The sequence below is a fragment of the Littorina saxatilis genome, linkage group LG4, assembly GCF_037325665.1.
Source record: "Littorina saxatilis isolate snail1 linkage group LG4, US_GU_Lsax_2.0, whole genome shotgun sequence".
NCBI lineage: Eukaryota > Metazoa > Mollusca > Gastropoda > Littorinimorpha > Littorinidae > Littorina > Littorina saxatilis.
In genome coordinates, this window is record NC_090248.1 from 49,794,601 (window position 1) to 49,866,083 (window position 71,483).

The window sequence follows — 71,483 nt, forward strand, 5'->3', positions numbered from 1 at the left end:
TGCATATCACTGCGTTTTGCACGTGGGAGATGAGCGATTTCCTTCACGCGGGGATTGACGAAGCTGTTCTGTCTTGGTGAAAAAAATACAGTGCGTTCAGTTTCATTCCGTGAGTTTGACAGCTTGACTAAATGTAGTAATTTCGCCTTACGCGACTTGTTTTTCACTTTTGGCAGCGTTCACTCTAAATTTGCCGCCTTAAACGGACTCGTTTCTGTCCACAGCCAAAGCTTTTATCACACAAAAATTGCTATATATGACAGCTCAAACCGTATTTGTTACATTTTAGCAGTGTTGACCCCGAGTTTGTACTGCAAACAAAAAATAATAGCAAAATCTCAAAGTATGTGCGAGTCCCCTAATATGGACCACCTTCAACAAATCGAAGAAAATGAATTTATTAAGAAGCTTGCTGGAAATAACCTATAACTAGCCCTCGAGATTTAAAAAAAATGCAACAAAAAGTCTTCTTTTCGTGGAAGTTGATAATTTCACTTATTTTCACTCTGTTTTTGATAAGCTTCTTTAGTTTCCTGGTGTGCTTCAAATAATGCTCTCATCAACCCGAAACAGATAAATCTAGAGCATATTGTAATTAGGCTGACTTGTACACTAAGTTGTATCATGTTATTTTAAAATATAGGGGGCTTTTTACAGTGATTCGTGAAGGCCGCTTCACTGGTCCATATTAGGCGCCCATGCAGGCTCCTAATATGAACCCTTTGTGATTTTTTGTGTATTTAATTTTTGCTGAATGTCTATCAAAGCTATTTCACTCTAATTAGGCCTAACGGTTAACCTAAGAGAGAAGGACTACCAATCACAAAATGAAACTTCTTCGCAAGAAAACAAGCTAGTTATCAGCATGAAACAAAAAGTGGTCCATATTAGGAGCCCTTCCCCTACACGCCTGAACAAATCTAAGCGCGGTGAACAAGATATCTTCCACGATAAGGAATGAAGCTTTACGACTTGGGGAAAAGCACATACGATCTCCCCACAATTATAGTGTATGCTACGTCTTAAAGCTTTCGCAAAAGGATTTAGTATTCTGTGGGACTGCAGAAGAGATTTCGACCGATATGTCTATGTACACTTCTTTCCGGCAGTTGGCAGCACCTAGGGCTACTTATCACAGCTGTTTTTATACAGCTTAAAATCCTACCATGCACTCTAACTATTTTACAAAACGTCAGCTTTGAAAATACACTCTTCTCAATTAAAAACGCGAAAATATCTCTTAAAAACGCACAAATAAGTAAATAAGTAATTACGAAAAGAAACCTCCAAAATGTCGGTTAATGTTTACCGTATGCCACATTACAATAAAACCACGCACAAAATTAAAATGCCTTTGAAACAGTGTTGCACTAGTAGTTGTCAAGAGTCTTCAGATAAGATGAACATGCTGTTTTCAAATGTGTAAGTAATTATAACCAAAGGTTTTATTCGGAAAAATACATTTTATGTTATGAGCAGGATGACTGCAAAGAACACATTGTCATCCCAACAACAATCCTATCGGTAAAGAAGAACAAATTATGACAAAAATTTCATTTCAACCTTCCTGACCACATTTGAGATTTTTCTCAGCTGATGACAGTTTGTCTTCAATCAATGACGCTTATATCACGCATATTCCGTGGGTACAGTTCTAGACGCTCTGCAGTGATGCCGTGTGAGATGAAATTTTATACGGCCAGTAATTGCAGCCATTTCGGCGCATATTTACCTTTCACGGCCTATTATTCCAAGTCACACGGGTATAGGTAGACAATTATTAACTGTGCCTAAGCAATTTTTGCCAGGAAAGACCCTTTTGTCAATCGTGGGATCTTTAACGTGCACACTGACCCAATGTAGTGTACACGGGGGGGGGGGGGGGGGGGGGAGTTCGGACACCGAAGAGAGTCTGCACACAAATTTGACTCTGAAATAAATTTCCGCCGAACCTGGGATCGAACTCATGCTGACAGCGGCCAACTGAATACAAATCCAGCGCGCTACCAACTGAGCTATATCCCCGTCTTGAACTTACGCTCTTAATAGGAGCCTGTGTATTTGAACATTGTTTTCCAAAAGGGAACGTAGACACTGCCCAAGACGAACCGATCAAAAGTGATTGTTGATGTTGCGTACAGGCTAATACACGATTCAAAATTCAATAACATTTTCTTATGTACGAGATGATTTCTTTCTTGAACAAGTGGCACTAATGCACCACGATGCGACAAAACACACAAGCTGACACGCTCACTCTGATATCTCTTAAAAAGGGAACGAGAGTGTGCCGTGAGCTGGATATCCTCTCAGCGGTGTACCATTTCTATTTGTTCAACCTACGTATATTATAATATAATTATCTTCGTATGGAATCTGTTTTAATGCAGTGATAGACAAGGACCGGGAGGTAGATGTGGAATGGGTCAAAGCTCTAAATTCAGATAAGACAAGAGTTCTCCAAACATTTTTGAATTTTATCTGCCCTGGTGCGTCGGAAGATACTCAAAGGTAGTTCGACCATATTTAGTCAAAACTGCAAATGCGGTTTAGCTGCTATGGGTTTTGACGGTGGATTTACACGATTGTCGCCAAAAATGAAGGCAAACTCATTGTATCGTTTCTGCAGCTGTGTCCAAGTAAGTCGTGCACACACAAATAAACACCATTATATTAGTAATCAAGTCTTCGTCAACTTGGTTATCCAGACTTGATCAAGAAAAGAAAGAACCTTGGAACAGTATCCTCGAATTGTTGAAACATATCAACTTAAACAAGGATGTTGTTTAGCGTCGGCAGCGGGTGAAACATGGACATTTATTTTAAATCGCCGACATGTTCGCGTCATCAGTTTTGGCAGAATTGCAAAACATTTTCATGGTAGGTGAAAGGTGACGCCAATGACAGCTGAAACTGAACGTCTGAACATGTTTACCGCAATTCTGCAAATTTAACACACGCACACAGACATACACTCACACACACACACTGACACACGCATGCACGCACGCATACATATGTACATTCACGCACGCACACACACACACACACACACACACACACACAAACTCACACACGCCGCACACACACAAGCAAACACACACACACACACACACACACATACACACATACAAACACACAAACGCGCGTACACAAAAAAAACTAGCAACATCCCCCTCACCCCCCCCCCCCCCCCCCCCCCCCCCCCGAATGTTTAACTAAGACCGAGGGATATTCTGCTCATATCGGTCCAACAGTTGAATCGAAAATGGGAGTATGGCAAAGCTGCCCCCCCCCCCCCCTCCCCCCATATTCCCCCGGTTCCTACGCCATTCCCCTTAGTGCACCGGCTTGGCTGATACCAGAATGCGAACCAGTGCAAGGCTTCTGTTTGACGCGTAGGTATGTGGGTATATGTTCTTGTGGAATTTTGATATTCATTTGAATTCTTTGAATTATCAACTCTAAAAAGTTAGACTTACGAGGTGAGAAGAGGACAGGTAGGAGAAGAAAATGTTCTGAGGTGTAAGTAATTTAAAAACAAAATTGGGACTTGAGTTGCATGCAGGTTCCTACTTCCCTTACTTTGTGCCTTCTCTCTCTTTTTTCTTTCTTTTTCTTCCACTTTTTTTTTCTTTTTTTTTTAACAGGCAGGGAGCATCCTACATCTAAAGTTGAGGTAATTTGGTGTGAAGGTGCTGAGTGGCGCAACGAAACCGCGGTTTGTTTATGTTTGTTTGCTTGTTACATTGAATTGAATTGATTGCTTGCTTGTTTGTTTGTTTATAGGTGTGACTGCTTGTTTAACCTTCGCCAGTCGTCGTGGGTCCGTGTAGACACAGAAGGGTGTTTAATTGCAAATATCTCTTAAACCAGTTGGAATTTTTTAATAAGCTTTTAAGAATGCCTCAGACTCCTAAAAAGCTCTTATGTCCTAAAAGATCATTAAATTTCAGCGAGAAGTAATTAAAAAAACAAAGGTCAAATTTAGACTACACACGGAAGACATCGTGGGGCCGTGCGGACCCATGTTTCTCAAACTGAAGGAACTTAATTACATAAAAACTAGGGAGAGAAGTCACAAAGCTTCAGGTATTGGCTCTAAACATTATTTTCTACGATCTGTTTAATTTTGGAGTTAATAAGCAAGTCGCGTGGAGGGAAATTAATACATAACAATGTGGGTCCACACGGCCCCACGATGTCAACAGAAGGGTATTCACGTTTTTCATTTTTACACCCCCGGTATAGGGGTGTGTATAGGTTTCGCTCGATGTGTTTGTTTGTTTGTTTGGGTGTGTGTTTGTGTTCGCATATAGATCTCAAGAATGAACGGACCGATCGTCACCAAACTTGGTGAACAGGTTCTATACATTCCTGAGACGGTCCTTACAAAAATTGAGACCAGTCAAACACACGGTTAGGGAGTTATTGGTGGATTAAGATTCTACAAGGACTTATAGCGGGACATATTAATGGTCAAAGGGAAATAACCTTCTCAGTTGGTGGCAGTGAGAATGGTTATTTCCCTTTGACCAACGGGGGTGTTTTTCCTACCTCGGAGGAATTTCTTGTTTGAGAACCACACGGTAATAATTAAATTGATAATTTAATTTAATTAATTCTCGCGTAAATTTAACCACGGCGTCTACGGAAGGGGATGCACGTTTTTGCTTCTTTAGAAACCATGGGTCTAAGGAAGGGTATGCATATTTTTCCTTCTATGAGAAGCATGGGCGCACGGCCCAACGATGTCTTCCGTGTGTAGTCGATAACCCGGTCGGGCGAAGGTTAACTATAAAATAGCAACCTTTGTTTGAAATACTTGATTTTAAGCTGACATTCTTTTGTACAGAAAATAGTTTTGAAACGGAATGAATAACAAATCAAAACGGATACTTATCATTGCCGAAGCCCTCTTATATCTCAGTCCTTTTAATTCTTCTCCTTGGCGCAACTTATAATAATTATTATTGTTTATTGATACTTATCTGATCTCTCAGTCCTTTTAATTCTTTTTAAGTCTCTCGCTTTGGCTTATTTGTTTCGTATTTCAGAAGGAAACGTGAATCAGAACGATGAAAGGCTTTGCGACGTTACTTCTGCTTCTCCTCGCTCCCTCAGAATGTTGGTCTGTCTTCAGCTTTCGTGAGACTGGATCCGGCAAGTTCCAAGTGTCTCTTGACAACATCTTGGTCAGTACGATAGCAACACTTAGTGCAGGACTCTACCTTTGACGCTGGACTTTTCTTTTTTTTTTTTCTTTTTTTTTTGGTAAAGCACTTGTGTGTTTTTTTTTTTTTTTTTTTTTTACATCATACGAGAAAATAATAAGTTTGAGCGGAGAGGCGAAAGTTAAACAATCTGCTGAATCATTGGCAAACAACTCAGTATTATCTTGAAAATAGTAACACACAATAAATGGCCATGTTTCAAAGGCAGAACAAGAAGTGAAAAAAAACAATACAATAAAAAATAAAATACGGAGTCATCGGAGCACAACACAGTTAATGATACAATATTTTGTTTCCGGTACACACTGGACTTTTTGATTTTTATCGTACAACTTACATACACAATGTGTAATCACTGACATTAGGACAAAAATGGAATTGGAGATTTGGGGTGATGGTTGTGCGGATGTGTGTGTTGGAAAACACACTAAGACAAAGACAGGTAGGCACTCGTACAAACCAGAGCGGGGACACACACACACACACACACACACACACACACACACACGCACGCACGCACGCACACACGCACGCACGCACACACACGCACGCACGCCCCCCCCCCCCCACACACACACACACGCACGCACGCACGCACACACACACACACACACGCACGCCCGCACACACACACACACACACACACACACATTCACACACACACACTGACATTTAATTTTATATTGATACGATTTTAGATATTTAATCACTCGAAAGAAAACCCGATGTTGTTTGGGGGGCAAGGAGAAACAGAATTTTTGGAATCCAAGGGCAACTTCCGTATCAACGATGACGTCACTTCGCGTGTCCCTTTGACTGACGTCACGGTCAAAAGGAGCGGTATCCCAACATCGATCACACTGTCCTCGGACTCAAAACATTACGTAAGTTTATGAAGATCTTTGATTTTACATAAAAGGTGTACCAGTAGTCTAACAATCTAACAGGGCACTACGGAGATGTGCAAATCAAGCTTGAATAGGTAACACATTACATTTTTTGAAAATTCACTGTCTGTTTTTTTGCCTTACGTTTATGATTTTAGTGACAAAAATGTTTTAACCGCGACAGTCGTGGGTATTGAAATCAAAAACAGCACGACAAAATTCTGGACACTTGTAAACAGTTTCGTATAATTCTACCGATCGTGTTTTTATTTGTTGTATGTATACATACCTGAACACAAAATGAAACTTGTTCGCCAACAAACAAGCTAGTAATCAGCATGAAACAAAAAGTGGTCAATATTAGGCAACCTTCCCCTACAACAGAATAATACACAGCTTAGTTTTCGTTATTTTCCCCTCCCTTTGTACACAGATCGAGATTCAGCTAACAGAGGATGAGAGTCATCCTCTGGTTGTGGACGTGTTGGAGATGAAAGGCTTTGACCGCCTGTGGCTGCGTGTGGTGGCCCAGGTCGACGAGCTCGTGTATGGAGGGGGAGAGCAGTTCTCCTACTTCAGTCTCCGTGGGCGAACCTTCCCCATTTGGACCAGAGAGCAAGGTCAGGCTCTTCCTGTGAAGCACTAGAGATACAGATGATCGTTACTAGAGGGCGAAGGGCAAAACATTGCAGTGGACCGTCTGCCCGCCTCAGAAGAGAGTAAAATAATACATACAAATTAAATGACACCCTCCCCCAAAACACACACACAACACAAGTTGCTTCGTAACTTCAAGTTTGTCTGATATTTCTGTCAATTGTAGAAAGCACAACTTGTCGTTCGAACAAAATTCAACCTTCGTAAACCAACAAAGAAACGGAAGGTATCAACAAATTCCTTGTGAGAGAGGGAGAGAGAGAGAGAGAGAGAGAGAGAGAGAGAGAGAGAGAGAGAGAGAGAGAGAGAGAGAGAGAGAGAGAGAGAGAGAGAGACTCCTACACACACAACTAGATCATCCGGGTTATTTTCTGGATTGCGTTCTTCCCTGTACCAGGTACTATAAGCTGTGAAAAAAGACTCCAAGTTTCTCATTCTGTTTCCCTCTCTACGTATGCACTAGAATAAACTTCGGGTTCAAGCAACATAATGTGGCGTTTTTTCAGGTGTGGGGCGAAACAAAAGCACACTGACCACATTCTACTCTGATAAGAAGGATGGAGCGGGAGGAGATTACCACACCACATATTTTCCTCAGGTGAAGATATTTCTCTCTCTGACTCTAATTTGTAGCTGGCTCGGACAAAAATAGTATGGAAACTGTTCGTGTAACAAGCTCTCTCTCTGTCTCTGTCTCTCTCTGTCTCTCTCTCTCTGTATCTCTCTCTCTCTCTCTCTCTCTTCTCCCCCTTTCTGTCTTTCTCTAACCCCCTCTCTTTCTCTGTCTTTGCTCTCTCTTCAACTTCTTATTACTGGTTTGTACGTTCTTTTGGTCTGTAGATCTCAAGCATGAATGTCTCCCCCTTTGAGAACACGAAGTGAAAGCGTCTTCTGGCGTCTATTGAGAGTACATTTATCAGAAATACGCCTCCTCTCCTTTAAAAGCCTGTTACACGCAGGAAATCAACCTTCATTCACTTTGTCCTTGACCCATCTCGCACACTACTCAACGAGTTCCACGTGCTGTGTTCGTTTGATTTCATCTTTAGCTTCTCACTGTACTTTGCATTGCAGCCAACCTTCGTCAGCACCAGAAACTACTACCTCCATCACTCAGGGCCCAACTACGCTGTCCTGGATTTTTCGCACGACCTTTATCACGAGCTGTACGTGCTTGCTAAGCCAGGCCGCATTCACGTGCAGACAGAAAGTGACCTAGCATCGCTGGTAGGCAAGCTGACCCAGTTCCTGGGCCGTCAGCCCCCTCTGCCAGACTGGATCCACTCTGGCGCCATTCTTGGCATCCAAGGCGGAACGCAAAAGGTTTGCTACACCCTCGGTTGGATGGTTGGTAAATGGGTTGGTTGATTCGATTAGCCGATTGGTTAGTTTTGCTGGTTTTTACGATGGGTCGATAATTTGGTTTTGTTAGATCGCTCTTTCCTTATTTTCTTCCTTCCTGAACTGCAAAACAAGCAGGGAAATACCACTAGCACCACTGCAGCAGACAAGCATACAGATCTAGGAAAACCAAATCTTTGTTCTTGTAACATACCTTGCTTGTTTTTTTTAATTCAAAGCTTTAACAGTGTCTTTCTCGGTCGGTCGTCGTGACCTGAGAGAGAAATTATTAAGTGCAATAAGTACTTGAAAAGCTGCCCAAGTAGACTTCTTGACGATGTCAATGGATGGACAATTTTACTGTTGGGTCTGTAGATGCTGGACTACATTCAGCAAGCGGAGGACCACGGCGTGACGGTGGCCGCTGTATGGATACAGGACTGGGTGGGACGCATCACCACGTCTTTCGGCAGACGACTCTTCTGGGACTGGCACTGGAACCCCGAGCAATACCCAGGTATGTGATTTACATTCGTCCGAAGGCTTAATTAAGCCTGAAGTTGACTTCGTAAAGACTTCACGAAGTCTGTTTACCGAAATTCAATACCGAAGCTTCGTGCAGCGGGCTTCGTGAAGTAGACTTCGCGAGTCTAATTAGCGGGCCAATAAACATTGTCTTTACGCCAAGAACGAGGTGTTTACTGAGACGAGGGGACGAGGGTGTGTCTGATCCCATCCAAGCTGCTAAATCTGATCAATGTGTAGACGAAGATGTGTGAAATTCGTTATGATCTCAACAGTTTCTCTGTAAAGTCTGGTTTGCGTTTCTCGTGTTTCAGATCTCAAGGCAGAGGTGGCGAGGTTGAAGGAGCGTGGCATCAGAGTTCTGACCTACATCAACCCATATCTCAACTTTGAAGGAGAACTCTTTAAGGGTGAGGCGTCAATTGTGTGGAACTGCAAACATGTTGAAGAAAAGAGATTCAAAATGAAAACTCACAGTAATCTATCAACTGGAAATACTAGGCTTATTTAGTACAAGCTTTTTTCAACCAACCATATTCGTTTCGTGCCATATAAGGAAGTGCTACATCACAAATGTTGCGTACACGTCACTTCCGGTTGGCGGTGAAACGAAGTTCACACCAAAAACACAAACGACTTTCGTTGATTTGGACGATTCTACGAATCTACTTTCGTTGACTTTGTACTCATGTTTTGGTTATTTCTGTATGGAAACCTTTAGTTTATTGGATATAGGTTACCTGATTTTAACTGTTCATATCTTCCTACTTTAAGGTCTGGAGTGGACGCTAAAGCCGATCTTTCACTGCATTTCTGTAGCATACCATTTGCCCAGGTTGCGCTTGGGAAAATCAAAGATGGTGGCCCGGAGCCGGTTGCCGCTTCACGACTTTAGAGTTCTATTTCTTCCCTAATATCAGTAGAATACTTATATTTATAGGGCAGACCTTAATTTGTGAACTGTCTCACTTTGAACAGTTATAAATTGTATGAGTAGAGCTTCGGGTTGCAAATTAATCGCACATAACACACATCGCACATCGCGCTTCTTCTGCGAACAGAACTTCTCTGCTGGCGTCAGTCTCAACCGCGACACTTTTTAACATGCACTGTTGAGTTTCGTTGTGCGCGCGCATCCCAGCGGGCAAGAGAAAATGAGGTGGTGAAGAGAAAGTGGTGGGCTTTTTTCTTGTCTCTAAATCTAGCTACTAATTCCACTGTCACGACTTGCAAAAATAATAAAGAACGAAGCTATTCCAGTGCAGTTATTGCAGTTAACAAAACAAAACTTGGAGGGGCAATACAGGGAAGTGAACAATGCAGAAGGCTTCTTGTTAAGCCTCACATTACGTGGAAGAAGTTTATTTCGCTCAGTCTAAGCTGACTAGCTGCACGGCGCTTTGGTACTGAATTTTTGATGCTCATGTGACCGATATGAACAAGAATTCAACAATTCAACACAGAAAAACTGAATTCGCATCAACTAAAATAAATCCAGTAAATTAGCATCTGAAAGTTTTTACACGGATCCGCTAACGTCGGATTTGTTTCAGAGGCGGACGCAAAAGGCTACTTCGTGAAGAACGCCACCAACCAAACTTTCGTCAATGACTTCGGCGAGTTCTTCTGTGGTACCATTGACTTGACCAACCCTGCTGCTTATGACTGGTACAAGAATGGTCAGTAGTCCATTTCTTGTTTAGCCTGGAGCGAGCTTCATTCTGGAGTAGAAAGAATGAAGGCATATAAAGCGCTGAAAGATAAGAATAAGAATAAGAATACTTTATTATCTCATAGAGAAATTCAGGCGTGGTACATAACAATAATACAAACATGACATTGTTTTTACATAAGACATATAGCACTATATAACAGGGCAGGTTATAAACACACCTCCCACATACCTCTCTGGCCATTCCTTGCATTGTGCTTACGCATTCAGTCATGAACACATCCATGTCTCACTTACACATCGCACACATGGACATTCTTATACGCTCAACTTACCCATTCACACATGGACATTCGACCACGCTCCACTTACACATTCTTATACGCTCCACTTACACATTCTTATACGCTCCACTTGCACATAGGGCTCTATACTGAGCAACGTAGCATTGCGGATCTGTTCTTTTCCATTTTCTAATGCAAACTCAATCTCTTTTTGCCTGCCTGATGTCAATGTGAATTTTAGAAGTTCTTCTATTTTTATATTTAGTCAAGTTTTGACTAAATATTTTAACATCGAGGGGGAATCGAAACGAGGGTCGTGGTGTATGTGCGTGTGTCTGTGTGTCTGTGTGTGTGTGTGTGTGTGTGTGTGTGTGTGTGTGTGTGTGTAGAGCGATTCAGACTAAACTACTGGACCGATCTTTATGAAATTTGACATGAGAGTTCCTGGGTATGAAATCCCCGAACGTTTTTTTCATTTTTTTGATAAATGTCTTTGATGACGTCATATCCGGCTTTTCGTGAAAGTTGAGGCGGCACTGTCACGCCCTCATTTTTCAACCAAATTGGTTGAAATTTTGGTCAAGTAATCTTCGACGAAGCCCGGACTTCGGTATTGCATTTCAGCTTGGTGGCTTAAAAATTAATTAATGACTTTGGTCATTAAAAATCAGAAAATTGTAAAAAAAAAAAAATGTATAAAACGATCCAAATTTACGTTTATCTTATTCTCCATCATTTGCTGATTCCAAAAACATATAAATATGTTGTATTCGGATTAAAAACAAGCTCTGAAAATTAAATATATAAAAATTATTATCAAAATTAAATTGTCGAAATCAATTTAAAAACACTTTCATCTTATTCCTTGTCGGTTCCTGATTCCAAAAACATATAGATATGATATGTTTGGATTAAAAACACGCTCAGAAAGTTAAAACAAAGAGAGGTACAGAAAAGCGTGCTATCCTTATTAGTGCAACTACTACCCCGCTCTTCTTGTCAATTTCACTGCCTTTGCCATAAGCGGTGGACTGACGATGCTACGAGTATACGGTCTTGCTGAAAAATGGCATTGTGTTCAGTTTCATTCTGTGAGTTCGACAGCTACTTGACTAAATATTGTATTTTCGCCTTACGCGACTTGTTTTCCTCTCCCTTCTTAAAGTGCTTTTGATACGCGGGCTTGGCTTTTTTTTCAATCGTTTATCGGTACATCTATGCTAAAAGTCATACTGTACAGCTTCTTTCATGTCTCATGATTCTTAACCGCTCAACTCCCTGGAAAAAATATTCAGCAATGTTCTTCCCTGCGCCACTCACGTCAAGGCAAATGCTTCTCTGCAGAAGTGGCCAAGAAGAGATGTGCTCCGCCATAATAAAGCGTGACATCATCGCCATGCAATCGCTACGACCACAACCGACTGTGTCAGTAGAAATTCCGGACAAATCAAACGCATGTAATAATAATACAAGCGCCTGTCCATAAATCAGTTACTTTTTGTCTGACAGAAGTGGTGAAGAAGAACATGATCGAGTTTGGCTTCAGCGGGTGGATGGCGGACTTTGGCGAGTACCTGCCGATCCACGGCGTGTCGTTCCACAGCGGGCAGTCAGCAGAGGAGCTGCACAACCAGTGGCCCGTCATGTGGGCACAGCTCAACAGGCAGGCGGTGGAGGAGACAGGGAAACTGGGAGACGTCGTCTTCTGGATGAGGGCGGGGTGGACAGGTTGGTAGATCAATGAAGAGGGTATACTGTGGAACAGCGTCAAAGAAGCTTGTGGAATTGTATCGAAGTGATTTGTTTTACCCAGTGAAGGACTGATCAGTGGTACACAGCACCCTTGCTCACATGGCTCCTATTATAAAGATTGCGACCGGATTAAGACGTGTCTACTGCGCATGATTAATTCTCTTTTTATTTATGTAGACAGACAGACCTAACCCAATTACTTTCCAGGGCTGGACCTAGAGGAGGTTTTCTGGGGTCCCGGAAGCATCCCCTTACCCGGCAAAGTGACTTTTTTTGTGTCAAGGAGAGACCCAAAACATCCCTAAAAGCTAAATTTCACCAGAATGTGGTGGGTAATGCCACTCACAACCTCCTCCTGGCGAGCCTATGTGCCCGTCCCTCATATTGGAAACCCGTCCCTCACAAATATTAGGTCAAGCCCTGCTTTTTTTACCGACAGGTACAGGCAACTACACGACACTGCTGTGGGCGGGTGACCAGAACGTGGACTGGTCATTGAGTGACGGCCTGGCCTCCACACTGACCGCCGCCCTGTCCGTGGGCATGTCCGGTGTGGCCCTCACTCACTACGACATCGGCGGCTTCACCACCTTCGCCAGCTACACGCCGCCCCTCGTCAGGACAGAGGAGCTGTTGCTGAGGTCAGCGGAGATGGCCGTCTTCACGCCTGTCTTCAGGACACACGAAGGTAGAGCCTATGGGTGATCACACTCCTGTCTTCAGGACACATGCAGTTAGAGTCTACTGGTTATTGATTTCCTGTCTTTAGGACACACGAAGGTAGAGTCTATGGGTGACCACACGCCTGTCTTCAGGACGCACGAAGGTAGAGTCTGTAGGTCATTGCATTCTGAGTGTCAGGATGCATTAAGATAGAGTCTATAGGTGATTACACGCTTGTCTTCAGGACACACGAAGGTAGAGTCTCTGTCGGTGATGAAACTCCTGTCTTCAGAACACATGAAGGTAGAATCTGTAGGTGATGAAACTCCTGTCTTCATGACACATGAAGGTAGAGTCTAGGTGATGACACTCCTGTCTTCAGGACACACGAAGGTAGAGTCTGTAGGTGATGATACTCCTGTCTTCAGGACACATGAAGGTAGAGTCTAGGTGATGACACTCCTGTCTTCGGGACACATGAAGGTTGAGTCTATAGGTGATGACACACCTGTCTTCAGGACACATGAAGGTAGAGTATGTAGGTGATTGTATCCTGTCTTCAGGACACATGAAGGTAGAGTATGTAGGTGATCACACTCCTGTCTTCAGGACACATGAAGGTAGAGTCTATAGGTGATCACACTCCTGAATGTCAGTACACACGAAGGTAGAGTCTGTAAGTGACCACACGCCTTTCTTCAGGACGCACGAAAGTAGAGTCCATATGTGATTACACGGCTGTCTTCTGAACGCATGAAGGTAGAGTCTATAGGTGATCGCATCCTGAATTCCAGTATACATGAAGGTAGAGTCTACAAATAGTTGCATCCGGAATGTCAGGATGCATGGAGTTAGGTTAACCTGAGCAAGTTGACTTCAGTTCTGTCTTCAGGACGCATGAAGGTAGGGTATTGCTGAACTCAAGTCTTCGTGACGTTTAACAGCACGCTTTTGTAGATCAGATCCTGGCCTTTAGGATACATAGTGAGTTTACGCTAAGCACGGCGGCTTCACTCCTGCCTCAAGGACACATGGAGGTTTGGTATCAGCTGGTCTCCATGCAGGAGTCTAGTCTAGTCTACAGGAGTCCAGTGTGTACGATCCAAAGAATGTGTTTTAGCTAAGAAAACTATTTTCACCCTTGCGCTCGTAAAACATGAGGCGAGAGTTTAGGTCGTTTCATGCGGGTATGTTGGATTAATGAAGACAAATTGCACCGAAGACGGCAACCTTCTGGCATGTGTTCAGGAAACGTGGTTGGTATGTTTTCACTCATATAATATAGCGTTATCATTCCCTCTGGAGAGTCTGAACGTTTTTCACAATCGTCTTTACCATCCGTTTTCAACAGTAAGGTGCCATCATGACTCCTGAGCATCCCTTATTTCGCTATTTTTTGGCTTGACTACAGCTCCTGCGTTACGTTTTCCCCCAGATATGGTCCAAATTGTAAGATCCTATCATGCCTCTCGGCGTTGGCTCTTCTTTTATGTAAATTTAGTTGCCACGAACAGCAACATCCATTTTCTTTTTTCGTTTCTGTCTTTTGTAGGAAATCAGCCGTCTGCAAACGTTCAGTTCTACTCTAGTGAAGGAACTTTGAAAAAGTTCGGTCGTCTGAGCCGCATGTTCGCCGCCATGATGAACTACACGCGTCACGTGGTCAGCGCGTCATCAACAACAGGGCTGCCAGCACAACGCCCCCTCTTCCTCAACTACCCGTCCGATGAACCCTCCTATGACGTCAGATACCAGTACATGTACGGCGACGACCTTCTGGTGGCCCCTGTCTATTTGCCGGGTGTGAATACATTAGATGTCTACCTGCCCTCTGACCCGGAAGCGTCATGGGTGTTCCTGTGGGACGAGTCCATTGTTTCTTCAGGGGGTGGGACGGTTCAGGTAGCGGCTCCGGTTGGACACCCGCCTGTGTTCTATCGGAACGTGTCGGAGTTTGTCCCTGTTTTCCGCCAGGTGGCGTCCGAGCCGTTGATAGATCTACCAGAGTTCATCCCGGAGTCCCAGGGGCCCACTACTCCGCGGCCCCGCCAGGAACAGGAACCTTCCACTTGCTCGGGTGTCAAAGTCTCCTTGAAGTTCACTTTTGTTCTGTGCCTCGTTTTGTTCAGCAAGATTTTGGTTTAGCTCTCTGGGGTAGTAGCCTGGGGAACGGGGGAAAAAGGGGTCAACAATGGTTCCAGAAATGATATCGAATGAAAATGTTAAAGTGAATGTAGCTCTAACCATCTCTACGACTTTATACTGACGCACGCCTCTGCATAATGAATAGTTAGGGGATATGACGCGTATTGTTGCAGCGTCGTATTCGCTTTGAGTGTGGGGTTTTGGCTTGTGTTATATTCTAATACTGTTAACTGTTAATATAAACACAAACAAATAACAACAACAACAGCATTTTAAGGCAATTATTCCAGTATTGTTATTCATGACGTGTGTGGTAATGGGGCAGTAGAGAAAAGCTGTGGGAATAGAATCTTAAGGCAAAAAAAAATAGTCTGTTTACGGTATCCCGACCGACCCTATTTTTTCGCGCGACCCTCAACTTTTTTGGGGCATTTGGGGGGAGAAAAAAAAGTCTTTGTTTTTTGGCAAAATAACTTAAAAATGTGGTTTTTTGGAGAATTTTTTTTTTTAAAATCCCGACCTACCGACCCTATTTTTTTGTGTGCCTATGTTACCGTAAACAGACTAATTTTTGTTGTTGGCCTAACCAATGTTCTTGTAGAAGTACTTACCGAGTCTGCCAGTATCAAAGTTCTTGTTGGGCATAATACGTGTGCTTCTTTGTTTGTTTGTATTGTGCTTCCTTACACCTTGGTCATTCCAAGTTCTTGTCCATGGTCTTATTTTGCTTGCGTCAATGATACAAACGTTATGTTTACATTTAGTCAAGTTTTGACTAAATGTTATAACATAGAGGGGGAATTGAGACGAGGGTCGTGGTGTATGTGTGTCTGTGTGTGTGTGTGTGTGTGTGTGTGTGTGTGTGTGTGTGTGTGTGTGTGTGGGTGTGTGTGTGTGTGTGTGTGTGTCTGTCTGTGTGTGTGTGTGTAGAGCGATTCAGAGTTAACTACTGGATTGATCTTTATGAAATTTTATAGGAGAGTTCCTGAGTATGATATCCCCAGACCTATTTTTTTCATTTTTTGATAAATGTCTTTGATGACGTCATATCCGACTTTTTGTAAAAGTTGAGGCGGCACTGTCACACCCTCATTTTTCAATCAAATTGATTGAAATTTTGGTCAAGCAATCTTCGACGAAGGCCGGGCTTTGGTATTGCATTTCAGCCTAAAGGCTTAAAAATGAATTAATGACTGGTCATTAAAAATCTGAAAATTGTAATTAAAATTATTTTTTTATAAAATGATCCAACATTACGTTCATCTTATTCTTCATCATTTTTTTATTCCAAAAACATATAAATATGTTATATTCGGATTAAAAACAAGCTCTGAAAATTAAAAATATAAAAATTATGATTAAAATAAAATTTCCGAAATCGATTTAAAAACAATTTCATCTTATTCCTTGTCGGTTCCTAATTCTAAAAACATTAGATATGATATGTTTGGATTAAAAACACGCTCAGAAAGTTAAAACAAAGAGAGGTACAGAAAAGCGTGCTATGCAGCACAGCGCAACCACTACCGCGCTAAACAGGCTCGTTAATTTCACTGGCTTTTTGCACGAGCGGCGGACTACGGTCATTGTGAAAAAATGCAGTGCGTTTAGTTTCATTCTGTGAGTTCCACAGCTTGACTAAATGTAGTAATCACGCCTTACGCGACTTGTTTATTCTTGTAGAAAAACAAACATATTTCAAACAAACTCTTTCGGCCATTTGCATTCTGTCATATTTTTGATCCCACGTATATTTTAGTTTTTGATGTAGTATATATAGAGTGTATGTTGCTCTCTGTGTTCCCTTATTTTTCTTTTGAATGGTGTCATAAAACAAAAAAATATATAAACCCTTCGCTCTCTGAGGTGATAAGATGGAGTTCATCTGCTGATGCAGTATGCCGTTCTCGTATAAGCGATCATTAGCACCACGACAGATCTGTCCACAGATTAAACCCATGCCATGGTCATTTTTTTATGAATATATTTCGTAAAATATATACCAGGAGCCATATGGCAAACGTGTACGAAGCGTGTTAACAAGTGTGTGTGTGTGTGTGTGTGTGTGTGTGTGTGTGTGTGTGTGTGTGTGTGTGTGTGTGCCGTGTGCACGCGTTTGTGTGTGTGTGTGTGTGTATGTGTGTGTGTGTGTGTGTGTGTGTGTGTGTGTGTGTGTGTGTGTGTCCATTAGCGGAGGGGGAGTGGAGAGAGAGACAGAGAGAGAGAGAAAAGAAAGACAGAGAGGGGAGAGATAGAGAGAGAAGAAAGAGGGAGACAGACAGAGAGAGAGGAACAGAGAGACAGACAGGCGTGCCAATCACAAAACACGCAGCCTTTACAAATACGTGACATGTATTTATTTTCATCACTTTTTAATATCGATCAACATTTACTTTGACAGTTTCGCGGCTATACATTTCTGCTGTTTCCGTCAAAAACTGCTTCATTTGCACAGACTTATTGTAATTATTCGCGCGTAATCAGCGTATGATGCAGTGCTAACGGCTGAGTGTTTCTCGACGTACATCATCTTGTGAGCCCGCCGAGGGCTCTCGCATTTTTAGTATGAATAGTGTATATATCCAGATGAAGAAAAAACACGTGTAAATATTGAGAAATACATTTGAGCCCAAGATGACATCGTCTGTTCATAACTGAGAGGATGTGCTGAAATCGAAGAAAAGAAGACTGAAGTAGAACAAACGCGAAAGATGTCATCGAAAACAAAATAAGATCATCATTTGAGTACCTCATTAGTGCACAATTAGACAAATACAAATCGCAGCTGGCTAGCAATACCTTGGCAACAACACGTTTTGGTCTTTGTGGTCGATCTGTGGGTGAGTGAACCTAGTGGCTAAGCCGATGTTTCCGCTTCGTTCGCTCATGGAGACATCATCACGCCATACATATCTATCTATCCAAAGCAGCGGAAAGCTACGATGTTGGCAATGCCAAGGCCTGGCCAAGCTGTGTCTCATAACAGTGCCAAAAGAGAAAGCAAACAGATACGGGAAAAAATCACATTAGGAACAATTTCACGACAGCCAGCAACACCAGCACATAGTAACGACCGAGCCTCAAAGGAATAGCACTACTGCTACAATAATCTGGCCCTTCACCCGGATTTTCACCGGGTGTTGGAGAGGGCCCAGGCTTGGGTACATAGGGCGGCAGGTTAACCAAAGGCTCGGAAGCAACTTTACGGAAAACCTCGACAAACTCCGAAACGTTCCGATAGAAAACTGGAGGGTGTCCAAGAGGAGCCGCTACCCGAACCGTCCCACCCCCTGAAGAAACAATGGACTCGTCCCAAAGGAACACCCATGACGCTTCAGGGTCAGAGGGCAGGTAGACGTCCCAGGATTCCTTGTGGGGCAAGTAGACGGGTGCCACCAGTAGATCGTCGCCGTACATGTACTGGTAGCTGACGTCATAGGAGGGTTCATCGGACGGATTGTTGAGGAAGAGGGGGCGTTGTGCTGGCAGCCCTGTGGTTGATGACGTATCGACCACGTGACGCGTGTAGTTCATCATGGCGGAGAACATCCGGCTGAGACGGGCAAACTTCAACAACGTGCCGCGACTGGAGTAAAATTGGACATTCGCGGATGGCTCACTTCCTGAAAGCGAAACGGAATTTGAAAATAACCTTCCAGAGGCATTACAGAACAAAAGCAAACATGTCAGAAAGCTAGACTCCATTTCAAATGCGACGCATGACAGACTAACGTTTCTTTGTCCATCGTAAACACACAGATGCAGTCTTTTTATCCACACGCCAGTTTAAGTGCGAGAACCACTTGAGTGAGACTTAAAAGCATCAAATTTAATTACAGCGCATCAAAAATTATACAAACAGATTAATGTATACACCAGTAATGCATTTGCCAGTTATAAGGGAAAGTAACGTTGCGCACAAAAGAAAATATTAGCTCCTAAACATTGCCTCCACGCACAATGTAAGGCATTGACTTAGAACAATGGCCGCAAGAACCGAGGGAACCGTGTTTTTGACTCACTTGGGGAACCCAATCCTCTCAAATGTGTTCGTGTGCACACTATTGAAGCTACAGAATATGAATCAAGTTTACTTATCACTGATATCTCTCATCTGAAGCTGGATATATCCAAAGAAATATGACAGAAAAGCACTTCAAATCGGTGTCGGAGAGCAAGCGAACAACAATGTAGTATGGGATGATGGCTGACAATCGCGTGAGGTCACGCTGACCGAGCGCGGTACCCCAAGAGTTCACGCGAGCGGCCTCGCTTCGCATCTCTTCAATGTATGTCTCTGAACCCACCCATCCCAATCCCCTGTGCACAATGAATAAAAGATTATTACAACTGAAATGTGCTCTATCGTGATCACAATCTGAAGGACAGAAGCAGGAAGAAAGAAAACGAGGGAGGGCTGAAAACCTGTACAGAGATATGTCTCCACTTCAAAGACATCCCCTTCCTCGCCTGTGTCATGAAGACAGAACTGCAGACAGCCTGCTCAGCTTAAACTAACTCCATGTAACCTGACATTCAGGATATCATCACCTATAGAATCTACCTTCATGCGACATGACATTCAGGATGCAATACCCTATACACTCTACCTTCATGTGTCTTGAAGACAGGCGTGTGATCACCTACAGACACTACCTGCATGTGTTCTGAAGACAGGCGTGTGATCACCTACAGACTCTACCTGCATGTGTCCTGAAGACAGGCGTGTGATCACCTACAGACTCTACCTGCATGTGTTCTGAAGACAGGCGTGTGATCACCTACAGACTCTACCTGCATGTGTTCTGAAGACAGGCGTGTGATCACCTAGACTCTACCTTCATGTGTCCTGAAGACAGGCGTGTGACCACCTAAAGACTCTACCTGCATGTGTCCTGAAGACAGGCGTGTGATCACCTACAGACTCTACCTGCATTTGTTCTGAAGACAGGCGTGTGATCACCAATAGACTCTACCTTCATTTGTTCTGAAGACAGGCGTGTGATCACCTACAGACTCTACCTGCATGTGCCCTGAAGACAGGCGTGTGATCACCTATAGACTCTACCTTCGTGTGTCCTGAAGACAGGCGTGAAGACGGCCATCTCCGCTGACCTCAGCAACAGCTCCTCTGTCCTGACGAGGGGCGGCGTGTAGCTGGCGAAGGTGGTGAAGCCGCCGATGTCGTAGTGAGTGAGGGCCACACCGGACATGCCCACGGACAGGGCGGCGGTCAGTGTGGAGGCCAGGCCGTCACTCAGTGACCAGTCCACGTTCTGGTCACCCGCCCACAGCAGTGTCGTGTAGTTGCCTGTACCTGTCAGTAGAAGAAAAAAACAAAACACGTTTGGGATTTCCGAGTGCAAAAATGTTGACTATGGTGGTCGAAATCACATAAGTGATGATACTGATTCTGTATATATAATAAAGTCGATCTCTCATTTTTTTCACACTTGTTTCAACACACTCTGAAAATATTACAGGCAAAATATTAGCAAAATCAATTTTTGGGGTCAATCGGTGTCCGAACTCTAAAATCTTAGGATATCTGATGATAACACATGTGTAATGATGCTGCTTTTCATTGCCTCAATCTTACAGATTTTGCACCAAGTTTTTTTCTGCTCCCGCCCCATCCCCCCCCCCCCCCCCCCCCGCCATTATTTATTTGCTTTATATGAAGAAAAAAATCTCTTGACAGCGACCATTTCAAAGAACAGCATCTCGTTTGCATACCACTGAACCCCGCCCTCGTCCAGAAGACGACGTCTCCCAGTTTCCCGGCCTCCTCCACCGCCTGCCTGTTGAGCTGTGCCCACATGACGGGCCACTGGTTGTGCAGCTCCTCCGCCGACTGACCGCTGTGGAACGACACGCCGTGGATCGGCAGGTACTCACCAAAGTCCGCCATCCACCCGCTGAAGCCAAACTCAATCATGTTCTTCTTCACCACTTCTGTCAAACGAAAAATTACTAATGTATGGCAAGGAACGTCGCTGCTTGTATTATCAACACGAGCGTCTGAATTGTCCGGGGTTGCTACTGACGCAGTAATATAACTCACGTATAGCCAGGAACGGATGTCAGGAAGCGAAGGAAAGCGCGCGTGGGCGCTTAATCAAATGTATCTCCGGTATTCACGCATCGATTGGCTAGAAATGTTCACCACAAATATGTCACAACAATTGTGTATGTCATGCCAAATGTTCAGGCAAATCCGCCAATGACCACCGGAGTTATAAGCGATCAAAAGTGTGACGGACAGACAGACAGGCAGGCACACAGACAGACAGACAGACAGACAGACAGACGGACAGAGACTTGTTATAATATATATTAAAATACTAGATGAATACCCGCTTCGCCGGATACGGCGGCGCCGGGAAAAAGTCGCGCCGAATACCCGGCTGCGCCGGGGACCCGGCTTTGCCGGGTGTACGCCGGCTTTGCCGGCGCACCGCACGAAGGAAGGGAGATAAACGCGCAAAACACAGGAGAAAAGTAGTGACCTTCTAAAAATAGTATAACGGGAATATGGATTGAGCGTTGTCGACAGTGACCTTCTAAAAATAGAAACGGGAATATGGATTGACGCCACACGAAGGAAGGGAGGTAAACGATGAAAACATTGGAGAAGATAAGGAAGAGTTACTGGAAATGGATCCAGAGAAAAACCAAAATCGGTTCAGCGCTGCGCGCTGAGAGCACGTGTTGAAAATTCTCATCGACCAGATTGTGTCCGGGGTCTCTCTGAATAAGCCCACCAAATTTGAAGCAGATCCATCAAGAACTTTGGCCGTGCATCGCGAACAGACACACAGAAACACAGACACACAGACACAAGTCGTATATATTTATATAGATGACTAGATAAATACCCGCTTCGCCGGGTAAGGCTGCGCCGGGAAGAAGTCGATCCGAATACCCGGCTGCGCCGGGGACCCGGCTATGCCGGGTGTACGCCGGCTTTGCCGGCGCACCGCACGGAGGAAGGGAGATAATCGCGGCTAAAAACACTGGAGAAGATAAGGAAGAGTTACTGGTAGTGGATCCAGACAAAAAAAACAAAATCGGTTCAGCACAAAAAACAAAATCGGTTCAGCGCTGCGCGCTGAGAGCACGTGTTGAAATATCTCATCGACCAGGTTGTGTCCCGGGTGTACCTGAATATGCCCACCAAATTTGAAGCAGATCCATCGAGAACTTTGGCCGTGCATCGCGCACAGACACACAGACAGACAAACACACAGACACACAGACACTAGTCGTATATATATATAGATATACTAGATGATTACCCGCTTCGCCGGGTACCGGCTTCGCCGGGAAGAAGTAGAGCCGAATACCAGGCTGCGCCGGCGCACGAAGGAAAGGAGATAAACGCGCAAAACACTGGAGACCTTCTAAAAATAGTAACGTGCAGTGACCTTCTAAAAATAGTAACGAAGTAACGGGAATATGGATTGACGCCACACGGAGGAAGGGAGATAATCGCGGCTGAAAACACTGGAGAAGATAAGGAAGAGTTACTGGTAGTGGATCCAGACCAAAAAAACCAAAATCGGTTCAGCGCGCACAGCGCTGCGCGCTGAGAGCACGTGTTGAAATATCTCATCGACCAGGTTGTGTCCAGGGTGTACCTGAATATGATCACTAAATTTGAAGCAGATCCATCGAGAACTTTGGCCGTGCATCGCGCACAGACACACAGACACACAGACACTAGTCGTATATATATATACTAGAGGAATACCCGGCTTCGCCGGGGTGAATCGCTCAAATGCCAGAACATACAGACAGACAAAAGCCGCTAGACCCCATCACAAACAGAACTCTACAATCAACAGGTTTTTTCCCCCACACACACACACAAACACACACACAGAGAAGCCGTATATATATATGCATATCTGTATCTATAAATATATAGAGATAGGTGAGAGTGTATTTTTCGCGTGGCTATAAATTGATTCGACCTTTTCACTTTGACAGTAAGAACAACTTACGGGTGCAAGGGAAGCGTTCTGGACAGCGCAGTGACATTCTAAAAATAGTCACTCTCAGAAACGGGAATTTGGGGTGAACGGCGCAACAGAGACAGACAGCGTGGCGGTTCACCACAATCACCTTTGAAAGGCGAAGTCCTGTCAAACGGGATTGAGAATTTTAGAGCTTATTTCTTAGCCCTATATTATCTACTGTGGCTTCTCACATGCCAGAACATACAGACAGACAAAAGCCGCTAGACCCCATCACAAACAGAACTCTATAATACATAGGTTTTTGCCTACACACACACACAAACACACACACACACAGAGAAGCCGTATATATATATGCATATCTGTATCTATAAATATATAGAGATAGGTGAGAGTGTATTTTTCGCGTGGCTATAAATTGATTCGACCTTTTCACTTTGACAGTAAGAACAACTTACGGGTGCAAGGGAAGCGTTCTGGACAGCGCAGTGACATTCTAAAAATAAATAGTAACTTACAACTGAACGGGAAAGCCACACGAAGGAAGGGAGATAAACGCCAAACACTGGAGAAGATAAGGAAGAGTTACTTATAATGGTGAAATGAACACAAAAACGAACATGAGTTTAGCGCTGCGCGCTGAGAGCACGTGTTGAAATATCTCATCGATGATATTGTGTCCGGGGTGTAGCTGAATACGGTGTCCAAATTTGAAAAAGAACCACCGAGAACTTTGGCGTTGTGGTGTGGTGTAGCGGCTATGGTGTGTCGGTATGGGGGCCCGGGTAAGCTGAGGTGGAACCAAAATAGCTGAGGTGGAACCAAAATCGGTTCCGCGCTGCGCGCTGAGAGCACGTGTTGAAATATCTCATCGACCAGGTTGTGTCCAGGGTGTACCTGAATATGATCACCAAATTTGAAACAGATCCATCGAGAACCTTGGCCGCGCATCGCGCACAGACACACAGACAGACAGACAGACACACAGACAGACAGACACTAGTCGTAGAAGCATTTTTTGGTAGAACAATAAGTGTTTATGTACCTATGCATTTTATTAAAATTGTTCCGACTCTGTCATTTGATGAAAACATTGCAGTTCATTTTCTTCTTCTTTTAGACTTACAGGGTCTTTCTCGGGCAACGTAACAGTCAAAACTTCTTTCCAGATTCATTATTCCAGAAACGCGATTCTGGATATCTTGTGCTGATAAGGCCACACACAAAAAATAGTCTGTTTATGGTATCCCGACCGACCCTATTTTTTCGCGCGACCCTAGACTTTTCGTTGGGAGAAAAAAAAAGTCTTTGTTTTTTTGCAAAATAACTTAAAAGTATAGTTTTTTTTAGAAAAAAAAAATCCCGACCTACCGACCCTATTTTTTTTTGCCTATGTTACCGTAAACAGACTTTTTTTTTGTTGCCTAAGTGTCGCTTCAATAATAAACTAATAACACCGCAAAACAGTCCTACCTGCCCTTGCGATCACTTCTTGCAAGCGACCACCTGCCCACAACGACCACTCTGAAGGATCCCAGACGAGGTTTTGTTCATAGCGACCGCCTGCCTATAACGACCAATGTGTGGGCTTTGGGCGGTCGTTATATACAGGTTCGAATGTAGTAGGCCTGCTCGTGGAAGACATTCTTTTCATCAAAGAAATTGGAAAATATCGTTTAACATACTTTATTTTTGGTCAACCTACTTCTTCTCCGTCAGCGTTCGACGATTTTTTGGGGTGGTCAACCTATATTATGAGAAATCGCTCATTTTCGGCTCAGATCAGCTCTAACGCAAAATAAACCGTAACATGTATTTCGAAACTGGAGTATTAGAAAAGACGTAGGGAACGGCACGGAAATGAAATAAATCGTAAAAGGAAAAGTTGACGTACCGTTCTTGTACCAGTCATACGCAGCAGGGTTGGTCAGGTCGATGGTACCGGAGAAGAACCCGCCAAAGTCGTGGATAAAAGTCTGGTTGGTGGCACTCTTCACGAAGTAGTCATTTTCTTCGGCCACTGACAAAAAGCGAAAGTTCGTCCAAGTTTAAAGGCACACACACTCCTTCTCGAGGAAACTGTTCGACTTACCATTACAGGTCGGACCAGGCTTTTACATGGGATAAGACAATCCCTGTACTTGGTCACATACCAAAAACTAACAGCCTTGGTGTTCTCCGTACACGATGGGGGATTTTTTTTTTAAATCAATAACGTAAACACCATCCGTAGCTTTTTAAGACATGAATTCCCCCCAAACTTACAACTCACCACAGCAAGCCGTCAAGTTTTAATTTTAATTTTTTTTTTTTAATGTGACCAAGTCATCTTCGGCGTATTTTGGCTTTACAATTTACTCGTTGGTGCATAGGTACGTGTGTGTGCGTGCGTGCGAAAGTGCGTGCGTGTATGTTATTACCGGCTAGTAAGGTGTATTACCTGCATATAGCTGTCCGTCGGTCCGTAGGTAAGGATTAACATAACCAAGGACACGAATTCCCCGGGCAACAAGTTCTGCTATCACCGAGGGCAGACCTTTAACAAAACAAAAGAAAGCATAATTATGAAAATTGAATGATCTTTTATCTAGCGAACACAGACAGATTAGCACCAAGCAGCCAGTCAACACACGAATAATCGAGGCCATAATACGTTCACTTGTTTTGACTTTTCCACACGGAGAATGTGCTGTGAGAGATCGTATATTTCCGCCTGCGCAATTTCCGGAAAACATCCACTTTCACTTTGAGACTGTTCTGTTTACATTCGACACTATCAACACCACTTTGCAATACTGACATATTTTTTTCTGTGTTCGAAAACTACAGCCAATCGTTATTATATCCCCTTAGGTACAGTTTTATAACATTATTGGCACATTTAAACAATATGAATTAATTAATGAACGCTACGAATATGGCAGCCTTTAAAATACAAGGTCATCTGCCGGTAAAGCTAATGCCAGTTGTAAACTTGATCAAAATGGTCCAATCTGTCTGAACTGAAACCATTACAACAGTCACAGCCAGAAAGAACAGACGTTGATTACCTGGGTAGAGTTGTTGGTTCCACTGCCAGTCCCAGAGAGGTGTTTGACCAGAGGACGTGCTAACAGGACCTGCCCAGTCCAGTATCCACACCGCCGACACCGCTACCCCGTGCTCCTCAGCTTGGCCTAAGCGCTCCTGCAGCTAAACACACAGCAACCACAGCAACGTAAGAACTGTCCCGGCCGCAGCTAAATATGTGCTTTGCTAACGATCCTACAGCTAAGATTTGCCTACTGATAATGATTCTTCGTAGAAACTATAGAACATATATAAATCTGCAGCGGAGCTACGGGCACCAAAATCTTCTTACGGAACATCTAATCATTTTCACTCCGTCAAATTCGTCTGTGGAATTACTGTACCCCACTCTACAAAAAAAAAGGGGAACAAATTACTTACCTTTGTCGTTCCTCCCTGAATGCCTAGTATCGCGCCAGAGTGAATCCAAACCGGAAGCGGAGGCTGGTGGCCGAGGAAGTTTGTCAAGTGACCTACCAGCGAGGCTTCGTCACTTCCGTTCTGCAGGCGCATGCGCCCCACTGAGACGCTCCTCTCGGCCAGCACGAAGACCTCGTGAAAATTGTCGTGGGTAAAGTCCATCACCACGTAGTCAGGACCCTCGTGGTACAGATAGTAACCGCGGCTGCTGATGTACGATGGCTGTAACATATCAGGAAGTAAGTATTGTATTCAAGTGGGACAAAGCGCCTGATATTAATTGGGCGAAGTCGCCTTCGCGAAGTCTTCTTCACAAAGCTCGCTGAGCGAAGCTTTAGCATTGACTTTTCGGTAAGGCCAAAAAAAAAAATTGTCTGTTTCTGGTAACATGGCTAAAAAAAAATAGGGTCGGTAGGTAGGGATTTTTTTTAAATTTTTTTTTATTATTTTTTTTTTTACTTCAAATGTAGACCAATAAAACTAACTTTAAAAATCGCGCAAAGAGACTGGATTCACTATGTACATAGAGACAAGACACTCAACACATTTACAAATCGTCAGCGGACTTTCGTTTTCACACGTTTTTCATGTTCATTTTCTCACCCTGTCCTTTACCACCAAAAAAAACCAAAAACAATTTTGAGTTTGGAAAAAAAAAGTTTAGGGTCGGCGCCGAAATTTAGGGTCGGTCGGGTGACCAGAAACAGACAATTTTTTTTGTGTGCCTAAAATGACTTGGCGAAGTCTTCAGGAAAACAACTTCGGGTTCAATTAATGACGGCCTTTACGTCATAATATAACATACTGAAAATACAGATGACAGACAGCAAGTGGAAATATTAGTAAGTAGCACAATTCTTCTTTCATTTCTAATAATTATTATTCATTGTGTTGCGATTGTAAACCGCAATTGTTAACCGCGATTGTTAATCCAAGACCTGAAACCCGCCTGAGCTTTTGAAAATGTGTATTGTTGAGGAACATATAAAAGAAACCGCCAACATTCTACGTAATTGAAAAGCGCCACATACACAGTTCACAAGTTCTATAACAAAAATGATAGTAATAAATTAACAGATAAAAGTTTAAATTTTTTTTTTTTTTTTAAAGTGATCATAAATATACCTCAGTTGCTCGAAGCATGCGTTTGGGTAGTGAAAGTGTTTTTTGTGTGGGTTTTTTTCTTCGTCTGCTGTACGTTTTACACTATGGTCGAGCGAATCTGTGTTGTGACGCTTGAACTTACAAACAAATCCACCAATTTCTCCAAAATAAAAAACAAGAATATTTTGTTGACTTTTTTTGGTACCGATTTTTTAAATACAACTGCCCCTACCTGTGGAAAGTTGGTGGTGTGGTAATCTCCGCCTCCGCCATAAGTCTGCTCATCGTAGAAGGCGTTCGGCGAACTCTTGTTGCGGCCGGTACCTGACCAGAAGAAACATAAAAACATGTGCTAAATACTGAAACATCCGCTCTCGCTGCCGAAAAGAACTATGATACACATTTCTGTGTAAATACGGGCCTTTTCTCTGGTTATCTCCGTGAATACATGATCTTTTAAGTGCGTACTTAGTATTGGTCTTGTGCGCAGACGCGATATGGGGATAAGACACTTCGCAGGTGACCTGGGCCGAGATCGGAAAATATCGCCCCCCGTTGCCCATCAGGTGCAGCGGGATTCGATCCTCAAACGTTCTAGCTTGAAGGCCGACGTACTCACCACTAAGCAATCGCGTGCTTCTCTGAGTAGCAACAGCAAAACATTTTTTTTTGATAAAAACATAAATAGATAAATAAAAGGGGGAAAAAACTTTGGGGGGGGGGGGGGCTTAAACAACCAGATTTTGCTTAGATTCTGCAACGTTTGGTGTTTTGTTTTGTTTTTAAATCAAAAGGCGGGAAGTTTCACCTTGTTCTCTGACCCAGAGTGGAAAGGAGCGCCCCCTGAGGTTGAAGTGGGTGAACTGTTCCCCCGCTCCGTACACCTTCTCGTCAGCCTGTGCCAGGACACGGAGCCACAGTCTGTCCACAGTACCCGAGATGTCGATGATCTCGATCACCATGGCGTGCTCCGCGTCCTCAGACACCGTGAACCGAACCTGATACAGCGTGTAGGATTCACGAAGGAAACCAAAAAATGCATACAACATGTGAAATAAAGTAAGTGAGAGTTATGCGCGGGAACCAGTCTCCTGAGAGAATAACAAGCATTGAAATGAACAAGCGACTTTTATGAGGATGAAATTGTTTTTTTTTAAATTTCAATGCTTGTTATTCTCTCAGGGGGCCAGGAGACTGGTTCCGTATGACTCTCACTTACACTATTACACATGTCGCTTGCATTTCGAGTGCTTACTTCCCTTTGTTAATCAGATCTTTAATTAGCGCCCTGCCTCATTGGTTTGAGATTCTCTCTAAATATAAGCATAATGCTTGAGTACTCCTCATCATCCAATATTGCACAGGTGTAACGATGTTTCTATTGAATAAAGTTTTGTTCAAACCAAACAGTGTGTAAGAAAGTGAAATGTTCTTGGTTTAAACAATACAAAAATGATCATCTTGGAATCACCCAAGTAACATTCTAAGATAAGTCACAGCATCATTTTTTTCTGTTGTGCATCTTGTTCGTCCACATTAAAAGCCGATAGGTCGAAGTTCTTGTGCATGTTTGCGCGTGTGTGTGTGTGTGTGGGGGGGGGGGGGGGGAATTTGTCCTCAAATAAAAGTTCCGATAATTCAATCTATACTGTTCAAAAAAAGAAACGCATAGTTGCTACTTGCCAAATTTGTTTTATTTTTCGAAAAAATTAACAGAAAATCCAATATTTAGATTATTTGTTTGAAATTTGGTATGGACACAGTTGAATGCACACACAGTTCATTTGCATCTTCAAATCAATCAGTCAATCAATACGATTGGGTGCCGATGCTGTCAAGTCAGTAGGGGGTGTGACTGCCTTGAGCAGCAACAACTGCCCGGCACCTTCTGGGCATGGACTGGATCAGATGCCGGATATCTTGCTGTGGGATGGTGTCCCACTCCTCCTGAAGTGCCTGCAATAGATCGCGGTGATTTGCCGGCGCTTCTTCTCGCCTGCGCACACGTCTGTCCAATTCATCCCAGAGGTGTTCTATCGGGTTCATGTCTGGCGACATGGATGGCCAGGGAAGCACCTGGACATGGTGGTCGGTGAGGAACTGGGTGGTGAGTCGTGCTGTGTGCGGGCGAGCGTTGTCCTGCTGGAATATGGCATCCTGGTCAGCCAGAAGAGGAAGGGCGTGTGGGCGCAGAATTTCCTCCACGTATCGCTGGGCAGTTATGCGCCCTTGGACGTGCACCAGGGTGCTCCTTCCAGCGGTATTGATCGCCCCCCACACCATGACGCCTCCACCACCATGAACGGGTGCCTCATCCACACAGTTGGGCGCGTAACGTTCGTTTACTCTCCGGTAGACCCTCCTCCGACCATCATGTCGCTGGAGCAGGAAGTAGGACTCGTCGCTGAACCACACGTGTCTCCAGTGATTCCGGACGGTCCAGCGAAGGTGCTGGTTGCCCCACTGCACTCGGTTCTGGCGATGGCGGCGGGTGAGGACAGCTCCTCTGTGAGGTCTGCGAGCTCTCAAACCAGCTTCATGCAGGCGGTTCCGCACGGTCTGGTCCGATAATCGGTGTGGCCCGGGGAGAGCCTGGACAGAAGATGAGGCCGACAGGAAACGATTCCGGAGGTGGCGGAGCCGTATGAAGCGGTCGTTAGCAGCAGTTGTCGCCCTTGGTCTTCCCGCTAGTGGCAAGTCAGCAACGGAGCCAGTGGCTTGAAACCTGACCCACAGTCTACTGATGGTGCTCTGGGACACGTGGAAGTGCCTGGCGATTGCACTTTGACTTTGGCCTGCTTGTAAACGACCCAATGCAATTTGGCGGTCTTCTCTGCTCAATCGGGCCATCTTTCGTCGCTGAATTGTCGTCTGATTTCTTTGTGGCGAACAATCCGCTTTTATGGGTTTTGGAAGACATGGTGAGAGCTCAATATTCCCCGAGTTTCACGAGATTACACTGAAGCATGACGAGTGGTCATGCCAAATGAGCAATTTTGACATTGTAGCCACTGATAACGCATGCGTCACGTGCAGAGCTCACTTGTGGCAACCACTTGTCGACGACCAGATAAACATTTTCTGCAGTTTGGTGGATATCCTTGTAGCCATATAACTAAATTAACCAAATATGACAAGCTATGCGTTTCTTTTTTTGAACAGTATATCTTGTTTTTGTTATTGCTTTAAAACAATGTTTATTCTCACTCTCCTTTCATAAAGCCATTAAATCAAGTGTACAACAAAGGAGCACAACACGTTTAGTTAAACGTATAGTGTGCTCCTAGAGACAGCATAGTTAAGTATTGTGGCGGGCAATATTCTGAATTCAAAATATTCAAACCGATCAGGAAAGAGAAAGAGAGAATGCTTTATGTCCTACATGCTAAATATTTCGCCTCTTAATGACAAGATATGGGTCATATGATTCGAGTTTTGTGCCTTCGCGGCTTTTGACAAGATTCACAAGATTCACAATTGTATGCGTGTTTAGGTGGTATCAGCCATCTGCACTTATGGCAGAAAGCCCGAATTCGAACCTGCGACCGTCCAGTGCTCTACCAACTGAGCGACCGGGCCCCCAAACCGATCAACATGACGCCCAATTAATATGAGGCTTTAAATCCTCAGTCTAAACAAATCTTGGTGTCAAAATGTAAGAATAAGATCGATCGTACAATTTCAAATAAAATGCAGCAGTGCAGGCTCACATAAGTTTCGTAGTCCAAGAACAGTTCAATGTCGATAGTTCCCGTCGTTGTGTAGAGATAGCTTTCCAAAAGGGGAATACGGGAAGAGACGTAATCCTCGATCCGGAAGCTGCCTTTGGACTCGGTGAAACTGGTTTTGCCATTGCCAAGGAACATCATGGGGTGTGTGGCGTTGTGGTGAAACAGCTGGGAAACAAAACGTACGAGGGTTGTTCCATTATTGTTTAGAATCCAGGGTCCAGGCGATATGGCGTTAAATACAAAATCATGCTGTCAACAAATTGACTGTCTTGAGGCTTGAAACAAAAAAAATGAAGTTCTAGAATTATATCTTTTTCACAGAATCAACTCAGGCAGATCACTGACCGCGCACTGCATGAGACTGCGTCATGGTGCTCAAAAGTCGCGATTTTCGAGCTATAACTTACAGTAACTACAAACAAGTCGCGTTAGGCGAAAATACATTTAGTCAAGCTCAGTCGAACTCACAGAATGAAACTGAACGCACTGCATTTTTTCCGCAAGACCGTACACTCGTAGCATCGTCTGTCCACCGCTCGTGGCAAAGGCAGTGAAATTGACAATCCTGAAAAGCGCGGTAGCGGTTGCGCTGAGGAGGATAGCACGCTTTTCTATATCTCTATTCTTTTTAACTTTCTGAACGTGTTTTTAATCCAAACATATCATATCTATATGTTTTTGGAATCAGGAACCGACAAGAAATAAGATGAAATTGTTTTTAAATCGATTTCGGAAATTTAATTTTAATCTTAAATTTTATATTTTTAATTTTCAGAGCTTGTTTTTAATCCGAATATAACATATTTATATGTTTTTTGAATCAGAAAATGACGAAGAATAAGATAAACGTAACTTTGGATTGTTTTATAAAAAATAATTTTAATTACAATGTTCAGATTTTTAATGGCCAAAGTCATTAACTAACTTTTAAGCCTCCAAGCTGAAATGCTATACCAAAGTCCGGCCTTCGTCGAAGATTGCTTGACCAAAATTTCAATCAATTTGATTGAAAAATGAGGGTGTGACAGTGCCGCCTCAACTTTTAGAAAAAGCCGGATATGACGTCATCAAATAATTTTATCGAAAAAATGAAAAAAACGTCTGGGGATATCATACCCAGAAACTTTCATGAAAAATTTCAGAAAGATCGGTCCAGTAGTTTATTCTGAATCGCTCTACACACACACACACACCACACACATCACACACACACACCACGACCCTCGTCTCGATTCACCCTCTATGTTATAACATTTAGTCAAAACTTGACTAAATGTAAAAAGGGTTAAAAGTGGCCGATTCGCATGAAAGTTGGGTAAAATGTTTGGTGGTGATCGCTCTCTGTAGGGACATGGCGTAAAAACTGATACGTACGTTTCGAAATGTGAACAAGAGTTCTAGGGGTTTCGTTTGACGTTGACGATAAGCGAAATTGTTTCCGATAAAAAACAAAACAAAACAAAACCTGTATATATATATCAAATCGAAAACATCCGTTGCTGTCATTATGCAAAAAATGCCGAAATTGCTCAAAGCGGGAAAAAGGTTTGCCAAAAAGTCCTTAAACTTCCAACAAATTGTCAAAACTTTTATGGGCATAATTTGCCGAAAAACAAAAAATCTAAGTCATCCCTGAAGACAAAACGTGTAATGAAGAGAGGAACGAAAAAAAGATAAACATTCCAGGGAATTAAGCGATATTAAAACATTTAATTAATCTGTCGGCCGGAAAATAAAACATCAACACAGAAAACCAGTCATCACCAAATTGATTACATGCAGTAAGGCTTGTCTGGCCCAAACCCGAAGACCAAGATGGATTGCATGCGAACGTAAATACCCAATTTGCATCTACATATTTTCTTAAATTCTCAGCTCATTTTCAGAGTTAACGTGACATATCTTAATAGTTTTGGATTCAGGAAAAGATAGGAAATACAATGCAATCATTTTGAAATCTGATAGTGATTTTAATGGCAACTTTGATAAGCAAACTTTTCTCTTTTTTTTTTAGCTTCGAGGCTGAAATGCAATCCCATAGTCCGGACTGAGTCAAAGATTACTTGACTGAAATTTCCATCAGTTTACTCGACCGGAATAGCTCAGACAAGTCAGATAAATTAGAAAAAAAGGGCAGATTTTTCGTCCTAGTTAGCCTTGAAACAAAACAAAATAATAAACAGTAAAACAACAACTATTGAAACAACTTGCCTTGATTCCGGATAAAAAAATCTCAAAGTCATTTGAGTCAATCTCGTTGAGGGTAACTTCAGACGAACAACTGCGTGGAACCATTATCAGAAGACTCCATGCCAGACTGGCCTGTATCAGTCTATGGAACCATTCCTTTTCCCGAGCCATGATTCTCACCGGCTATGCCCCTTTTCTGTGTGCACGGGACTTCTCAAAGGACTAATCAGAAAGCAAGAAACCAGAGTTAAAATCCACAAAATTTACAAAATATCAAAATAAGTATTTTTCACCAGATCTTTTAATAACGACAGAATTGAGTGAACTGTGCTGGTACGCATAAAATATCAATACATAGAGAACAATAAGAGCAATTCAATAAACTGTATATTTCATTCATTCGACAAGATAAAAATGTTTTCAATAAATAAACAGATCAACCGAACAACCGTTAAATCAATCAAACAATCAGTTAATCAATAAATCAAGAATTAAGAAAGACCGAGAGAAAAGAAAGATGGAAGGAAGAAAGAGATAAACATGTCACTGAAACACTGGTCCCCCAGAGACGTTCTGCGCGGGCAGTGGACACAAATAAGGCAGAACTCGTCCTGACAAGTAATTTTATTTATTCAGGAGAATAATTTATTCACTTCAAGTCCACTGAGGTCAGCTAGCCTACTTAATGATGCCGACACACAGTGTCTGTGCGTTTAAAAGACGAGACCAATTCTTCACAGTAAACCATTTGTATGCGTGTTATTTAGGTACTCGCTAGGAAGCAGATTTGAGGGCCCCAAAGGGGGGGTATCATCACGATCACGGGAAGGGAAATTTTAGCTTTCACGATCACAGTTACCTTGATTTTTGTTTTCACGATCACGAACACCAGTGGCAAATCACGGTCACGGTAAAAGTTTCAGGTACAGAAAGCACGTGTCAAAGTAAACACAACCACACAGTAATTTACTCCTCTGGATCTATTGTTTATTCAACACAAAGTGAGAACTGTTGCACTTTCTTATTATTATTTGTTGAATTCTCTTTCATACACACATAGAAATACATATCATGATTTGTAATCAGTAACAAGAATGTTGTTTTCATTGTTCTCTCTCTCTCTCTCTCTCTCTCTCTCTCTCTCTCTCTCTCTCTCTCTCTCTCTCTCTCTCTCTCTCTCTCTCTCTCTCTCTCTCTCTCTCTCTCTCTCTCTCTCTCTCTCTCTCCCCACTCATACACATTCAACTCCCACACCCTCACTCACACACATGAATATATACTTGCACAATTTCACATTTCCAGAGCTAAATCTTGTAAACCCATTTTCTCAAAAACTATTGGGTGGATTGAAATTAAAGTACATGTATGTGTAATGGGTTCTTTATTTTCAACTTTGCCATTCAATTTGAGGTACACCATCGCCTGGTTTCATGACCTTGAAAAACAAACAGGACTGCTACAGGCCAAAAATGGTTTTACCTGAAAGAAGCGCGCAGTGCCAGTGGCGAAGCCACAAGCCTGAGCCTGCGAAGCAGGCGAGCCAACTAGGGGGGTCCGGGGGCATGCCCCCCCCGAATTTTTTTTCTAAAAACGGTTAAAATCTGTGCAATCTGGTGCATTCTGGGCATCATTTTCAGGGCTGTAATAGTGTTGTGATCTTGTTAAAAATCCCATTTTAGCCTCCCCCCACCACCATTCAGCACACCTCCAAACTGGTGAAAACAACACAACTGTGCGCTGGCTTCATTTAGACCGGCGCCCGGTCGCGTTGCGCGATATTCACACGGATCGTTTTTGCGGAAATTGTTCAACTTCACCGGAATAAATTTGACTTTACCGGATTTTGAAAACGGCTTTATCGGATTTCCGGCAATTACCGGAAAAGTAGCATGCCTGACAAAATCCCCAACGAACATGACTTTGATCGTCTTTGACATGAGGATCAAATGACCCAAACTGACACGTCTCCCCGCCATTGTTTCTGAATTTAACCCATTGTTGATAGTAAAGTTTACAGGCGCTAAAATAAATCCAAGCTTAATGCAAAGAAGCGACAATTAGAATCTATGCCAAGCGTGTCCACGTTGCTGGGATGAAAAAACACATTTCTAGTTTCGGTTTTGGCTACACGCAGACTCGATCTCGAGCCAGTCGAGGTCACACTGAGCGAGTGACAGCCGGACGTGGCAATGTCGACAATGTCAATGATCTCACTCAAACTCAAAGATCTTGAACAAATTTCAAGATCTTTGCCTTCATTCAGAACAGTCATAGAGCAACATAGATCAACATACCTTGATATTTCGTCTTCGGAAAGACCGACCCGCAGAAGGAAGGCATTCTCGCCGCCTGCTTTGGTCTGGCTTGAATCCACAAAATATAACAGAAGTTCGATGACAGTAGGCCTACCGCTGCACGCCATTTTTGATCTTCGAATTCGAATTTGACTGAATGCACTCAAAACTTTTGCACGAAGCCCTTCCATTGGATGAAGTTTGGCAGACTTTTGCAATTTGCCTTCTGATTGGATCTCTGTCAAAATCATATTTCTGAATGTGTTGTTGCTTCCCTTCAATCGGGATTGGCTCCTTGACGAATAGAGGATCATAGAGTGATACAGCTGTGAAAAATGTACGTTGAAAATAAAATGCTTTGCAATAATGCCCATCACGATCACGAAAACAAATGACGATCACGATCACGAGACTTGATTTTTTTGTCATCACGGATCACGGGCAAAGTCCCATCACGATCACAGAAATGGAAATTTCGGCAATCACGGTCACAGAAAAGTCAAAAAACGCCAATCACGATCACGATTTTAAACCCTTTGGGGCCCTCAGATTTGGAGGGGAAAAACACAATGGTGTGTGAAATCTGTCTTTCAAATATTGCTATTTCATATGTTACGTGGATTTCCATTGGCCAATTGGGCAAAACTGAGCTCAGTGCAAAAGTGATATCGACGACATTTCCGTCGATATCAGTTTTGATATCGACGACCTCTTTATTGCTTCCCCACTTCAAAAACAAAAACACCTAAATTTAAAAACAAACAAATATATATGAAAATGTAATGATCCCAGAATTTAGTTGAGCAAGTGACTAAAGACTTTTTGAAAGAAAAGACATTTTGAAATACTGAAAAGTACAAGAAAAGACTGAACAAAAAGAAATAATAATCAGAGGGAGGGATATGGAACAGCCAAAACTGAGACAAATACTTTTGTAATTTCTTTACAGTAAATACAAAATGTCCAGAGAATTAGCAATATATCTAACATTGACTGACTGTGTGATGATATCTTCTGCTATTGGTCTGTTTCGACAGTGATATCAAAATCGATTTTGATATCACTGTCTCAACAGACCACAGCAGAAGATATCATCACACATTCCGTCAATATTGGGTATTATTCCCCCCCTCTGCTTCTTTACCTCTGTAAACTTGTAGAGCTAGTTATTTTTCGATAATGACCCAGCAACCAAACAAATAACGACCCAGCAACAGCCTGAATCCTCGATAGTGCAATGGGTTGAGAAGTTGTTCTGTTTCGGTACTACTTTTTGCGACTGAAAAGTTCCGAACGCTCTAATGTACGAAGTATACATCTCTGGAGCAAACAATACAAACATACCGCATTTAAATTAACAACTACAGGCCTGAACACATGAATCTCCATATAAAATCCATGAGTTCGGTTGTTTTCTGAATCTAGATCTGCCGTGCTCAAACGTTCATCACAAGCAATTTCACAAGGCAAGTAACTCATACTTTGTCTAGCGACAAGAGTAGTTCCCCTTCTTTTCACTCAGTTTCTTCAGTTCGACAACAGACTGCAATCCGACGGTCAGTTTTCAACAATATTTCATTTAATAAACAGATCACACGCAACCAAATGCACACATCTCATCAATTTAAACAACATAAAGCGGTTTCATACACTATTTTCCCCAGAAAACTGAACTTCATAGTTTTTAACGTTGGAACACGGGTGCAAAAGTTCGTCTGCTAGTCCCATTTGACGAAAGAACATTATCCTAAGCGATACCAAACCATATACAGAACACACAATATCTGCCTTTGCCTCCACAGCAGAAGAACAGCATATCTGTGTACTTGATTTTAGTCCAAAATAGGAAAACTGACAAGAAGTGTTAACAGAATGGAATGATTTGCACGGAACTATACAACCGCGCATTAATCGATCGCCTGCGCAGGTTGACTGGTTGAGTGAATAGGATTCGATCAAACTTTCGCAAAAAAACTCCTCTTTTCTTTGAATAACTGAAGAACGGAGGAAAAGCTCGCATTTTTCATGATCCGCTAACTTCGACCATTATTTTTAATAATCACTGAGACTCGTCATGTAACCTCTACATATTATACAATCATGTGGTTATTCTTACCGTTTCTGCTACCTTGTGTTTTTGGTTTTGGTGGCTAAGCCTATATGTTGTTGTCGCAGTTTCTGCTGTCAACATTTACAACTATGCTATGGAATAGTCTAAGCTACAGATAACACACTTTTTTTCTTTTTATATTTAGTCAAGTTTTGACTAAATATTTTAACATCGAGGGGGAATCGAAACGAGGGTCGTGGTGTATGTGTGTGTGTGTGTGTGTGTGCGTGCGTGCGTGCGTGCGTGTAGAGCGATTCAGACCAAACTACTGGGCCGATCTTTATGAAATTTGACATGAGAGTTCCTGGGATTGATATCCCCGAACGTTTTTCTCCTTTTTTCGATAAATGTCTTTGATGACGTCATATCCGGCTTTTCGTGAAAGTTGAGGCGGCACTGTCACGCTCTCATTTTTCAACCAAATTGGTTGAAATTTTGGTCAAGTAGTCTTCGACGAAGCCCGGACTTCGGTATTGCATTTCAGCGTGATGGCTTAAAAATTAATTAATGACTTTGGTCATTAAAAATCTGAAAATTGTAAAAAAAAATAAAAATGTATAAAACGATCCAAATTTACGTTTATTTTATTCTCCATCATTTGCTGATTCCAAAAACATATAAATATGTTATATTCGGATTAAAAACAAGCTCTGAAAATTAAATATATAAAAATTATTATCAAAATTAAATTGTCCAAATCAATTTAAAAACACTTTCATCTTATTTCTTGTCGGTTCCTGATTCCAAAAACATATAGATATGATATGTTTGGATTAAAAACACGCTCAGAAAGTTAAAACAAAAAGAGGTACAGAAAAGCGTGCTATCCTTCTTAGCGCAACTACTACCCCGCTCTTCTTGTCAATTTCACTGCCTTTGCCATGAGCGGTGGACTGACGATGCTACGAGTATACGGTCTTGCTGAAAAATGGCAGCTACTTGACTAAATATTGTATTTTCGCCTTACGCGACTTGTTTTGTGTGTGATGGATTGTAAGGATTGACTCCGATTTTACAAAATTCGAAAAATTAAGTAGAATTTATTGAGAGAAATTTGTTTTGTCCTTGTTTGTTTATGTGTCTCAGACATACCGAGCTTTTCAACCTAAGATCGTTGACCTCAGATCGTAATTGTGACTTGTGTTAACACGGCGATGAGGTTAAAATTCGTTCCAAACAAGCAAGGTCAGTCAAGAGGTCATTGTGCTTTCGTGCGGTTGCATATTCATTTTAGGATCTGCAAGTCAAAGAGATGGCATTGTTTCGGCAGGCTCTTGACTTTAATCCTACCTCCTGCGGCCTTAATTGCGATTCTTTCTTCCAACCATAACATTCCTTTCCGATTTTAAAGATATACCTTCCTTCCCGTGTAAAGCATCGTGTCCATCGGGGTCCTGATTTGGCCTATTATGGTCCGCTGGACCCGAAAAGCAATAGCTAACTAACTAACTATCGTGTCCATCACCATAGATCCATCCAGCTTTTTACATCCAATAAGAGCATTCTTCCAGTTGGACACGTACCAGATAATTATATCAGCCAGGCTGCTCTATGTGCAGAACAAGGTTTTGTTGCTGGATTCAGTAAGTAGACGACACCTACATGTTTATTTAAACGACACTGAAAAGAGTTTCTCAAAGGTGTAAATAGAATCTTTAGGAGCCGTCTTGGGAAAGCTTTCTGGCAAACTTGACCTTAAAAAATGCAAGGGATATTCGCTGTGCTGTAATTTAGAAACACCGGTAATGATTTGCACTGCGGCTGGCTGCTGTCCTCTGCGTCTACCTGGCAAGCTCGTTCGGCAGGTAAAGACTGCCTCTAAAGGCCTTCCTTTATTGAGCCCGAAGCTGACTTCACGAAGTCTTTTAGCAACAAAAATATCAGTGCCAAAGCGTTATGCGGCGAGCCTTCGCGCAGTCGACTTCGCACAATTAACATCAGGCCGCTTTACAAACAGCTGCAGCTCCAACAATGTACTGCGTGTAAAGTATTCACACATATTCTCAGAGTTGTCTTTATGACAGCACGTTCAAATGCTCTACTTTAAAAATCTGGGCATTAATTTAACACCTGATGGTCTTCCTTTCGTTGGTTCTGTGGAGAGAAGGGTTCGGGATAAACGCAGAAGTATTCCACAAGTCATGAGATACGTGTCAAACATAGCTTAATCAAAAAAACAGTCCGTTCCCTCGATCTCTTAAAAAAAAAAAAGAAGGTCGACCTCTAAAACTTTAGATGGGTCTCTCAAATTTTTTTCCACTTTTGGCATGGTTATCCAGAGACTGCAGTGGCAAAAGTATGAAATCAACGGTATGACTGAATTGCAGCATCTTCTCATTATTCACTCGAATGATATCTGTATTTTGTCAAGAGGTTTAGAATCAACTAGAAAAATGTTGACACCTTTTGAACAAATGTGGGGGGTGGGGGTGGGGGTGGGCATTTACAAGGTAATATACCTTATACACAGTTGTTGATACAATTAAAGAAGGGGTTGGGCGATTGCTCGATACCGTTCAATTACAAGATAGTTTACAGTAAATCTGTTGATGGCGGTATCATTTTTCTAGCAGTATGACAAAACTCGATCCTCGTCATGCAGTGACTGAGCTCTCATTACTGAAAATGTTTATTTCACTCTGCCTAATAAGGAATAATGAGAAAACAGAAGTGTGTGTGTTTAATTGAGTTTCAAGTGTGTGTGTGTGTGTGTGTGTGTGTGTGTGTGTGTGTGTGTGATGTTTGTGGGTATCTATGGAAACGACTAAATAAATAATAATGGCGACCGGAAGTCCTGACTCCTGACAGGAGAGCAGGGCGATGCAAACTGCTAGCTGATAGTAAAATTCATTTAATTATTTGGCATAGTTTCAGAGCAGTTTTGAGCAAATCATTGAAGAGGTTTCTAAATTACAGTACAGCGATTGTCCCTTGAACTTTTTAAGGCCAAATCGTCAGAAAACTTTCCAAAAATAGCGCCTTCGGTATACTATCTTTTAACATCATAATTATGCACTCATATGTCTCATCTTCGAACCCAAGAGTTCTGCTCAGAGTTCGCCCCTCTAGTATGTTAATACCGTGGCTAAACTTTTTGTTCTGCAAAGCATTCTTCTTTCTGCAAGGAACACTAAACACGCAGAAATATTAAACACACACACACACTAACACACACAAACAGAAGTTTTATTTTATTTCAGGCCGACGGTAGGCCTACCTCTGAGCTTACAGTACAATCGCTGCCGCCCGGCGTCGCGGCACCCCTGAGCTATGGAGGATACTTGTGTAGCACAAGAGAGATAACTCTAAATTGCTATGTCGATTTCCGGTTATTCCTGCACGAGGGCCGTTGAAACTGAAAGGACTCTGTGTTCGGATTGAGAGCACTGCAGCCATGGGGAAAACTCAGAAACCCGTGCAATTCATCAAAAGCCTCTACACTGACCCTTTTAAGTGGTTCGTATTGTTATGTTGCTAATCTATGTCTCCATTTCGTTATGAGAAGAAATCGATGGGAGTAATAAAACTGCGTATCACTTGTGTCCTTGGTGTAGCGGATCAAGTCAAGTTGTAATGTCTCGGTGCCTTTTGGATGGGACTTACGATTTTGTGCTCGCTCATTTCCAGACGTGAATGACTCCGTCATCTAGTGAAATCCACGACTGGGATGGATTGATTGATAGGCTAGAAATTCCCCAAGGGCTTGGCTTGCCGTTTCGGTGTTGATTCAATGATTGTTCATTAGGCCCCCCGCCCCAAAAAAAATGGTCTGTTTCTGGTAACATGGCTAAAAAAAAATAGGGTCGGTAGGTAGGGATTTTTTTTTATTTTTACCCCAAATGTAGACCAATAAAACTAACTTTAAAAATCGCACAAAGAGACTGGATTCACTATACATAGAGACAAGACACTCAACACATTTACAAATCGTCAGCGGACTTTCGTTTTCACACGTTTTTGTTGTTCCTTTTCTCACCCTGTCCTTTACCACCAAAAGAAAAAAGAAAAGAAGTTTTGAGTTTGGAAAAAAAAAGTTTAGGGTCAGCGCCGAAATTTAGGGTCGGTCGGGTGACCAGAAACAGACAATTTTTTTTTTTGCCTTAGGCTATTTGTTGCTACACACACAGCAGTGTCGGTGTGTGACTCTTTGATATGATTCCAGTACGTTTGTGATGTCTACCAAAGAAACTACAATTGTATGTGTAGTACATGATTACTTGGTAATGGTAATTAAACAAAGTCTACTCTAATGAGCGGACAGCCTGACTGTAAGTGTAATATGTGTGGACAACTTACATTTGGTGCATCACAGATTCACACACTTTAGCAATGTTCTGTGACTGACGAGTGACACGAATGCTGTACTGTCAACAGGTCAGTGGTGAAGAGCATCACCCTGTTTGCGGCTGTTGTCTTCATCGCACGAGAGATGGCAGCAGCGGAAAAAGCAGCACTGCTGACCCCTGGCAGTTGAAAGTCATTCCTCCATCCTCCATGTTCTAGAGTGAGTGTACTGTTGTAACACTTGTTTTATCATAGGTAAAATGTTGCTCACTTACAAAACAGTATAAATAAGTTAACCCAGTGGACAGAAAAGTGGTAAATTAAATTTAACAGCAAAAAATGTAAAGTTTTGCACATTGGTAAAAATAATCCAAAAGAAACGTATATGATGGATAGTCGTATTCTGGAAATCACTAATGCTGAGGATTTAGGCGTTGTGGTGGATGGGGGCCTATCTTTTGAGGACCACATACACGAAACAGCAAAAATAGCTAACAGAGTCTCTGGCATGACAGGGGTGTTGCTAGACATTTTCATGTTTGGACATTTGGACGAAACTGTCGGAAAGCTTTAGGACATCTTGGAAAATGTTCGGCTATTGTTTTGGTTCATACAAAGTCACCGCAACATTGGAGCACAAGACTCAAGAGGGGAACACCAATACATGCAATCATTGTCTTAAAGGCCCGGCAGGAGTATATAAGGAGCCTGACCTTCTGCGTTGGCAAATCATTTCAAACCTCTTGCAGGCAACGGACAAATACTGCTCCTACATTTTCTTTAATATCTCGGTTAAGCATGAGTTACGGTGTCAGATTTTTTGTTCACACAGCTGGTTTTCACACATTTACCGCCCTATGCGCTTAGATAAGGTTAATTCTCCATAATAAAGAAGATATTTGTAAACAAACATTTCAATGGGGATCTTGTTCAAAGAAAAGGGCGGAGTCAACACTCTCCGACGTCACAGATTTACACCATGCGTTCCAAAAATAGCAAAACACGTGGCATGCGGCAATTTGGTCCCAGAACATGCTGTCTCAGGTGCATGTGTATTTGTTACATCGGATATGAAGAAAGAAATGCAACTAACCTTTACCACCAGTTGTGGCCTTGATAGGGTATTCCTGTGGGGTTGGGATAAAGCTCTCTCACTAATTTGAGCACACAGTCGGGCATCATTTCTCGGTTAATGTTTACCCGTGTTGGATTGTCTTGATGTAAGGAAGACGTCTTTTTCGCCAAGTACAATGCACAATTCCAAGCACCGCGTCGGTCTAGCATGGACCAATACTTCTTGTAGAGTACTTTTCTAACGCCGGAATTCCTGCGGTGTGGCAATTGGCCTGTACCTAGCCACCTCTGGCGATGATTTGTCACACAAGGGCTGCAAAAACAAAAGGCACACTGGCCTACCAGAGGAGAGCCCTGTACTAGGACCCGTGTCTCCGCTTTCACCATCGCCTCCAGGATCAGATAACCACGTCTGCACCCTAACGGTACTACACACACGAGAGACAGCCTATGTATCGAGGTCACACGATGATGGCCCAGCACCTCTTGGTACACAAGTCGAATCTTTTATTACACACCTTCGAGTTTCAAATGGCCACTGATTCTCAGTAAATAGTCTCCTTATTGCGTTCTCCTGGTCACTGTTAATGTTGAGAAGTGTTAAATCAAATTTCGCCATTTATTTCCACAGCTGAATACAGCTTACAGACCGCAGCCTGGCCCTAACTAAGTTACTATCACCATCGGATGTTGGAATGTGAAACACTCAGGTTTTCCCGCCTTTATCTGTCAACAACACTGATTGTGTTAGAGGCTCTCGCTGGGTGGAATAACAGACCGTGTTCCAAAGTATGCGTATACACTACGCAGATTATCACCGTTGACTTCGTCTACATGATCCCGCTAACTATAATTACTGTCCCTGAAAGTGCCTCACAGGATGGGCAAGTTTACTTTCAAAACAGAAAGGGGTAATCTAAACTCGGTTTGTTCTAAGTGGACATGGGAAACAAAGGGACTCGGATCTTGGGTCGCCCCTGGCAACACAAATGGAAGAATCCAGGATATGCAAATGGTCTTCTGCAGTTTATTCCAAGGTGGTAGGGGGTTGAAAGGGGGAACGAACGGGAGGGGGGAGGGCGGAGGGGACAGTGGTCGGTGGAGCTACTATACTAAGACTGCAGCAATGGACTGGTGATGTGAAATCATCACCCACACATTTCGAGGTACCCTCCCCCCTCACCATTCGGTTCACAAGCCTGTTTTTGTCCTTGGTCAGTTTGAAAATGATTGGTTTGTTCAAGTATTCCGCCAAAAAAATGCGCCAAGATTTCCCTCCTCATTTCAGTGGTGTTTGACGCTTGCCCCACTCACTTAGTCAGAGTCTGATGCAAAAATTGACTCGAGAATTCTGTTCATTGACGTTGTGACGTACTAAACTTGTTTATTGTTCGCGGTTTTGGCTGATTCTGTGTTGTTTTTCTGCAATATCAGCGAAAGTACCATCATAGCGGTGACTGAGTTACAGCAACCAAGACTAAGTTTCATTTTGTCCGTTTGACTAGCCTGACATCTACAGCCTTGACATTGTTATTCTGTTTCTCTCTGTGTGACTGATTTCTTTGACACAAAGGTTCTCTGTGTGAAAGTTCAATTGTATTGTAAATATAAACAAAATACGCAATCAATATGCAAGATATCACAAATGTTCAGAAACGAAAATATGTGAAAAACTCTGAAGAAGCTGTTAAAAGAAGAAATGCTGCTCGCACAGACAGAAAGCCAGATGGTAAAATTCAGTTTAGCGGTGAGAGAGAGGAAATTGATCTTATTTACGCCCAAGTTCAAAAGGTTAAAACATTTTTGGGAGAAGGAAATCCAAACAAAGAGCTTGTGGACACTATCTTGTGCTTTTTTTATTGACAAAAACATTGAAGCTGATTTATTAGAGCGCCCTGATGCCCCCGCGTGCCCAGTGCACTTTGGCCTGTTCGTGTTTACATCGCGTGCCACGCGTTGTGCTATTTTTGCTAAGCCCCGCCCCTTTTTCTGTTGCATTATGGGAGAGGCCGGATTGGCCGTGACGTGTTTAAGAACACAGATTACAGGGGCGGAGCAGTTAACACTTTCGCGACGGGAGGTGACTAAATTAGTAACAGCGCTGACACGCCCACGGACGGGAAGTGACTATTTTAGTAACAGACATACAAGGTACACGACTCGGGATTGCTTCCCGGTTTTTGAAGCTTGCAATAAATTGAGTTGTTTCCCTTGATACACGTGACTTGCCCTTCCGCCATGTGCAAATTAGAGAAGATTTGAGTGGTTTTTTCGAACAAAAAAAATGAATCGAAGGCGAGCCTTGTCACGGGAGGAGATTCTCCGGATGTTGGATCTTGAGGATCCTGTAGATCATGATTCCAAGACCTTGGTCATTCTGCCATAAGTGCAGGTGGCTGAATACACCTAAACACGCAGACACTTGGGTAGCGCGACTCCGTTGCTGCTAGCTTTCCACTGGGAGGAAGCGACCCGAATTTCCCAGCGATGGGACAATAAAGTAATGAAAATGAAATGAAATGAAATAATAGCAGTGATATTGAGGAAGAAACAGTCCTGTTGTTGCTAGTATGAGTCGGCAAACTACACGTGGTAGGGTGGTACTGCATGGACCTTGGAACTGTGTAGTTGCAAGGGGGGCGTTGCAGCACTGATAACAATGGATGGCTGGAGCCTCCTAATCCTTTTGGAAATGTTCATAGGTGTACAGTTGGGACTTTGTTGTGAAAATGTGACTTATATTCAATATGGATTACCTAGACATCATTTGGTGAGTGTCACAGTTTTGTTTCATTTGAGTCAGGATGCTGTGAGTGAATGCGGGATTTGCTTGTTTTTTTCTTTGTACTGTCTCCTTATTTCTGTGTAGAATTTTAACAACATTTCAGCTAATTCATAGGTTTTACACCTTGTTTGGTTATAACATTATTTATAATACTTTCTGTTAAAAAATAACTTTTAAAAAAGCAGTGGAAAAGAAAACACACACACAAAAAAAACCAAATTATCCCCCTTTCACCCCCCCCCCCCCCCCCCCCTTTGCTAAAACAAATCGCGTGACAAACTTATAAATAGCACGACTGAACTGGGCATCCATTTTTTAATTAGTATACACAATTTGGTGGTGATTGGACTTAATTCAAGCTTGCTAGACAGATTTCTTTACAGTTACTGTTTTTTGGGAAGATTCTTGGTGGCAAGCTTGGGCAGGCAGGACGTTAACGCCGTGGCAATGCTAGTCACAATAGTGTTAAGCCAGGGGGGGGGGGGGGGGGGGGGGGGGGGGAGGTACAACCTGGGGGGTCTGGGGGGCAAAGCCCCCCTGAAGCTGATGAATAGTAGCTACATGTATTTTATAAACAATTTGTGGCTTATCCTTGATTTTAACCATGATCAACTGGTGTCAGCAGCCACTCATTATTTCTTTTAACCTATGTATTAAATAATTGCAATTTATCTTTACTGATATCTGCTCCCGACATCATACAGTATGGTTAGATGGAAGACATGTCGCATACTGTGACAATTAAACAATTAACTCTTTCCCCGGCTTTACAGACAGAAAAAAGGGTGGGGGGGTGGGGGTCCGGAACCCCCGTAACACACACACACACACCCCCCCCCCTAATCCGCCCCGGGATTATATGTTGCATACTGCAACGAAAACAATCAGCTTTGCTGATTTAACTACAACAGACACCAGTTCTCTGAAACTTTTTCAAACCTTTAACTTTAATTTCTTGAAAGTAAAAATCTTCCAATCTTGTGCAAATCTTGACAAGCCTTGGGAAACATGACTGGTAAAACACCAATAAAAGACCGTGTAGGGTGGGGCCATTTTGCTTGGAAACCACGATTTGGAGGACGCTTTTCATTCTCTGGCTCAGCAGATTTCGATTTGTGGCGACTATCGTCTGCTTCGATCGACTCGACAACACTAGGCCTACTCCCACTCACAGTCCACATTCGCGGTGTTCCTGTCATTTTGTCCGGAATCACTTACCTTGGCGAAGGGTAGCAAACCTTGGCCAATTTAGATTTTTCTTTTTTGGTTGTGAAATGATGTTCAAATTCAAATCGAAAGCACTGATAAACTATCGCGAACCGGCGAACGCTGAGAGTGTGGTTTCCCTTGTACAAGGGAAACCACTCTGGCAACTATAATTTTCGGCAATGGCTTCCGTTCAAAACATTGATATTTCGTTTTTGGTATTCGCGAAGGAATTAAACGTCAGTCAGTTGACTAAGTACATAGGCAGAAGTTTTAGCAATCAAAGCCTGACCAATACACAAAACTGGACAAACTTTGCCTTTGGCCGATACTCTTCGGACATTTGGCCGATAGGGACATGAAAGTTTCGGCCAAAGTAAAGAAAAATCGGCGATTGGCCGAAGGGCCGACCCAAACGACACCCCTGCATGATAGTCATATAAAACTAAAGGGAAATCTCAATGCAAATTATTGGAAAAAGCTTTCTTGCCAAAAGCTCCACATTTGTGAAAATTTTCTTGTTATAGATTACCTGCAAAGTCACGAATAGGAGCAATATATATATCAGTGCTTTTTCCAGTTTCTCTCCCCTAGTCTCAGGTACCTATGCAGTGTGGGAAGCCAGGCAATAGGGCAAGCATGACGATTTTTTAGTGACGTTATTTGTATGTTGTGACGGACTTTGTCATTCTTTCTCTTCACAAGCAGACTCTTTTGCACAAAATGACGAAGAATCCTGTTCTTGAAGTTCCCCAATTACTTACAATTTACAGAAAGGAGAAAAAAAGAACAAATCAGTAGGCAAAGTAAATTGATCCGAAGCAGTCTTTCGTCCTTAAGAATTTGTGGCTCTCCGTGTGTACTGATTGATTCGGAGGGTGGGTAGTTTTTTCCTCTCAAGCCGAGCTGTTTACAGGTAGGTTTACATGTTTTTTACTGTTCCGTTGAGATGGAACATCTGTGAAAATATGAATATCGCAAGTGGTGCACTCTTTCTAAAGCAGAAAGGTTTTCTTGGCTGAAGTTCACAAGATTTTCTCTTTTACTGATTTAGATTTATTACTAGCCTGCGACCAAGTTATCGGTGGAACATCAAGTTTTATGTCTGGACTATCGATACTGACCGGTTTTGCGCAGACTAGTAGTCGCAATCAGAGTGATTTCCCTTGAGCTTGCCCCATGCTACAACAGGGTACATACTTGTGTCCTGTTTGTATAGTGTTCTTAACTATACCTTATGGAAGAAATTATGTGTCTTATGTTTCAGATTCGTCGAGCTGTTAGCCAGATGCTTCAATGTCAGGTGGATGTGCCAGTCCAAGTTTTAAAACCCGCCTACCAGAAGATGTGGACATTTTTGTGAATTAACATTTTGTACATTATGATCAAAAGCTCGTCATAAATTAACATGCTTGAAAAGAAAACCACTTGCTTCTGCATGTCTTTTGTCTTGCAGGGAATAACTGTGATAAGCTGGGTGTGTGCATTTTTTGAGTGTCTCCATGAAAGCAGCTCCAAGCATTCAAACACCCACCAGCCAGCACATACCATTCATGCACACACAGTCACAAACGTCTGTAGACGCACGCTGACATGCATATATAACCCACACAAATCGTGCACCCCTACGCACACGAAAGAGTCTCGGCTAGCCTTGACTGAAACAAGATGATGTCGAGAACATGACAGATGTCAAAAATACACAGGGCATTAAAAATAGTCGACAGCGATTGACCCCAAAAGCTCTTTGCTCATAATTCGTCTGTGATTTTTAGAATGTTAAAACAAGTGTAAAAAAAAAAAGAAGAGAGAAATCAATCTTGATTTTGAATATGATGACATGCCAAGAATTGTATAAATGAGGGTTGGGTCATTGAATGGGGTATCTAACCCATCAAATACAATCATAGGGCCTATTTTGGAAGTGGTATGACGGGCGCAGTGGTAAGACGTCGGCCTCCTAATCCGGAGGTCGCGAGTTCAAATCCCGGTCGCTCCCGCCGGCATGGTGAGTTAAGAGTGGAGATTTTTCCCATCTCCCAGGTCAACTTATGTGCAGACCTGCTAGTGATTTAACACCCTTCGTGTGTACACGCAAGCACAAGACCAAGTGCACACGGAAAAGATCCTGTAATCCACCATGTCAGAGTTCGGTGGGTTATAGAAACAAAAAAATACCCAGCATGCCTCCCCCAAGATCGGCATATGCTGCCTAAATGGCGGGGTAAAACCGTCATACTCGTAAAAATCCACCCGTGCTAAAAACATGAGTGAACGCGGGAGTCTAAGCCCATAAACGAAGAGGAAGTGGTATAAATCCCTGGTTTACGTTTGTTGTGATGATGTGTCTTCATTGTAACGTGTCTTTCCGATATGTCTGGAAATAGCGTAATTTCATTACGTTGTCGTAAGCTAAAATTGATCCGTTTCTCAATTTGCATTAACATAATTCCTGGAGCATCTGCTCAATTTTAACCCCTCAAAATTACACAATACTGAGCAGAATCTACACAATCACATATACAAAAATTTAAACAATTGACCACGTCATTTTTGCAAAACCCCCATTTTGAAAAAAAGGCATTGGAAGAGATAAAAGTGATCATACTCTAAAAATTATGCATGTCGAGTGATATACAAACGATGTTTCAAAGACTTCACAATCTGCTACATCCAAAAATACATATAATAGTACCTTCAGAAATGTTAAAATTATGATATTTTAGTGATATCATTTGCATTCACTCATGAGGTTTGAATAATAAGTGAACAAAACACTCTTGACAGACATGGCCACTGTCCAATCTTTATTAGCAAGTTCAGATGATTACAACTAAAATCTTATACAACAAATTACAATGACTGTTCTGTCTACACACATTCCATCTTACCCACCCACTCAGTCCTCACACACACACGAACGACACTTCTGATGGCAACAGGTGCCAAACAAGTTCAAACAACGTTGGTACTGCTCATACAAATATCATTCTGAACACAAAAATTGCTGCAAGAACTAATCTTTACACAGGATTACAACATACACATGAGATAATGTGAAATGTTTACAAAATAATCCAGTGAATGAGTGGCACTGGATGAACATGAAATGAAAATGCTGGGGTAATGATAGTTGAAAGCTGCAACGATGATTCAGTCCTTCATCTCTCCTTCTTCATCTTCTTCCTCAACACCACGGATGTACATCACATTGTTACACCTGCAAAACAGAACAGAGGTATGGGCTTTAGTTGAGACGTCTCGAATAACAGTCAAAATTCTGACATTACAACAATAAAAAAGTGCAGAAAAGAAGAAACTACATTCCATGATGTAATTACTCTGCAGTGGATTGTCAGACATATATATATATATTCGGCTGATTAGACTGCAAACAGCAGGTATTCAGCCAATACTGCACACATGAATTGCAAACAAGAAGGGCAAAGCCCATACGACTCACATGCTTGACCTTTACATGAGGTCAAATAACTAAACCTAGCAATGACATCATACACTAAGAACTGCTTTACACATTTTTCCTACCAAAATACATGTGACCTTGACCCAAGGTCATCCAAGGTCATGCAACACAAAGCTGTTAATTCAAGACATAGGAAGTACAATGGTGCTTATTGGCTCTTTCTACCATGAGATATGGTCACTTTTAGTGGTTCACTACCTTATTTTGGTCACATTTCATAAGGGTCAAAGTGACCTTGACCATATGTGACCAAATGTGTCTCATGATGAAAGCATAACATGTGCCCCACCTAATTTTTAAGTTTGAAACAGTTATCTTCCATAGTTCAGGGTCAAGGTCACTTCAAAATATGTATACAATCCAACTTTGAAGAGCACCTTGACCTTGAAGCAAGGTAAACCAAACTGGTATCAAAAGATGGGGCTTACTTTGCCCTATATATCATATATAGGTGAGGTATTCAATCTCAAAAACTTCAGAGAAAATGGGAAAAATGTGAAAAATAGCTGTTTTTTAGACAACATTTATGGCCCCTGCGACCTTGACCTTGAAGCAAGGTCAAGATGCTATGTATGTTTTTTGGGGCCTTGTCATCATACACCATCTTGCCAAATTTGGTACTGATAGACTGAATAGTGTCCAAGAAATATCCAACGTTAAAGTTTTCCGGACGGACGAACGACTCGGGTGAGTACATAGACTCACTTTTGCTTCGCATGTGAGTCAAAAATAGAATAAAATACAATCAACAAGTGTGATACAATCCAAAATACAAGTACATGCACCATACAACTACAAGAAACTCGCCACTCGCTTTGGGCTTCTTTTAGCATCAATACATACCTGATCAGAACTTCTCCCAAGTTGCCAGCCAGCATGCCATCCACAAACTCCTCTGTGTTCGCCAACTGGAACAAATTCATCATCAATCTTCATCAAATATTCTGAATGAAATTAAAACTGCTCATGCTCAGTAGCTCAGAGAAGGAAATCATTTGTTGAAGGTAGGCAGGATAAAAGGAGCTAACTTGAGTATTTGTTACAGCACGATCCAGGTTAGCTAAAGTTAGTGTTCATAATATTTATATGTGTATTTTCTGAACAACCCTTCACTTCAATTCAAATACTTGGAATGACACAGGCAGTTCTTCCCCATCAGTGAGTGTGACACTTGTGATGTCATCTAGCCATGCAAAACACAGGGTTCATAAGAGCATACATGTACAACATAGACATACAAATCTATGACCTTCACCGGATCACGCTTCGGACTACACAGTCCAGATGATGTGGGTCGTGTACGACCCATACTTTCCAAAGAAGGATTCAACGATCAAAGTATGGGTCGTACAAGCCCCATGCCATCCGAATAGGGATAAACGTTTTGCCGCCTCTTTACAAAGTATAGGTCGTACACGACCCACATCATCCCAAACAGGATAAACAACGTAAAATTCCTTACGTAATTCCATATGGGTCGTCTACGGCCCACATCATCCGGACTGTGTAGTTAAAATTAGGTCATCGTTGATTTGTTTGTTTACAAAGATAATCTTCCCAAAGTTGGGCAATGGGAAGGTCGTATGGTGATTGGAGATTACATGAAGTCTCAATTAAAAAATCCAAATAGTTTAAGAGATATAGACGATTTTGTGAGGCTCTGGGTCGTCCACGGTGAAGGGTAATCGTGCAAAATTAGAATTAAGGTTTTTACTTTTATGACTTTTTCCATCTAAGTATCATCACTGACTTAGTTCTTGAGTTAAACACAGACTGATGACTGATATCAAAATACCTGAAGATTCATGTATCCATCAACAGATACCAGGTAGCCCTTGTACTCCATGCCCCATTTGAGTTTGACCATCACTGGTTTGCCGGTCAACCCATTCAGGAAGGGCTTGGGGTTCATCGGCAAGGTCTGAAAGCAACAAAACGGTGTCAAATCTGAAGGCGCAATACATCTTAATCATGTCTACAACTACAAGTTCTAGTGTTTAACAAACTAACACACTGAACATTCAAACCGATCCCTATTTCACCAATGGGATTGGAAGAGTTAACTGCAGTGATTTCCTTAGATTTCTTATTCGACCGCTACAGTGTGGTGATGGTATAGCAGTCTAACTCTAAGACTTACAAGTTACATGCACAGCCTGTCGAACATGGTTATCATGATATATATCAGCTTGAAATCCTTTGGCTCTAGTATCTGTTTCTCAGGCAGGTATAGTGCTAGCACAGTGGCAAATCTAACACAATGAAATTAAAGACAGAAATCCTTCATCATCAGACTGAACAGTTAAAACACATTTCCATTGACAGAAATAAGCATTAACACTCAGGTGGGTTGGTTTTTTTGACAGACCTCTCTGCCTGATCCACAAGCATGTTACTTTTTTAATGTTACCCGTCCCTCTCAAGGAGGTAATTCCAAATTCTCATGTAAATTGTCGGGCATGCCAAGCTGAAGTGAAAGTGTCTGCTCAAAATCAAATGCTTTAGCAAAACAAAAGTAAAAACATTTCTGTCCCATATCATTATCAATGATTATCACATATATCATGTCTTCATAATTGTCCTTTTTCGTCCATATTATTCACTGTTTATAAGAAGTTAATAAGAGCATTGATTAATATTTGTACAGTATCACCCTCTGGCCCACATTAAGACTGATTTAGTTACTGATTTAGCAAATCCAAATTCTTTCACCAAATGTTGCACTTAACTGAGAATGTGCCTTTCGAGCCTAATTGTTTTAGTAATGAACGGAGACAAAACAACGACAGGGTTAATGATAATTTCAACAATTGTAATCAATTCTAGAATTCTGCTTCTTTATTTTCTCAGTCTACAGATCATGCAGAGCCGGTTGTGGATACCGACTCGAAAAGAGTGATAGATGTGTGGCAGGCACGCAAGTCTTGAAGTCTTACATGCTCGCATTTACAACCTTATAACACAAAGTTTGCGAATTCAATTACAACAATACACTTACCGCCATCGTGAATGATTTATCGTAGCAAACTCGGGCGCTGAGAAGAAAGGTAAGTCCAAGCGGCAAGCAAGTACCGGAAAACGTGCACCCGACGTATCGCGCATGCGCAGCGGAAATTATCATTTCACGTTTTTAACTTGCAGCAACAACCTACCCTTTTCCATCTTGAAAATTACTTTGTTTTCGGTAAAAGCCATCTAATCCCGTTAATATGGTTAACGTTTTTATTTTTTGAATCGACCAAACTATATCAGTTGTACTAATTAAATTCTTTGTTCCGACTTCATGCCGGGTGGACATTTTAATAACCAACATGTCAGCCTCCTTCAGTTTGGCTGTCTGATCGACTACCGGTCAACTATCCCTCTTTCATCTGTTCTGTATTGAACGATTGCCATGGGAGTGACTTGGTATGTAAATAACTGCACGCTTTATGAGCACCCTAATTAATCTGGCTCCCATGCAGACCGATAAACCATCAGCATCAACGATTCTTTGGAACACTTCAGAAGGGACACTTTAATTTCTCGCCTCATTGTTATACATTTTATATTGCAAGAATGCATCAAGTGATCAACCATCATTCCAAGCTCTTGAAAGTAAGTGTTACCGAGTTCTATGGATAAAACAAGAATCAAAATCCTGTGTTAGCTTTCTGAAGAGGGATTTCAGGCCACACACTTTCAAAATGTGCAACTTTCTATTTTTTAACATGTATTTAAATCTACAATGCTTGGTGTTGGTCTGAATTAATTCTGTTGGGGTGTTGCAATTATTGACAGTGTGTAACTTGATCTGACTCCATTTTTGCAGTGTGTATTCTTACCCAGTACCGGACGGGAAGAGCGGGCAGGCAGTGGTGGAGATACTACAGAGGCAGATTGAACTGCTGGGGGCCCTCCGGTCTGGACACTTCTGCGTCGACTGTGACACCTTTCAGTCCATTCTGCAGACCAGCATTAATGGTTTGTCATAAAATCATGCATGAAATGCAAAAATGAAGGGGTGGAGGGAGTTTAGGAGATATTGGGAGAGACCAGACACTTGCTTGACCCTTGTACGTCAGTTCCTCTCTCTTTTTAAAGTTGTTCATTTTTGTTTGTTTAGTTTTGAATAATGAAACATGTAAGTAATACCTAATGTTGATAGTACTGCCAAAAAGTAAATTTTTTCACACAGTTTCACTTCCAGTTCCAGTAAGAAATTGCATGATGGTAGTTTGGTACAAGAATTGTTGTACATTTCTTACATTTTAATGAAGAGATGTCCCATCGTCTGTGATGTTAATTATAGAAAATGATTTCTGCTTTTTAGGAGAAGATTTGCAAAAAATGCCTTGATGTTGAAATAGATGTTTTCCAGAAATAACTTTGTTAGGCTTTCCTCGCATTGTGGAAGAGTTGTGCCCTTGATGGTGAGGCAGACAATGACACAGTGCCAAGTTGGAAGAAAAAAACCAGCGATCGTAGCGAGTAAATTCACATCAATATGTATGTTATACAGTGTCCTCTCGATAGGAATTAGGATGCCCTTTTTCATTCCAAAATATGCACATCGGAGTTTACGATTCATTGCTGCAATGATCGCTGGCCTGAAGTTATTTTGAGGCCATGAGAGTTTGACTTGAGGTCACTTGAGCCTGGGAAAATAAACGCAAGCTCAGTGATCACTGCAAGCAATCCGCAAAAAATCGTGGCTCTGATATATGAATGTTGTGAGTTCACTTCAAAGATGACACTGCAACTTACCTGATTTTTTGTTTAGTAGTAATATTTTACTTGTAACGTCTCAACAGTTCAGCCCAAGACAGTGTACATCTTGCACAACAGTGAGCAGCCCGCATCCTGCTTTGCCATCACAGATACCAGCCTGTGTCTCACGGCAGACACGCTGTTTGACGGCCTCATGCACCAGCTCAAGAACTACTACCAGCAGCGCAAGAATGCCAAGATGGAGGCCAAAGGGCAGCGTTACGAGCTGGGCGACTTCATCCTCAAAGTGGGTTCCGCATCTCTGGCTGGCAGCTTCAAGGGAATCATTGTAGAGGTGAGACAGTGTTCGGGTACAGTGGAACCCACCGTTTAAGACCCCCTCATAATTTGACTAATTGTTTCTGTTTTTGTTTTTTCTTTGATTGGCTTCTTATCTTGTTACACTGAGACAAAGACAGTGTGGTGATCTTAGCACGTAAGGACTCACACAAAAATTGTGTTTTTTTCCGATGACAAGGCCAAAATATTCGGGACATTAGGTCAGTTCCATTATCCACGGATGTCCGGGAAGAGTAAGTTTCCCTTCAAAGTCTGCAAAATCAAATTTTGTCCTTTATAATAAATATGATTCTTGAAGAGTCAAAAGAACAGTTCTAGGGTCGTGAGTAAGAAATAGAGTCGGCCGAGAAATCAGAAACAAGAAACTTTTGTGGGGGCTAAACTACGTGTTATCCTCTGTCTCCAGGTGGAGTACTGCCCGTGCATGGTGGCAGTGGACTGCTGGGGGCTGATGAAAGAACTGCTGCAGTCGGTGGTGGGGAGTGTGGCCGACCAACCCCCGCCCATCCTCAAGAACCGACAGGACGAGCTGTACTCGCCTTCCATCACTGTTTCGCAGTATCTTGACATTTTCAACAACTTCCGCAAGCTCTCAGCTACCAATCAGATTGGGAGATGAGGAATTGTTGTGCATGTGTGTGTGTGTGTGTGTGTGTGTGAGTGAGAAAGAGAAAGAGAGGACTTTGTATGGGAAGCTGTTACATCTCAAAATGTGTGTGTGTGTTTGTGTTCACATTCATTTGCTTGAGTGTGTTAGGACTCGTATACAAAGAATGTCATAGTTGTGCTGATAGTATTTTATATGGTTTTGGTGCTTGTTGAGAAAGAGATAGAAAGATTCTGTGTACATTTTTTTCTGGAATTTTTGTTCAATGCAGTCTTCGTGTGCATGTGCTTTGTTTTTCTAAGCTTCAAACCGCCATTTATTGCTATTATTAAAAAGTTAGCAATTATGTGCACTATTTAACAGGATAACTTGGAGGATAATATTTTAAGTTTTTTCTGTTTGTTTTTTTGGTAACAAAAATTGTTATTAATTGGAAGTCAAAAGACCAAAAGAAGTTAGACAAAGACTAAGAGGGACATTGAACAATGAATTTATCTGCATTTTGGAACACAACTGTACTATTCTGTAACTGTTGAATAAATGATGGAATTACCCATTTTTTGGGAGTGAGATTTTGTTTTGTTTTCCTTTAAAGTTGCACATTTGTTTTCAGTGCTACTTGCATAGTTTTCATGTAGAATGGTCAACTTAGAGTGAGATTCTTTCTCTTTCTATTTGTACTCTCTCTCTCTCTTCCTCGTTATTATTCATCGCCTCAAGAACAACAAATTCTAGTGGAAGGGAAGTAATTTAGCTTGTCTCCCTTGAGTTATGGAGCCTGTAGTTTTTATTTTGATGTTGCCAAGATATTTTGATTTTAACTTTTCTCACAATAAAAACTTTTAAAGGTTCTCTAGAACAACCATCATATTCCCATCTGCATTTAATTTTTCATTTATTTTTTGCTCTGTAAAAAAGACACAAAAAAAGTACATTCTGTTTCAAAAAAGCACATTCTGTTTCTTATGTTACAGTTAGTTTCATAAGTGCTTACTTTTTATACTGCTTAGTTCATACAAGTATCTTGTCACTGTGATGCCCCTTGACACAGCAGTGGTAAATCAGTATCGAGACGATTGTAAGAATGTTGGCTTTGGGCAACTTGGCAAGACTGTTTGTCACACACACACACACACACACACCTTCAATGAGAACTTTTTTCACATTACCATGTATCCAATTTTATTTTCATGATGGCTGTTTTTTTCTAAGACAGATGACATCAATGACACAATGAAAAAATGTACAATGTAATAATGAATGCCGCATAGCACAACAACCTAAATGAAAATAATATTCAGAACATTCATATGACAAATGTTGGCATCAAATGATCATGGCAAAATCAATTTGCCTTCACGAATGAAAGATCATACAAATAAATATAATCTGGACCGAGAAAGGCAAAGGAATAAATGAATAAAAGAGGGCAAAACAAATGAAAAGCATCTTAACATTTTTTTTCGCAATTCTCTTTTATAAAAATATTTCCAGTTTCAGAAAAAAAAGGTTAGTCATCATAAAGAAATATTTTATCTCTGTGTCCTTGACACTGAAAAAAGGTGGCTTGCTTAAAAAATAAAACCTCTAACAAATAATCTAAACGATATTCACTAAATAACGACAAGAAACCGTAACAAAAGAGTGCAGAAACATTCCCTTTGATAAATGTTAACTCGGTGAAAACATTGCAAAATGCTTTCTTCTGGTTAAATAAACATTCAGTTCATTCAACAATTCTGATAACATTTTCTTCTTTAAAATGATAAGTCTAACTGATTCAAATCACAATGCCTTTATAAGTGTGCCCTTTGAAACAGCAGGCCTAAAGTGATTATCCAAATGTTAATAATGTTTATCACAACTGCAATTCACTTGAATAATAAAATTTTAAAAATCTCAAGAAGCACCAGAAGAAACATAGCCATTGAAAGCCTGTAAAGTGTGTTTACAGCCACATATAACCAGTGATTCGTGTATACAACATGTTCATTCTTGTTACCAGACCGCAGAGTATAACTTGCCAATGTTTATACAGAGTGGCGCAAAATAGAAGATTTTTTCATCATCTAGCAAAACAGAGTCCATTAAAATATCACCAACTAATTTGGCTATGATGCAAAGCGCTACCTGTTTTTTTATTTATAGAAGTCTGAGTGTGTTTCACATAAAATCCCTTTCCCTGTGTCCGCAGAAACACCATGGAAAAGGAAAAATGACCAAAAAAGTAACCACAAACAACGTTCTCACTAACGACAAAACGAAATAGGTACAGACAACAAAAATAAGAGAACAGGACTTGTAGTTGTACCCAGATGCAGCAATATGAAAGGTGGTGAGAGTAAAAGAATGTGTGCATATATGCTCATTCAACACATTAACTTGGTGCAGTTCATCATCATTTTCTCTTCAGCAAAATTTGATATGCGTAAAGAAAAATAAATAGCAGGGGGCAAAAAATCAATAGAAAAATATGCCATTTTAGGAATGGGTTATAAATCAAACGCCAAGATCTGAAACAAAACGTGTCAGCTGTTGTAAAGACAACAACCTGTTTATGATTACACCTACAAAAAATCACGCCTGAGTATAATGTGCATCACATCAAACTTTTCCTTTTTAGTTCCCCCATTTTTTTTTATCTCGTAAAAATGAAAACCTGCCAAATTTAAGAACTGAGATCTGTAAACGGCTTAATGCAGGGCAGTCATTTTGTCCTGCCTGCTTGCGTTTGCACAAAAATAGTGTCAAAGAACAAATCGGTAAATAGTTTTACCTGAATCCCCTTCAATTAAACAAATTAAAAGATTCTTTGAACTGCGGATCTGTGGCCCGGTGGTTGTCACAAAATCATGCCAAATGAAAAGCAACAAGCTAATTATCTGCATCTACCCCCTCCCCCCCCCCCCCCCCCCCCCTAAAAAAATTAACGTAGAGAATTCTTTTACAGGTTTTAAAAATAATCTTTAAACAAACAAAAACTACAGATTTAAACCTAAACTGTAACAGGATACTTCACACTACTGTAGAAATGAGCACATGCATACTTCTTTGTGCACAATAAAAACAATTGTGTGCTATATTTCAATAGATTTTCACAGTAAAAGACATGATTCAATGATCTTTTCCAGCTCTGTTATAACATATATCAAGAAAAAGAAAAATGTCTTCACCGCCCCCCCCCCCCCCCCCCCCCCCCCCCCCCCCCCCGAAAGTACAGATATCCTCACAAACATTCCTGCACCTGGCTAGATATACAGGTGCAGAGATCATTTTACAGCATTAATCTGCCCTCTTGCTCGCTCTCTCTCCCTCTCTCTCTCTCCCTCTCCCTCTCTCTCTCTCTCTCTCTCTCTCTCTCTCTCTCTCTCTCTCTCTCTCTCTCTCTCTCTCTCTCTCTCTCTCTCTCTCTCTTTTCTGTAGCAAAAAGACCATTTTGTAAAATACAAAAACAAAAATGCCAGCGGTGATCACCAATTTCCCCATGTAGCTGTCGTGGCCCAGTTTGAAATCTGGCTAGATTCGCACCCTATCGGCTAGTTGAAATCACAATTCTGATTTCAGCAAACTAAATTCTGAATCAGCCAAAACATGTATAGCCATTATTACAACAGATGAGACAGAACTGAACTACATTATATCAAGTCAGAAATGATACTGATAGTCATGATTTTAATTTAAAACAAATTGTGGCACATTGTATGCATCTCGTCTTCACAAAAACCTAAGTACATGTACATGCAACTTCTCTTCTGAGAGGGACAGACGAGCTATCTTGAGAAGAAGAAGAGAAAGCTGATTTTTGACTGAGTAGTGGGGAGAGATCGACTAGTGAGGGGAGGGGGGGGAGTGGACTGGAATATCTATTTGTGTTTTTATTTCAACATTTCCAAAGCCCATCTTCATGGGCCTAGTGCTTTATACCCGAGTTGTTTGACTAACAATCATTCATGAAGGAAGAGTGCTTTGTTTGTAAGGTTCAGAATAATGTTATAAACAGTAAATTACTATTCTGTACAGTGACGTATCTAGCAATGGCCATGCACAGCTGTAGCAAGGCAAGTGCAAGTAGCGCAATACATACCTCCTTGAGGAATTGAACCTGTACTTGTAATCAGATCATTCTTGAAATGTATTTACCAGAACGGATGTCACCAGGTTTATCAGATTTTTTTAATACAGTTTCATCTGCCAACAGTTTCTGTGAAAGGGCTGCATGTACCACAGACTAAAGGAAAAAATCCCAAATTAAAAACAAACAAAAGTAACAATTGCTCGGAAGAAATAATTAAGACCTATGAACATGCAGGTAAGGAGATGTGTCTATTCATGAAGTTTGACTGACACTACACACTGATCTATCTTTGTTTAACATAATAACACAGTCAAATAAATACAAAAGAGAAGTTGTGGGGTAAATTGCTACTGAAGGAAGCATAACAAACAAATAAATATCAAATTAAAAAAAAAAAAAAAAATCAATTCCACTGGGAAAAAAAGAAGGGCAAAGCCCATACGACTCACATGCTTTACACATTTTTCCTACCAAAATACATGTGACCTTGACCCAAGGTCAAGGTCATGCAACACAAAGCTGTTAATTCAAGACATAGGAAGTACAATGGTGCTTATTGGCTCTTTCTACCATGAGATATGGTCACTTTTAGTGGTTCACTACCTTATTTTGGTCACATTTCATAAGGGTCAAAGTGACCTTGACCTTGATCATATGTGACCAAATGTGTCTCATGATGAAAGCATAACATGTGCCCCACATAATTTTTAAGTTTGAAACAGTTATCTTCCATAGTTCAGGGTCAAGGTCACTTCAAAATATGTATACAATCCAACTTTGAAGAGCTCCTGTGACCTTGACCTTGAAGCAAGGTAAACCAAACTGGTATCAAAAGATGGGGCTTACTTTGCCCTATATATCATATATAGGTGAGGTATTGAATCTCAAAAACTTGAGAGAAAATGGGAAAAATGTGAAAAATAGCTGTTTTTTAGGCAACATTTATGGCCCCTGCGACCTTGACCTTGAAGCAAGGTCAAGATGCTATGTATGTTTTTTGGGGCCTTGTCATCATACACCATCTTGCCAAATTTGGTACTGATAGACTGAATAGTGTCCAAGAAATATCCAACGTTAAAGTTTTCCGGACGGACGGACGACTCGGGTGAGTACATAGACTCACTTTTGCTTCGCATGTGAGTCAAAAAGACAATAACAATACATCATACAACTGAAATTGAATACAAGAATACCAAACAAGAGCAGAGGCTGACATCAGACAGTATACTACCCAGTTCCAACTACACGTTTAAAGCCAACAGGGACACACACATGCACACAAAAAAGGACAGTAAAGAAACAAGATAACGGAACAACACAGTGAGAAGCAGACATTACGCTACACAATTAAAACACTAACAACAGACACGTGGAAATGAACTGGCAACCCGTCCGATCTGCCATATAGTCACCTGAATACAATGTAGACGACTACAATTCATTGTTACCACACCATACCCGGACAATATGGTTTCAGACAAGACAAACGATTTTATGAAGACAAGAAAAGAAGCCACTGAATAGACACTGAGATGACTGAAAAACCTGATTGGATGAATCCCCACATACAAATTAAAATACCTGAAAGTACCTACAGTGCCAACATATTCAGATAACCCAGAGGGACACAATTACCTAACTTTACTTCTTGCAGACTCAGCTCTGTTTATCCACACTTCAAACCAAACCAAACATCCAACCACAACTAGCCATTCACAATCAAATTTCAAAAGCAAGTCGATCATGATAACGCATCAACCACAAAACAAATTACAAACATCAGTTTCTCTGCTGAATTTCTTCTGTCAAATGTATTGTCTAATCTATAATGCAGTTTACATTCACCAATTTGTTCGAGCTCTGGCTCGGGCTATAACAAAATCGTTTTGGAGAATAAATAGGTATTCAAAGCACTTATTAAAGCACACTTTTACTTCTGATTCCATTTTGTCTAAATATATACCAATAGAGCACACACACACAAACCAAACAAAAATTGTACGTTAAATTTTTAGAACTTCATGTGTTGTGGCTGCGTTAGATAGTCTCCTTTGCCCTTACTTTTATTCCTAACCCTCTGCATGACAGTACACAATATAAGCCTCCCCCCCCCCCCCCCCGAACCCCATCCCCCTCTAAACGAATAATATATATAAGTTATTGAACCCAGTAGGAAGTAAATGCATACAAAAGTAACGATTTGACACATATATACTGAGAACAGAAAAAAAGCGTTTGTGATATCATTTGGCCTCAAATATTAGACATAAGAAGAGATCACTAACCCTGTTGACTTTCTGCCCTAGCGTTTTATACATCTTGCATCAAGACTCCAAGTACATACGATATATTATATATACCAGGCTGAACGTTCAGCTGTATCTGTGATAAAAGAGAAAATTCCACGCACGCCAGGAGAAGAGAAACAAAATATGAGAACCCATGCCAAGAGATTAAAAGCTCCTTGTTGTCAAATCCAAGCATCTTGTGTTTGGTTGGTCAAGCCAGCACTATAACATATGATACGTCGCATTCATTCACGCCACAGTCTGTAGTTCTCACACTTTTTGCGTATTTTGGCTCAATTTGCATGCCTTCCATTTCACGCCCATACGTCCATACGCAAATGTCCCATGCGAATGCAAATATTCAGGCATGGGAATTCCAAAATAGATAAAACTCTGAAAATAGGCCAAGGCCTCGGCGGGGTACAGGGGCAGAGCCCCATTGGGGAGACCAGGGGGGCCAAGGCCCCCAGAAGGAAAACGAATTTTATCATTTGAGACCAATATTTTGATAGTTTTCGTGTAAGCAAAAAATGGATAGAGAGACATATATATATATTAATATATATAAATTAATTTAATGTATACATATAAATTAATTTACCTTTTTTTTTTTGCCGCGAACAATTTTTTATTTTCGCGGAAACGTAATTTCCTTCTCGCGGAAATCCGCGATTTCGCAAACAAAACCTATGCCTGCAGCTACATTCTTCACAGCGTGTTAATCTGTCCACAAGGAATGAAGAACAAGGAAGACAAAAGGAGAACAAGGGGGGACAAAAAAACAAAACAAATGTTTTTCAGAAAAAAAAACCCAAGGGAAATAAAAGAAAGCAACCAAAGATCTGTTGTTTCCAAGCTGCTGACTTAAAATACAAACTTCTGCAGGGAAAATATTGGCCTTGTGAAGGAAAACAAATCCTTGATCACATGCTAATAAATACAACAAAAATCTACCAGTCACATTGAAGCCATTTCTCTGATTCAGTGAGCAAGACTCGTTCACTCTAGCTATACTGGCCTTGAATAAGCAGTGCATGTTATTTTTTTCTCTCATAGAAATCCTTTTTGTGCAGTCCAAGACAGTCACACAGTGAATGAAGAGAGGGAAAAAGTGGAGGGAACAGGGCAAGAAGAATTAGGTGGTCATTCTAAAGAGCTGCGTGACATTTTGTGACATAAATTTCTTTTTTTAATTTAACAATAATGTCAGTCGTTATAAAGTGTGTGGTGTATGTTAATGAGATACGTTACAGACAGATGCACAGCCTGGTGGTGGTGATCGCATGAGTAGTATGCTGATATGAAAAAGTCACAGAAACAATCTTTTTTCTCAACATTCTTTGTCATTTCCTCAGGAGATTTACATAAGAAGTGACAGAATTTTAGAGGGACGCCATTATATTTATCACGTCTTCTCAAACTTCGCTTCGCTTTTGATGTCAGAAATCTCACTTTAGGATGGGTCAAGAAGAGACGTCTTGGTTTGCTCGATCGATGTCAATGGTGAAATTAATGTATTCTCATGATTTCTGATATTGAAACTCCGATTTCATAATGCTACAAAGAAGTAAAAAAAAAACCCCCACATATCTGATATTCACTGTCTTTTTAATTAGTTTCTTAGTGTTCAAATCTCTGTCACATCCTCTGGCCAATTCCTTCGTGTTATGCAAATAATCAACTTTTAGCTGCTGTAATGTATTGAACGTCAACAATCATTGTGTGAAGACTTTTCTCATTCGAAAGAAAAATGTTTAGAAACAGTATTTATTGATAAAATCAACTTTTATGGCAAAAAGTTGTCCGTAACAATTTTGTAAATATCTTTGCGCAAATAACATGGTATTTTCCACTGGAACACAGCTATTTAGAACGACCCAAGGACAAAATCAGGTGGAAAATCAGAAAGGGAGCAGGAACAATGATGTCAAAAGAAAAGAAAAAGGGGGACGGCAGAAATCACAAGTGGCGAAGAGCTGCACGGGTATACAAGCTTGAGGCTGACAGTTGTCATATCAAGGCTGGCACAGAGGGGTTGCAATCAGTCATAAGTCAATGATTTTAACATCTTGCCGTTGGAAAAACAAAAGAAGGTAATCAATGGCGTAGAAATGCATGTGCAGGTAGAAAGACAAGTGTTGTTTTCCACCAGTTGTGAGGACAAGAGAGACAACTCTCTTCCACATGTTTGTGACGATAAGAAAACCAGCTCCAATTCTTTCTTGACAAGTTGCATCGACATTGACGGGACTCTGAAGATACACCACGCTGTGTAGCTTAATTGCACGGACGATTCACTCCCATTGTTGTGTAGAAAATGCATCTCAGTCCATTCCAGAGCTACTCCCAGAAACAATCCCATATACTGAACCTGTGCATGTAGAGCTCTAAGAAAGAAAAAAAAACACTGGGAGAAAAGCTACGATGAACATCACATTTGTTCTGTGGACCTCAGTGGATGATAAAGCACAAGAGAAGATCGCCAGGATCTGTCCATGAAAGTTTGCCAGCACAAAGTCCGGAACCATGTCTGGTTGTCCTTGCAGACGGGATTCCAGAGGTGAGGCATGGAAATACCAGGCGCCAGGCGATATTCCAGAGAAATGTTGCACAATGTCTGATCCAGTGTTGATGCGCAAGGAATACACTTGTGTCTCTGTACAGTCTAGAACAACATACTCTGTCGTCGCAGCTTCCCTGCAACACACAAATAATTCCAGCTTTAGGTTTTCTGTACATTTTCAGTCAGTGTACCGTATTTTCAGGACAACATGGTGCTTCGTTTAAAAGGGGCAACCCCCATTTTTAAGGTTAAAATGAAAAAAATCCACATAATTGGCGCTTCCGCTGTATTGGCCGCAACGCAAAGGAAATACAGTAGTCCCTTCCATTTCCGGCCCTTTCGTGGGCGTGAACCTGCCCGGAGCGGCCAGCTTTCCCATGACTAATGAGTTTTCCTTCTATAATTGACTCTTAATGGCCGTTACCCTGTCGGACGCGGTCAACGGTCACTGACTTTTGCCCTAAGGTGCCCCTCTTACTCGACAGGAGCAGCCACTTAACGGCCACTTGTCACTTTCGCGGGCGAGCGCCTGTGGTGTGTGTGTGTGTGTGTGTGTGTGTGTTGTGTGCACAGACGGCACAGCACGAGCAGACGACATGAATACTTACGCATGCGCAAACTGTAAATACAGACATGCGCATACATGTACATTTACGGCAGTCACTTCCGGATCGATCACAGCTGATGTGAGTTTGAAACACTTGTTTATCTGACACTCAAATTACATATATAATAATCCAAACAACACACATAGAAACATACGAAACAATAGCTTAGCCAGGACGATCGAGTTAAACACGCAAATAATTAAGATGTATAAACGAAAGCAAAACTAACAGAGACAATGAATCGGCGGCTCATGGATGATCGCTTTCTTTTCTTCATGAAAACTTGATCGTGTTTTGGGGGGTTTTTTGGAGGAGGAGGGGGCCTGTAATGGACGGCCACCTGATATTTGCGGTCACCTTTGCAATGACTAATGGGTGACCGGATATGGCAGGTACTACTGTACACAGAGTCCAAATATTTTTGCTCCCGAACGTGCAGGGAGATCAAAGCCTTGTGACCTTGGGTTAATGATCAATATAATTTCAGCTGAGACCAGCTGCCTGCCCTAGTACATAGACACTGACCTTCTGGCTGAGAGAAAACTTTGCAAAGGTCATTGTAGCATAAAAATCCATTTACTAGAGAGGGAGTGCTATATGTTTCTTTGTATAGTGATGTGGGTACATGTGTTCTCTTCTTCAGCTATACACAAGGCGATAAGATCAATAGGACGCGGGGGTCAAAGGTGAGGAAAACTAATTGCCCGTTATAGTCCTAAAAAAACCCAGTATAATATGTAGCGCTGCTGTTGCCCCTTTGTCCAAATGGAACTTCTCAGAAATGTCTCGATCTCTCATACACACACTGTGACACAAACTTCTCAAGTTCTACCCCCCCCCCCCCCCCCCAAAAAAAAAAAATATCAACCCCTCCCCCCAGCCTCCCCCAAACTCTAAATGTCTGTGTATATGTACAGTAGAAAAAGTAGAGTATGTACCTGCTGACGCCACAGCCGATGACCTGATGCCAGGATCTCTGTGTAATGAAATACCTGACACCGTGAACACTGAGACAGCTGAAACACAAGGCAAACACACATTACATAATCATAGTGTCATTCACCAGCCTAAATCCACATTTTCTTGCTTTCCGTTTCTATGTAAGGAAAAAAAATGAAACTATCTGATTTCAAGGCTTTATCTTAAGACCTGTAGTGTATAGATTGTTAGTACAGACAGCAGATTTCCTGGGGTATAACCTGATGCTCCTGCAAAGATGTTGTGTTGTAGTAATACATGTACACGTACTTACTTGCTATTTGTGTCCCCAGTACTAGCGACTATTTGGGAAATAACGTGGTTATATGCTAAGAAATACATGTACATGTACTATTTTATTGTTTCTTATAAATGTTCACATTTTGGTGTTTTTAAGTATTGAAATTGTGTGTTGTTATTCGTAGTTTAATATTGTTCAATGCAGAGAAAACAGAATTATGCTGTGGTGTACGCTTTTTAAGCTTTCATTGATTTTACCTGGACTCAAAGGAAAAAAAAAAAGAATTCCGTGTCCTTCCCTCTCCGAGTCTAGAGAGTTTCAAGACATTTGGGCACAAAAGAATATTCCAGGAATACGAATCACCAACACATATCATATAACATTCTTCTGAAGCATACATATTATTAATTAAACAAACGCTGATGTCAAAATTTGCAATTTGTCAGGCCCCACACCTCACACCTGGCAACAACACTGAATTTAACACTTTCTACCCCACCAATGTTGACCAAGTTTTTTTTAGCCGAGACTTATAGTTGTGCGGCAGCAGGTCACTCAAAATTGTAGTAACTGTGTAGCAACTGTGTATCAACACGCTGGAATGCAGGCGTTAGATGGACGTTACAGGAAGCGATTGAAGCTAACAGTCTGAGCGGATATGTCCGTACCTGGTCAGATAGAGCCATATGAGTCGGTACGGATATATCCGTACCTGGGAGACAATGAGTTAAGCTCCCCTAAATTGATGAATTTTGGAAATAACTCTGTCCGGTTTGTATGGGTTGTGAAAGAGTGAATACTCTTGCTTTTAGTGAGGCAAACTTTTCCACAAGCTCCTTGTCCATGTGTGGAGACACACACCCTCGCTAGTGACTGGCCTAGAATATTTCACGTGGGAAAGTTTGACTCAATAAAAGCAAGAGTATTCACTCTTTCACACCATACAAACCCGACAGAGTTATTTCCAGAATTCATCAATTTAGGGGAGCCATTGAATTACTGGCATCAAAAATAAGACAGTGTAGACGTATTAAAGGAATTTCGTTATGGAATAATGTTGATATTGCAACCGTTATTAAAATTGCTCTGTATGCAGACGATATCACCCTTTTTTTAAAGGATGAGATTGATATGTATTATGCACTTGAAATAATGAATGACTTTTCTAGTTTTTCAGGCTTAAGGATACATAAGAGAAAGTCTGAGGCGATGTGGTTGGGTAGTAGGAAACATTGTGATGAAACATTTTATAATTTTGTTTGGAAGAAGAAGTTGAAGATTTTGGGTGTATATTTTTGTAATGATAAGAGTGCTTCTTTGGTAGAAGATAACTGGACTGGAAGAATAAGGAATATTAAGCGATTGATTTGTGCATGGGAGAAGCGAAATTTGAGCATTTTAGGGAAAATATGTATTGTGAAAACGTTTTTAATTTCACAATTTGTGTATATTATGCAAGCGTTTGTATTACCTGACTGTGTTTTGAATGAAGTCAATACCTTATTGTACAGATTTTTGTGGCGAAAAAGAGATTGTAATCGGAAGGCCTTTGAAAAGGTGAAAAGAAGCGTTTTATGTTTTGAAATTGAAAAAGGTGGTTTAAAAATGATCGATATTAGGCAAATGCAAATTTCTTTTTTATTACAATGGGTTTCACAACTGACTACATCAAATGAAAATGATAATTGGAGTCTCACTCCAAAGATGATGTATTTGCGTTTTGGAAAGCACTTTGAATGTTTCTTATCGAATGTAAACAGTGCAAGATTTAAAGGGTTAGACCTAGTGAAATCACACTTTTGGAAAGCAGTATTAAAATATTGGCTGGATAATAACCACTACGATCGTGGGACAATCGGGCCGATTTTATTATGGAATAATGCATGCATAACGTATAGTGGCAAAGTTTTATTTTTTGAAAGTTGGATACGACGAGGTGTATTGGTATTAACTGACATTGTACGTTCGGGAGACATATTATCATATCAAGATATATGTGATTTGATTGGATATTCGCCAAACCGAATTCTTGAATATAATGTTGTAAAAGCTGCTGTGTCATTATTCATGAGGAAAAATGTTGTAAATATGACTGATGATGTTTGTATTACCCCACTGTTTAACGGCAAAAATGTGTTAAGTGCCAAAGAATATCGGAAAGAGATTATTAATATGAAAACAGATGTACCATGTTCCGGAGGATTTTGGAAGAGAAAGTTTAATGTAGAAATTGATGAACGTTCTTGGATAGTTGCCCATCAGTCAACACAAGAGACTAGATTAAGAGTTTTACACTGGAAAATTATGCACAACATTTATCCGACCAACATTCTCCTGTGTAAAATGAAAGTAACGGAAACTAATAAATGTAATTACTGTTGTGATGTAACTGATTTCATTGAACACTTCTTTTTTGAATGCCCGGTTGTATACAAATTCTGGAAGTTTATTGAAGAATTTATTTTTCGTACTTTAGAAATTAAGATTGTTTTGAAAGTTAGTGATGTTTTATTTGGTATGCATTTTGTAATGGTGAAAAAGGCAACTATGTATAAATTGAACCACATTATCTTAATCGGAAAGATGTGCGTTAGTATATATAAAAAAACAAATTCGTTTTTACCGTTGGAAAGTATTTTTAATAGGCAGTTACAGATAAGAAGCATTTTTGTGTGAGTGTTCGAAGAACAAAACGTTAAAAAAAAAGTTAGCTTGTTGTACTCGATAAGATGTATTTAATTCATTGTATGAGATATTGTTGATTGTTGTTATTTATTTGAATAAAATTGTAAAAAAAAAAAAAAAAAAAAAAAAAAAAAAAAAAAAAAAGCAAGAGTATTCACATACACTTTCACAACGCATACAAACCCAGTTATTTCCGAAATTCGTCTATTATGACATAAGTATACTTACTATCTGGCAGCATGTGCACGCCTGGTCCAAGAGAGTTGAAGAAAGAATGTTTGAGACCATCAGCTGCCGAGACTCGTATCTTGGCATTGTACTGTACACACAAAAAACAGGCATGCAATGTCACGATTTAAAAAAAAACAAGAGGCGAAGCCTTCAAGGCTCACGTAAGAAATCGACAAACAGTAACACAAACTCAATCACTCCGTCACACATACACACACACACACACACACAGTAAGCATAGGTGAAACTGTGCAAGAAAGCGAGACCCTGGATCTGCCAACTAGTCTCGGCCCGCTCACAATAACAATGACCGAGACTTTCAGTAATTTCTTTGCGTGACGTCTAACCCTCTTACGTCATAATGTGACGTCTTCAAATAGTTTCTATCACACACGTCAAACACTTTTGACCGAGACGTAATCTTCTTATGCGAGCTTTATCCATAGACTCGGAAATGTTAAAGTTTCTATCACACACACACACACACACACACGCACACACGCACGTACAGACAAAGTTTATCATCGCATAGGCTACACTTACGTGAGCCAAAAACCACAAAAAAACCTCAAACCTATTTTCATCTTTTTTTTACACCTCTCAAACTATAAAGGTAATGTAAAGAATTCATGATAGAGATAATTTTTCTGTGAATTTCCTTGGACAAAAAAAATGAAAGAAAACAAAAAAATTGGACAGAATTTAACTATCTGGACTGGCTACACTGGAGATTACTCTCAGCACACTAGAGCACACAGAAAAAGGATAATGGAAATGAGCTACACATTCCAAAAGGCAAACAAATGATACTATGGAAATTATTTTCATTCTTCGTTAGTTGCACAGCTAGCTCTTTTTGTTATATTCTGTTCCTGAAGCCTGTATGATTTTTTAATTTGCTAGTCATATTCACTCTACCGTATCCTCCTTTTCTCATCATTCTGGTAAACAAACAAATGAGAGAGAAAGAGAGAATGACAGACAAACAGTCAGAGAGAGAGAGAGAGAGAGAGAGAGAGAGAGAGAGAGAGAGAGAGAGAGAGAGAGAGAGAGAGAAAGAGAGAGAGTAAATCCTCTTACCTTGAGGAACTTGGCTAAGAGGTCAAGGCCATCTGAGTCCAATCTGTAACATAATCTACTTGTGATGAAATATACCTCATCTTACAATCAACTCATCTTTTTACTACAATTCCTTTTTTCTCACATTTTTTTCCTGAAGATAAAGATTTTTTCTGACATTTTTCCAAACAAGAACTATCTGCCAA

General features: G+C 41.4%; 5 protein-coding genes and 1 long non-coding RNA gene across 7 annotated transcripts in view; 3 read left to right on the forward strand and 3 right to left on the reverse strand.

Moving 5' to 3' along the window:
- The first annotated feature begins 3,395 nt into the window (after positions 1-3,395).
- Positions 3,396-17,187, forward strand: LOC138965004 (sulfoquinovosidase-like). 2 transcript variants are annotated; one of them, XM_070337126.1, is made up of 12 exons: positions 3,396-3,721; positions 5,058-5,195; positions 5,933-6,118; positions 6,555-6,741; positions 7,285-7,376; positions 7,853-8,101; positions 8,495-8,636; positions 8,959-9,054; positions 10,198-10,323; positions 12,110-12,328; positions 12,792-13,040; positions 14,568-17,187. In XM_070337126.1, exons 2-12 carry the CDS (start codon positions 5,079-5,081, stop codon positions 15,158-15,160), a joined length of 2,256 nt encoding a protein of 751 aa, XP_070193227.1. In that variant the 5' UTR covers positions 3,396-3,721; positions 5,058-5,078; the 3' UTR covers positions 15,161-17,187. The 2 variants fall into 2 exon arrangements, with proteins under 2 accessions (XP_070193227.1, XP_070193228.1); XM_070337127.1 differs by having other exon boundaries at positions 3,405-3,525.
- A 328-nt stretch (positions 17,188-17,515) lies between these two features.
- On the reverse strand, positions 17,516-33,827 carry LOC138963683 (sulfoquinovosidase-like). Its single transcript, XM_070335530.1, has 11 exons — positions 33,678-33,827; positions 31,446-31,631; positions 28,544-28,733; positions 27,968-28,059; positions 26,593-26,853; positions 26,193-26,334; positions 25,583-25,678; positions 25,037-25,162; positions 20,897-21,115; positions 20,229-20,477; positions 17,516-18,783 (listed from the first exon to the last, which is right to left on the reverse strand). The coding sequence occupies exons 1-11, from the start codon at positions 33,825-33,827 to the stop codon at positions 18,182-18,184; spliced, it is 2,313 nt and encodes a 770-aa protein (XP_070191631.1). The 3' UTR covers positions 17,516-18,181.
- A 7,533-nt stretch (positions 33,828-41,360) lies between these two features.
- Positions 41,361-48,844, forward strand: LOC138964992 (uncharacterized). Its single transcript, XR_011455259.1, has 3 exons — positions 41,361-41,516; positions 42,435-42,564; positions 48,677-48,844. It is a non-coding gene; the product is annotated as an uncharacterized lncRNA (long non-coding RNA).
- Positions 48,845-50,177: 1,333 nt separating this feature from the next.
- Positions 50,178-54,014, reverse strand: LOC138964991 (small nuclear ribonucleoprotein F). Its single transcript, XM_070337114.1, has 4 exons — positions 53,892-54,014; positions 52,689-52,814; positions 51,737-51,801; positions 50,178-50,629 (listed from the first exon to the last, which is right to left on the reverse strand). Exons 1-4 carry the CDS (start codon positions 54,012-54,014, stop codon positions 50,563-50,565), a joined length of 381 nt encoding a protein of 126 aa, XP_070193215.1. The 3' UTR covers positions 50,178-50,562.
- A 139-nt stretch (positions 54,015-54,153) lies between these two features.
- LOC138964989 (mediator of RNA polymerase II transcription subunit 20-like) lies at positions 54,154-57,105 on the forward strand. Its single transcript, XM_070337113.1, has 4 exons — positions 54,154-54,301; positions 54,705-54,856; positions 55,687-55,937; positions 56,349-57,105. The coding sequence occupies exons 1-4, from the start codon at positions 54,288-54,290 to the stop codon at positions 56,559-56,561; spliced, it is 630 nt and encodes a 209-aa protein (XP_070193214.1). The 5' UTR covers positions 54,154-54,287; the 3' UTR covers positions 56,562-57,105.
- Positions 57,106-62,731: 5,626 nt separating this feature from the next.
- LOC138964993 (uncharacterized) overlaps positions 62,732-71,483 on the reverse strand; it is a 51,134-nt gene continuing 42,382 nt past the window's right edge. Inside the window, exons 11-14 of the mRNA XM_070337115.1 lie at positions 71,299-71,341; positions 70,216-70,306; positions 67,022-67,099; positions 62,732-65,609 (exon numbers count right to left, since the gene is read on the reverse strand). Coding sequence (XP_070193216.1) covers positions 65,578-65,609; positions 67,022-67,099; positions 70,216-70,306; positions 71,299-71,341 — 244 coding nt within the window. The 3' untranslated portion in view covers positions 62,732-65,577. The remainder of the gene's footprint in view (positions 65,610-67,021; positions 67,100-70,215; positions 70,307-71,298; positions 71,342-71,483) is intronic.

Excerpts from the sequence above, each read along its gene's own strand:
- LOC138964991 (XM_070337114.1), bottom strand. The coding sequence starts at position 54,014 with ATGATAATTTCCGCTGCGCATGCGCGATACGTCGGGTGCACGTTTTCC. Across the intron at positions 52,815-53,891 it reads ATAAATCATTCACGATGGCG|ACCTTGCCGATGAACCCCAA; the intron begins GTAAGTGTATTG and ends TGTTGCTTTCAG. Across the intron at positions 51,802-52,688 it reads ATGGATACATGAATCTTCAG|TTGGCGAACACAGAGGAGTT; the intron begins GTATTTTGATAT and ends AATTTGTTCCAG.
- LOC138965004 (XM_070337126.1), top strand. The coding sequence starts at position 5,079 with ATGAAAGGCTTTGCGACGTTACTTCTGCTTCTCCTCGCTCCCTCAGAA. Across the intron at positions 12,329-12,791 it reads GATGAGGGCGGGGTGGACAG|GTACAGGCAACTACACGACA; the intron begins GTTGGTAGATCA and ends TTTTACCGACAG. Across the intron at positions 13,041-14,567 it reads TGTCTTCAGGACACACGAAG|GAAATCAGCCGTCTGCAAAC; the intron begins GTAGAGCCTATG and ends TGTCTTTTGTAG.
- LOC138964989 (XM_070337113.1), top strand. Across the intron at positions 54,857-55,686 it reads TCTGCAGACCAGCATTAATG|TTCAGCCCAAGACAGTGTAC; the intron begins GTTTGTCATAAA and ends ACGTCTCAACAG. Across the intron at positions 55,938-56,348 it reads TCAAGGGAATCATTGTAGAG|GTGGAGTACTGCCCGTGCAT; the intron begins GTGAGACAGTGT and ends CTCTGTCTCCAG.
- LOC138963683 (XM_070335530.1), bottom strand. The coding sequence starts at position 33,827 with ATGGCTCGGGAAAAGGAATGGTTCCATAGACTGATACAGGCCAGTCTG. Across the intron at positions 28,060-28,543 it reads ACTCTGGGTCAGAGAACAAG|GTACCGGCCGCAACAAGAGT; the intron begins GTGAAACTTCCC and ends TCTTCTGGTCAG. Across the intron at positions 20,478-20,896 it reads GACGAGGGCGGGGTTCAGTG|GTACAGGCAACTACACGACA; the intron begins GTATGCAAACGA and ends TTCTACTGACAG.